This window comes from Schistocerca nitens, chromosome 7 (assembly GCF_023898315.1).
Source record: "Schistocerca nitens isolate TAMUIC-IGC-003100 chromosome 7, iqSchNite1.1, whole genome shotgun sequence".
Taxonomy (NCBI): domain Eukaryota; kingdom Metazoa; phylum Arthropoda; class Insecta; order Orthoptera; family Acrididae; genus Schistocerca; species Schistocerca nitens.
In genome coordinates, this window is record NC_064620.1 from 368,625,220 (window position 1) to 368,697,308 (window position 72,089).

The following is a 72,089-nucleotide window of genomic DNA, read 5'->3' on the forward strand; positions in this document are numbered from 1 at the left end:
CTGTGATTGGCTGTTCCAAGGAGGCTGCAGAAGTGCCGTGTTTGACTTTTGACTGCGTGGTTTCTCGCGCACCATACATCTTCTTCTACATCTCCACTACATCCACACTCTGATAATGGGTGAAGTGCATGGCAGAGGATACTCTTCACTGTACCTCATATTAAGGTTAATTCCCGTTCCATTTGCGTACGTAGTCCAGGAAAAATGACTTTTTAAAGACTCTATGCAAACTGTAATTACTGTAATCTAGGCTTTACAACCATTGTAGGAGAGATATGCCGAAGGCTGTAGTTTATTCCTAGATTCCTCACTTGATACTGTTACTTGTAACTGTGTTAAGTAGTCTAACGAAAGATCTGCCAGCAAAAGTTTTTTGGCATTTCCATAATGCTGTCTTGTGGACGAAAGAAACATGCGACTACTGGTGCTGTCCCCATTATTATTATTATTATTATTATTATTATTATTTACGTTTAGTATTCCCTGACGATACTATTTCTTATGGATGTCACACACTTAAGTAATATTCTAATGTGGTATTTTCCAACCAATACCGTATGTAGACTGACTGCAGTTTCATAGTATCCTGCCAATTAAACCACGATACACAGACGTTAATGTCTGTTGTAAGCTTATAAGATAATTGCACGAAACAGAATTACAAGTAATGATTTTTAACAGACACTTATTTCAGCTCTTTGTTCGCAAAGCTATCTGGGCCTCTTGACATTCTGATCATCAGATCTTCTTCATGATGGAGAACATCACGTAAAAAAAAATTTGGAAATTAATTCCTCTGTATCATCTAATTTTCGTTTTCTTTTCTTCGAGAGAATAGCACACGAAAATCCGTGAGTGCTAGAGATAGTACATGAAACAGAAATATATAAAAACTAACGGAACATTATCTAAAAGTGAAAGTTGGGTGGAATCTTCATATCTTTAACTATTCGGAACGAATAATTTTTCAAATAACCTGGAAACTTTTTGCGACATTCGTAACTGTCCGAATACGTGCTCTGGATAATATTTTAGCTGTTGACAGAACAGGTGAAAGTATTTGCAATGTGGACGGACTGCATTTAAAGGGTGGATCCATATCTATTCTTCTTTCTCCTTTTTAATAACCACATTTTTGGCGTGAGGAACCACTGTTTTTGTCGTGAGACGATGCCGAGGATATTGTTTTGTTTCCCAAGTTCCAAGTAATCCACTCGACTCGCGATGTGAACAAAATGCATGGTAATGGTTTCTGGCGAGAAGCGATAGGACAGCGCAACCAGTGAGTGGCAACAGAGGGGCTGCAGCATGAGCGTACCCTGTGGGGGAAGGGTGGAGCGGCAGGGGGAGGGGGGAGGTAGTGAAAAATAATTTTTGCCTTTTGTCCTGTCTAATGTGCCATTTAATTCTGCACCGGGAAATGTTTACTTTTCGGTCATTTCAGCGATTACAAGTTTTTGTTTAGGCATATAAAGATGGATTTATCAAAGGCCACATCACCCCCGCCCTCCTTGTTTTGTTAGAAGTACACGGTTTCTTTTAGCAGTACAGGTATAACAGTCTGCTGAAACATTTGGAGTCTGATGGAACTACTGTTTGCAACAGTACAGATGTGAAATTCTTAAAAAATGGTTCAAATGGCTCTGAGCACTATGGGACTTAACATCTACGGTCATCAGTCCCCTAGAACTTAGAACTACTTAAACCTAACTAATCTAAGGACATCACACAACACCCAGTGAAATTCTTACAGACTTAGAACGTTGTGGGTATGCACAGAAAAATTTGAGCAAAGCTACAATAACCCAAGTTGGACATGAAGGGAGAGAAAATGTTAAATGGCAAGCCATTTACAGAACGTGTATATCTCACAGTCAGAGAGAGAAATTTGCTCCAGAGGTTTTATGGCTTTGCTATACAGAGAAAAGCTATACGGTCAATTTTCTTTTCTCTTCTCAACAGTCATTAATATACAGTGCACACTGTGATCTAAAGATTTCGAAACCAGATACACGTTTCACAAGGCGCTTATCAAAGTTGCAGCTTTCATGCACAAACAGTGATGACAACCATTAAATTTGCCTTTCAGAATCTAAGTAACAAGATACATGTAGCAAAATATCTCCATAATCGCACGTTAACAAGGACAAAATTTTTGGTCCCATAATTTTAGGGACCAGTGTAAAAATCTGTTTTCGTAGGAGAAAGTAGCCTAAAATTTTAAGAACTGGATTGTGTAGGATTTTTCAGTGGTGCAATAACAAGCAGGTGAATAGAGTTAAGGAAGGATTTACGACAGAAGTTGGACAGGCCGTAGTCGCTGCACTTACCACTGTCGACAAGAATGCGTTGCCGCTCAAGAATGCGTTGCCGCTGTAGAGACTTACTCTTCACATATAAAAGAAACAGCATGTATGGAGAGAGCAGTTAACGTGCGATTATGGAGATATTTTGCTACATGTATCTTGTTACTTAGATTCTGAAAGGCAAGGTTAACGGTTGTCATCACTGTTTGTGCATGAAAGCTGCAATATTGATAAGCGCCTTGTGTAACTTGTGTCAGGTCTCGAAATCTTTCGATCACAGTGTGCAATGAATATTAATGACTGTTGAGAAGAGAAAATAAAACTGACCGTATAGCTTTTCTCTATAGCTTTTCATATAGCATCGCAACAGTCCAGCATCTTGGCGTTATTCAGTTTAAAGTACTGGTATTCTTGTTTTCTTTCAACTGCAGTTTTCTCAGGTTGCCTATAACTTTAATTTTCAGTGTTTTTCGGTAGGCGTACACGATGCTGTAGAACTACCTGCGACAGAGAGCTAGCAGTTTTGGTGGTAATTTATCTAGCGACATACTGTGAAAGAGCGGAACAGTTTACTTTAATATCTCAAAAAGTGGCAAATAAGATGAAAAATTTTCAAACATGTCACGCACCTTTGTTGATTTTTATCAGTAGGAACAACAAATAAAACGTAAATATTTCGCTCATTTTATTGTCTAATTATGTTTTCTTTACTTTATGTAAGTTTCTGAGTGGGGACTGTAAGTTTTTCTGTGAAGTGAACCGAATATTGTTGCAGTAGCAGAAATTAATAATTCTGCTCAAAATTACCAGCATGCTGAGTCAGAACATTTGAGCTACACCATGTTTCATTATTTCTACACCACCCTAATATTCACGCAAAGCACTTGCGCTTGGGTTGAATAGAAATGAAGAAAAGTTGCCTTTTGTGAACCTTTCAAAACTAGCAAGCTACACTACTTGTTGCCCTGATACCAGAAGATGGTAGCAGTAGTGCCTGCTTTCATCCTCACCGGTCTCTGGCCAGCTAGTACAGAAATGCGGGAGCCCGCCGTCACGGACATCTTGCTGCGAGATTTCCGCTGCGGCTCCTTCTCCGTTGATGGTGTCTCTCCCTCTCCGGCTTCCTGAAAAGGGAATTGATGCACCGTTCAAAAACAAGGGTGCCGCAGCCACTGTCCATGACTTAAGACGATCATACACATATATACCGTTTAAAAAGTTTGTAGTATTCTTAACATACTGAACACCACAATGCAAAATTTAAAGTCGACAGTAACTTTCGCATGATGTGTCACTACCAAGTAACATAGATCGACGGAACTTGCACCATACTTAAAAGGAAACCTCCCCATCGCAACCCTCTGAGATTTAGTTATAAGTTGGCACAGTGGATAGGCCTTGAAAAACTGAACACAGATCACTGGAGAAAACAGGAAGAAGTTGTGTGAAACTATGCAAAAAATAAGCAAAAGATACAAACTGAGTAGTCCATGCGCAAGATAGGCAACATCAAGGATAATGTAAGTTATGGAGCGCCGTGGTCCCGTGGTTAGCGTGAGCAGCTGCAGAGCGAGATGTCCTTGGTTCAAGTCTTCCTTGAGTGAAAGTCTATTTTCGCAAAGTTATGATCTGTCCGTTCGTTCATTGACGTCTCTGTTCACTGTAATAAGTTTAGTGTCTGTGTTTTGCGACCGCACTGCAAAACCATGCGATTAGTAGACGGAAGGACGTGCCTCTCCAATGGGAACCGGAAACATTTGATCGCAAAGTCATAAGTCAACCGATTCCTCCACAGGAAAACACGTCTGATATATTCTACACGACACTGGTGACGGCATGCGCGTCACATGACAGGAATATGTTGTCGACCCACCTAACTTGTACACTTGGCGAATGGGTAAAAAGATTCTTCTACCTTGCCCGATTTAGGTTTTCTTGTGGATGTGATAGTCACTCCCAAAAAAGTGATGAAAACATAAGAGTTTGTCACATAAACTGCAACAAGTGAATGCAACAGTTTCACAGTCGCACAGTTTTCCCTGTGCTCTGTCAAAACATGTTTTTAACGTTTTCAAATTTTCCCGTGTGTAGACCGTCAAATCCTGCATATGTCCAAGCAAATCTGAACATGTCCTGGAATTTTGGAGAGCGAAATTGATTATGTGTGAGTGCCTGAACTTTGATAATTGACACACGATCACGTAAACAATACTGCTCTATGTACCTGTGCAGCTTCGCATAATAATTGTCTAAAAATAAAAAATTAAACTTTTCACTCGGGGTAAGACTTGAATCAAAGACCTCTCGTTCCGTAGCTGCTCACGCTAACCACGGGATCACGGCGCTCCTGAGCTTACATCGTCCTTGATGTTGCCTATCTTGCGCATGGACCACTCAGTTTGTATATTTTGCTTCTTTTTTCATAGTTCCACACAACTTCTTCCTGTTTTCTCCAGTGATCTGTGTTCAGTTTTTCAAGGCCTATCCACTGTGCCAACTTATATCTAAATCTGAGGGGGGTGCGATGGGGAGGTTCCCTTGTTAGAAAGAACTCGAACAGTATAGGACCGAAGGTAACTGAAACAAATACGCAACGAGACGAACAGAAATTATAGTTTTATTCAAAGACAATTATTCCACTGAAGTGACTGCAACTTATGCCCTGGACACTACAGAAGGCGGGGAATGGTTACAATAGCGTTTGTTGTCACCACGGACAATAACGCGTGCTCTGCAACGTGCTCCCACGCTGACCACGAGGTTGGTACGCGTTTCTTGTTGTGGTGCATTCCAGTCCTCCACTAGCGATTAAAAACCTGCTGGATGGTCGTTGGCGTATCCAGATCTCAGGAGTGAATACAGTCCTGAAAAGAAGCACATGGGGATGAAGTACAGTGACGAAATAACGTTGAGCAGTGAGTGTAGTAGATTTGGAGATTAATACAGCCATGGAACACTATTCATCTCCTCACAGCATAGCACCTGGACCACCATGACGATCATATTCGACAATGCCAGATTTATCCTCATATCGCGAGAGGTGCGAACATGTAATGCTCCCAGGGACACTGTTGAACATGATCGTTGGGGTACCCCAGGTGTTATGGTGTAATACGTCGTGGTCTCCTGACCTTCATTGCTTACATTTTCCGCAGTCACAATCATATTCCGCACATCAAGAGGCTTCATTCGAACTCAAACTCGATAAGATAAAGTCAACGTTGTATGAATTCATGTAAACGATATGCAAATGACTAGTAAGCCACCGTGGTTGAAATACTCGAGGCTGGCGTACACACATACATTCCAGACACGACGGTCACAGGAGCTTTTAATTCGGGAGAGGCAACCGCACGCCAGGAGGCCGGTCCCAACCCATCTACATCGGCCGGTGACCGCCCGTAGAGCAGACAGCATTTGCCCGAGTGAAAGGACGACTCCGAGTTCGGCTTAAAAGCAAATTCCGCTACATTGTGTGGGAGCAGCCAGCCTACGCATTCTTTACACATATCACGCAGTTTCAGAGATTTTCACAGGGAGACAGCAAACGCCAAACGCCGATACTACAGATTTCTGGATTGGTCGCCTTAAACGAAACGTCATTCTCCCATTTTAGAAGAGCAATGCTGATTGGCAGACGAGATTTCTGACGCCTTGAGCTGAAGGAGAGACCGAAAGATATACCCCTTCACGTCTGGCGTGGAGAGGGGCCGTTCCGTTGTCGCTCTTGGAGCGAGAACACGTAACGAGAGCGTGCACGCTCGTACGTGTACTCAAAGAGCGAGGAACAAGTCTCTCCTCAGTACTTCAGTGGGAGAGCACCTCTGTCGAGAGAGAATCGAAGTGCGACTCTATATTGAGTCCTGGCGATTAAGCATTGTTCACTGTGTTGGCCGACACACTTATTGTGCGGTGTGAATGGACAGAGTTATAGTTAAACGCCTGCGAGCGAATTTTGAGTGGCATCGTGGTGGACTGGTTATCTGACCGGTGTACCACGCCAATAGTTAGACTAGGGGCGAATAGGAGTCCTTGACTTCATCAAGGCGTAGGGAGAGTTTGATTGGCGAAGGTCAATCCAGATAGAACGAGAGTTATCTTATTTGTTAGCAGCGGGCGGCGCAGACAGGAGTCATCACAGCTTACGGTATTGTGTGCTACAGCTATTGCGAGCCTCATATTTCCTCCATAACAGTACACTAAACTGCATTTCACATGCGACAGCCTCGACCGTACCTAGCAGATATTCTAAAGGATAATTATTCAAGTTGAGTAGGCGTGGCTCTCAGCCATTCTGCCAAGTCAATAACAATCTTAAACTTTGTATAGAAATTTCATTAGCGAAACCTATCCTTAAGAGGTAACTTCGCATTCTGAAACGAACCCTGAAATAACGTGTTAAGTTCGTAACTAAAAGTGCCATTATGATTTCTCAGAATTTTTGCAAAATAAATAATAATTTTCGTTAGTTTCACGTTTTTCTTACAGTAACTAACACTACTCCAGTACCCAAGTATCCCACTACGTACGTAAGAAATTTTGTGGATTTTTGTGTCATTTCCTTACAGCGGACGACTCCAGAAGATATTTATTGTTGAAAGTTTTTCAGGCATTTCTCTTTAGAACGTTAGGAGCGTCTGTCTGACTTCTCTAGTAGTGTGGGGGTGGAAATTGCATATTGCAGGAGCCACAGGGTAAAGGGTACATCTCAGATTAATCCGTTGCGCAGAATGACAGAATAGCAACCCCACACGCTCACAATGGTACGGCGAGGCATGAGTTGTAAGTGCTTACTAACATAATCTTACAATACGATACACTCACCGGTCACCGTTATTGTGCTACTTTACTCCTTCCCAATGTGCGTCTTTTAAGGGGTGCATTCGGCCGCCACTTCACTTTAAGGATGACAACGAGCGACCGCATCGAACAGCACAGGTGGAGGAGCTCATGGAACGAATGGATATCCCTCGAATGGACTGGCCTGCTCGTTCCCCCGACGTAAATCCCATCGAGCGCGTCTGGGATGCGTTGGCGAGAAGTATTCTAGCATGTCCACATGCACCAAGACCATCCAGCAGTTGTCAAACGCTCTGGTGGAGTACTGGAAAGCCCTGTCACAAGAACTACGTACCAACCACGTGGCCAGCGCTGCAGAACACGCAATGCCGTCCGTGATGATCACACACGGTGTAATGTCCAGGAGACCGTCATAAATCGTGGTAAGTGTAATTATTGTCTTTGAATGAAAGTGTCGTTTCTTTTCATCTAATATGTACTATACTGTAGGAGTTGTTTCTATCTATAGTCCATGTTTCATTAAGCTAATGTTATTTGGGTATAACGCGTCATGTGAAAGCTACTTTGGTCCTTCAGTTTTATCCATTACTGAGTAACTGAACGAACTTATGCATTATTGATGTTATAGAATCTGTAACTCTGTGCTGAATATGAACAAAGAAAGCTGTAACCATTCACTTTGCGAAATATTTAATCCCTTTTACTATATTTCCATCCTTTTCAGATTCATCTTTATTTCCATGCACTGCTGCTCGGTAGTGACTCTGTTCCAAGAAGACAAATATAAAGTTTTAACGTACCGCCGTGAATGATAGTTATATACCAAGTTGTGCCAAAAAGGACTATTTTACTTACTCCGCCGTGCGGTTCTAGGCGCCACAGTCTGTAACCGAGCGACCGCTACGGTCGCAGGTTCGAATCCTGCCTCGGGCATAGATGTGTGTGATGTCCTTAGCTTAGTTAGGTTTAATTAGTTCTAGGTTCTAGGCGACTGATGACCTCAGAAGTTAAGTCGCATAGTGCTCAGAGCCATTTGAACCCTTTTTTTCTTACTCTAGTAGTATGGGTGGCACTGTAGTTAGGATGCACAAAGGTCATCAGTCCCCTAGAACTTAGAACTACTAAAACCTAACTAACCTAAGGACATCACACACATCCATGCCCGAGGCAGGATTCGAACCTGCGACCGTGGCGATCGCGCGGTTCCAGACTGAAGTGCCTAGAACCACTCGGCCACACCGGCCAGCTCCATTTTAATATCTATTGGCCACAAATGAAACACTTTTCGCCATAAATGTGAACACTGATTGTCACTATAGATATGGTAGCATCCAGTATGGGCCACACAACTAATATTTATGAGAAAGATCTTCACTCAAACATATAACATACTTTACTCAGAAATAATTCTTTGAATCTTGTTCACATAACACAATAAATGTGTGGGTACAGAATGAGATTTTCACCCTGCAGCGGAGTGTGTGCTGATATGAAACTTCCTGGCAGATTAAAACTGTGTGCCAGACCGAGACTCGAACTCGGGACCTTTGCCTTTCGCGGGAAAGTGCTCTACCAACTGAGCTACCCAAACACGACTCACGCCCTGTCCTCACAGTTTCATATCAGCGCACACTCCGCTGCAGAGTGAAAATCTCATTCTGGAAACATTCCCCAGGCTGTGGCTAAGCCATGTCTCCGCAGTATCCTTTCTTTCAGGAGTGCTAGTTTTGCAAGGTTCGCAGGAGAGCTTCTGTAAAGTTTCGAAGGTAGGGGACGAGGTAATGTCAGAAGTAAAGCTGTGAGGACGGGACGTGAGTCATGCTTGGGTAGCTCAGATGGTAGAGCACTTGCCCGCGAAAGGCAAAGGTCCCGAGTTCGAGTCTTGGTCCGGCACACAGTTTTACTCTGCCAGGAAGTTTCAATGTGTGGGTAAATTTACCGATCTAAATTGGTTTTAACATGAACTCTGAAAGCTAATGTTACAGTAATTACATGTTCAGAAAAATTGCATATGTACACTGGTGAGTCAAAACTTTAAGACCACCTTCTTAATAGCTTGTTTGTCCCTCTTCGGAATGAAATATATCGCTGATTCTGCGTATCTGGAATCCATCAGTTTGTTGCTAGATTTATGGAGGTATGTGGTATTACATGTCTACAAACAGATTATGTAATTCACGTAAGTACACGGTAACGGCACTCGATAGCGACCCAGATAGGTTCCATAGGATTTACATCGGGCAAATTTGGTCGCCGAGACATGAACTTGAGTTCACTATAACGCTCCTCAAATCACTGTAGCAAGTTTCTGGCTCCTAGATACGGCCACCCTATTATAGTCGGAGGAAGGCAATGGCAAACCATCTCCACTAGGACCTTACCTAGTACGGTGGTGCGGGTCTCCCGCATTGTTCCACTACACTCTGTCACAGAGTATGGGACTTCATCATCATCATATATATATACACATGCTGACGGCTGCGAACTACTTGCTTCCCTTCATGCTTAATGTCTTCCCCAATGGCAATATCATATATATATCCCTGTGTGTTTGTGTGTGTGTGTGTGTGTGTGTGTGTGTGTGTGTATGTGGTGTGTGTGTGTGTGTGTGTGTCGGGAAACATGCTGACGTTATTTTTTTGACAGGTACTGGATTATGATAAACACAGACTCGGGTTATTTCAGCCACAATGATAGTACGTATGAGAGCATTAAACTTAATGCTCGACCTTTATGTAATTATTTTAGCATAACTGTGATGTCATTAGCTTTGTTTTTAAATTAACACTGAGTAATTAGTTATTTGGCTACATAGCACAAGAATTATTCTCTGATAGTTCACTGAATGGCGTTACAAATGTAAGTCAATAAATCTTGTAGTTCACTAGCAAACATTTCTTTCCCATTTCACTCTGGTCTCTGAGAGAAGGTAGCCTGGTGTTATCTATGTGTTGTTAAGATTTCAATTTGTTCAACAAGGTCAGTTCTGACACTTTTGGTAGCAAAACGAAGTACCTGAAGGTTCTCTTCTATGCTATTTACAGAATGGCTGTGTTATGCAAGACATGTGTCAAAGTTGGGTTTGTTCAGTTTGTGTAGCTGAAGTGAATCCATGTGCTCTTTGAATCTTGTCGTGAAGCTTCTACGACTTTGTTCAATGTAGAAGCTTGCATACGAGTTATAACTGATTTTCTACACATCGACTTCTGATATTATTGTCCATCCCTATAACTGAGTGGTTAGTGTGGCAGAATGCCTTGCAAGGGGCCCTCATTCGATTCCAGAACGGATCCGAGATTTTCTCCGTTCGGGGGCTTGGTGTTGTGTTCCCTTCATCATTATTTCATCCTCACCGGCACGTAAGTCTTTGAAATGGTGTCAAATCAAAAGATTTGCATCAGACGGTGGGGCTCCCGGCAAATGAGGCTCCCCGCTCAGACGCACCCATTATCGTTGTCCCATATTATTCGTTGTAATTTGGGTGCTTTCGATGATCATTCATGTGCTTTTCGAGTCTTTTTATCAAGTTTCTACTAGTTTGTCAAACGCTGAAGCTTGGGACATGAGTTACCAGTGGGCTGGCTAGACCTGAGTTTTCAAATTGTTGCACAATAATTTGTGTATTGTGGTTGATTGTATTTTGTATGTTATTGCTGGTCCAAATGCTTATTCTTATAATCTTAAAGCGATTGACTGCTTAGTAAGAGATCTTCCATAGGAAAGGCAGGGTTACAAATGAGGTTTTCTACTTTCTGGGTACCCAATTGTTCACCAATCGTTTGGTTGCATTTTGTTTTACAAATTAGTTTATTGGTTATCAAATAGTTGTATCCATATTGGGTGCAGTAGATTCATTGGGATGCTAAGTTCACTATTAATCATAGCTCTGACGAATGCCTTCTGATGCTGCCTAGATGGCGTAAAGAATTACGATCGGGAATGTTGGTAGTTGTTGACTTCCTGAAATTTTGAATATTATCCTTTTAAGCTTTTTATCTGGAGCTTTAAGCAATGATAGTTAATTCCATCTGATGTTTCATTCTTAACAGTGAATTCACTGTGTAAGATCTTTGTAATGTGTATAATTTGTTCAGCCGATGCTGGATGCAGATGGATTAATAGCGAAACCCTGTATAGTGAAGGGTGATTCAACGGTAGCGAATATTTTCTGAAAACGAAAGCTGCGATGTGGATACTAAATAAAATGCCACCCATTACGTTGCACTAAATAAAAAGATTACGGTTTTCGAAACAGTTCGCTATGTAACTATCACTCGTGGTGGTATTTTAGGTTTTTTTTATCTATCTCTTTCTTATCACACTACAGAATAAAGATGTAACCTCCACGTTCTCCATCTGAAGATGAGCCTTACAAGGATCGAAAAGTAGTTCATGGGAATAATAAGTATTTCAAAACGTATTCTAGAAAGATTCTGCTGCCTCAATCACGTACGTCGCGGAACAAATAAAGAAATATTATCGAGTCAACATACTGACTTTTTATTCCACACGCCACTCGTGAGGTCACAAGGACACACTGAACGAAAAAATTAATACCTTCTGGTAGCTGTCGTATACATAGCTTTACTTTGTTCAGTGGGGACCAATTACAAAAGACGATGTGTGAAAGAGAAATGGATGAGATCTAATGAAAATATGATTCTATATTTCACAGTTTCAAAACATCATGGCAGTTTTCGTAAATATCAGCGAAGAAAAAACTACAAGCAGTCACACTTTTTGAAACAATGTTTCAGATCATCCTAATTACTTATGGGCCTACGCCCACAGTCAGACGGAAGTACGTATTTCTCGCACAAATTTCATGGGGTTTTATCTTATAACATAACAATATTTTTACAAAGTGCAGTCTCCATACATATTACTTACTTAAGGAATGGTCTTACTTTATGTTATACACTACATAAGTCTGTTTCATTGATATATGAAACGCTGAACCATACGCTGGGCTAAATGGCAGACACACTTGTTTACATCTTTTGTACAGGATGTCCCAAAATAATGTACACACTCTTTGAAACAATATCTCTTTAACTAAAGGAGACAGAAATACAGTTTTTACAGGTAATAATTTAGAAGGCGTTGAAAAACATAACGATGCTTTATTTGTTTCAGGATAGTCAGCAAACATGGCGTTATCGTATGAACAACGAAGATGGGTGCTAAAGTGTTACTGGAAAACATGTAAGCGTAGCACGCCGACATTGGAGAGTTGAAATTGTAACACCACCACCGACAAGAGTAACAATTACAAGAATCAGAGATAAGTTTTAAGTCGAAGGAACGGTGTACGATATGAAGAAGGGACATAGCGGACGAAAGAGAAGATCAACAGACAATGAGAGTGTTGATGCAGTAATCCAGGCACACACATGATCCCCGAAGAAATCTGTGAGCCAATTCTCTCGTCAGACTGGGATTTGCAGAAGCAGTGTTCATAGAATTTTGCGGTCTCAGAACTTTAAGCCTTACATTCCAAGACCTCTCCATCCATCCAGGATGTGAAGTTGAATGTACAATCCTGCTACCTCTGGCAGTTATAATGGCTCTAATGAGGTTGATCATCAAGTCGAACTGAATTTGGCTGACATATGTTGTTGTTGTGCTCTTCAGTCCTGAGACTGGTTTGATGCAGCTCTCCATGCTACTCTATCCTGTGCAAGCTTCTTCATCTCCCAATACCTACAGCAACTTCCATCCTTTTGAATCTGCTTAGTGTATTCATCTCTTGGTCTCCCTCTACGATTTTTACCCTCCAAGCTGCCCTCCAATGCTAAATTGGTGATCCCTTGATGCCTCAAAACATGTCCTACCAACCGATCCCTTCTTCTAGTCAAGTTGTGCCACAAACTTCTCTTCTCCCCAATCCTATTCAATACCTCCTCATTAGTTACGTGATCTACCCACCTTATCTTCAGCATTCTTCTGTAACACCACATTTCGAAAGCTTCTATTCTCTTCTTGTCCAAACTAGTTATCGTCCATGTTTCACTTCCATACATGGCTTCACTCCATACAAATACTTTCAGAAACGACTTCCTGACACTTAAATCTATACTTGATGTTAACAAATTTCTCTTCTTCAGAAACGATTCCCTTGCCATTGGCAGTCTACATTTTATATCCTCTCTACTTCGACCATCATCAGTTATTTTACTCCCTAAATAGCAAAACTCCTTTACTACTTTAAGTGTCTCATTTCCTAATCTAATTCCCTCAGCATCACCTGATTTAATTTGACTACATTCCATTATCCTCGTTTTGCTTTTGTTGATGTTCATCTTACATCCTCCTTTCAAGACACTATCCATTCCGTTCAACTGCTCTTCCAAGTCCTTTGCTGTCTCTGACAGAATTACAATATCGTCGGCGAACCTCAAAGTTTTTACTTCTTCTCCATGACTTTTAATACCTACTCCAAATTTTTCTTTTGTTTCCTTTACTGCTTGCTCAATATACAGATTGAATAACATCGGGGAGAGGCTACAACCCTGTCTCACTCCTTTCCCAACCGCTGCTTCCCTTTCATGTCCCTTCACTCTTATAACTGCCATCTGGTTTCTGTACAAATTGTAAATAGCATTTCGCTCCCTGTATTTTACCCCTGCCACCCTCAGAATTTGAAAGAGAGTATTCCAGTCAACATTGTCAAAAGCTTTCTCTAAGTCTACAAATGCTAGAAACGTAGGTTTGCCTTTTCTTAATCTTTCTTCTAAGATAAGTCGTAAGGTTAGTATTGCCTCACGTGTTCCAACATTTCTACGGAATCCAAACTGATCTTCCCCGAGGCCCGCTTCTACCAGTTTTTCCATTCGTCTGTAAAGAATTCGCGTTAGTATTTTGCAGCTGTGACTTATTAAACTGATAGTTCGGTAATTCTCACATCTGTCAAAACCTGCTTTCTTTGGGATTGGCCGGCCGAAGTGGCCGTGCGGTTAAAGGCGCTGCAGTCTGGAACCGCAAGACCGCTACGGTCGCAGGTTCGAATCCTGCCTCGGGCATGGATGTTTGTGATGTCCTTAGGTTAGTTAGGATTAACTAGTTCTAAGTTCTAGGGGACTAATGACCTCAGCAGTTGAGTCCCATAGTGCTCAGAGCCATTTTTTTCTTTGGGATTGGAATTATTATATTCTTCTTGAAGTCTGAGGGTATTTCGCCTGTCTCATACACCTTGCTCACCAGATGGTAGAGTTTTGTCATGACTGGCTCTCCCAAGGCCATCAGTAGTTCTAATGGAATGTTGTCTACTCCTGGGGCCTTGTTTCGACTCAGGTCTTTCAGTGCTCTGTCAAACTCTTCACGCAGTATCTTATCTCCCTTTTCGTCTTCATCTACATCCTCTTCCATTTCCATAATATTGTCCTCAAGTACATCGCCCCTGTATAGACCCTCTATATACTCCTTCCACCTTTCTGCTTTCCATTCTTTGCTTAGAACTGGGTTGCCATCTGAGCTCTTGATATTCATACAAGTGGTTCTCTTCTCTCCAAAGGTCTCTTTAATTTTCCTGTAGGCAGTATCTATCTTACCCCTAGTGAGACAGCCCTCTGCATCCTTACATTTGTCCTCTAGCCATCCCTGCTTAGCCATTTTGCACTTCCTGTCGATCTCATTTTTGAGATGTTTGTATTCCTTTTTGCCTGCTTCATTTACTGCATTTTTATATTTTCTCCTTTCATCAATTAAATTCAATATTTCTTCTGTTACCCAAGGATTTCTATTAGCCCTCGCCTTTTTACCTACTTGATCGTCAGCTACCTTCACTACTTCATCCTTCAGAGCTACCCATTCTTCTTCTACTGTATTTCTTTCCCCCATTCCTGTCAATTGTTCCCTTATGCTCTCCCTGAAACTCTCTACAACCTATGGTTCTTTCAGTTTATCCAGGTCCCATCTCCTTAAATTCCTACCTTTTTGCAGTTTCTTCAGTTTCAATCTACAGTTCATAACCAATAGATTGTGGTCAGAATCCACATCTGCCCCTGGAAATGTCTTACAATTTAAAACCTGGTTCCTAAATCTCTGTCCTACCATTATATAATCTATCTGATACCTTTTAGTATCTCCAGGATTCTTCCAGGTATACAACCTTCTTTTATGATTCTTGAACCAAGTGTTAGCTATGATTAAGTTATGCTCTGTGCAAAGTTCTACAAGGCGGCTTCCTCTTTCATTTCTTCCCCCCAATCCATATTCACCTACTATGTTTCCTTCTCTCCCTTTTCCTACTGACGAATTCCAGTCACCCATGACTATTAAATTTTCGTCTCCCTTCACTACCTGAATAATTTCTTTTATCTCGTCATACATTTCATCAATTTCTTCATCATCTGCAGAGCTAGTTGGCATATAAATTTTTACTACTGTAGTAGACATGGGCTGGTGACAATAGTGTCTTTTGTCACTTCTAAAGCTTGTAATTAATGTAAAACGAGAATCGCAACATGGTTTATTCCTTAGAACAGAGGATTTTTCTGGTGTTGGAATTCCACCGCCTAGAACACAGTGTTGCTGCAACAAGACGAAGTTTTCAACGGAGGTTTAATGTAACCAAAGGACCGAAAAGCGATACAATAAAGGATCTGTTTGAAAAATTTCAACGGACTGGGAACGTGACGGATGAACGTGCTGGAAAGGTAGGGCGACCGCGTACGGCAACCACAGAGGGCGACGCGCAGCTAGTGCAGCAGGTGATCCAACAGCGGCCTCGGGTTTCCGTTCGCCGTGTTGCAGCTGCGGTCCAAATGACGCCAACGTCCACGTATCGTCTCATGTGCCAGAGTTTACACCTCTATCCATACAAAATTCAAACGCGGCAACCCCTCAGCGCCGCTACCATTGCTGCACGAGAGACATTCGCTAACGATATAGTGCACAGGATTGATGACGGCGATATGCATGTGGGCAGCATTTGGTTTACTGACGAAGCTTATTTTTACCTGGACGGCTGCGTCAATAAACAGAACTGGCGCATATGGGGAACCGAAAAGCCCCATGTTGCAGTCCCATTGTCCCTGCATCCTCAAAAAGTACTGGTCTGGGCCGCCATGTCTTCCAAAGGAATCATTGGCCCATTTTTCAGATCCGAAACGATTACTGCATCACGCTATCTGGACATTCTTCGTGAATTTGTGGCGGTACAAACTGCCTTAGACGACACTGCGAACACCTCGTGGTTTATGCAAGATGGTGCCCGGCCACATCGCACGGCCGACGTCTTTAATTTCCTGAATGAATATTTCGATGATCGTGTGATTGCTTTGGGCTATCCGAAACATACAGGAGGCGGCGTGGAGTGGCCTCCCTATTCGCCAGACATGAACCCCTGTGACTTCTTTCTGTGGGGACACTTGAAAGACCAGGTGTACCGCCAGAATCCAGAAACAATTGAACAGCTGAAGCAGTACATCTCATCTGCATGTGAAGCCATTCCGCCAGACACGTTGTCAAAGGTTTCGGGTAATTTCATTCAGAGACTACGCCATATTATTGCTACGCGTGGTGGATATGTGGAAAATATCGTACTATAGAGTTTCCCAGACCGAAGTGCCATCTGTTGTTGAAAATTGTAACTACTGTAATTTCGAAAGTTTGTCTGCCTGAAAATGTACTGTTGTCCCAAGCATATTGCAACAAACGGTGTATTTCTATCGCTGCTCGTTTAGTTTTTATTGCCATTTCAAATATACCGGTCATTTTTGAAACACCCTGTACATAATGTAGATATTAAATTATGTTGTTAACTATAGATAACAAAGAAGCAGCTCTGAGTAACAAAATTATGCTTTGGGGTCTTATGGAAATGAATATCTGAGAAATTAGTGAGCCAATTTTTTGTGTAAGTTCATATGTACAGTGCAAGACTACAGGTACAGATAAGTCCAGTTCATCATAAGATCAACAGATGTCAGGAGCATGCATACATAATTCAGTCTCAAAATGGATGATGGTGTGCATTAGGCCTCAGCATGTGGATTCGAATAAAACAATCAGTATAGCAATTTTCCAATTTTTATTCGTTACAGAGATACAGCTATTGGAATGTAACCCAGACTGATACTCTCAGAAGGTGCTAAGCAAACACAAATGATTAAGTTCAAAGCTGATTTTCATAAATTCCATCTCTTTTAAATATCTCAAGAACACGATGTGTAGCTATTAGAAGGTCATCTTAGCGTTCTTTTATGTGGACATCGCTGTTCATAACTGAACTGTCAGTTTGTCATTTTCGTCTACTTTTTCTTTGTACACTTCACCTTTCAACCACCCCTAAAAGGCAAAAATCTAAATGTATAATGCCCACAGACCATGCTGATTTGCCTTCCAGCAAATATGTCACCTGACACCTACAATATGCAAGGGTCCCATCATGCTGGATGAATACACAGGGGCTTGAAGTTAAAGTAAGCTCATTCAACTGATGGAATGTAGTTTTCGAAAAGGTTGGATAATGACGCCCTTTGAAACGATGTGGTAACACAACAGGTCTGATGAACTTATTGTATATCAAACTAAATCACATTTTTACAGAGAATCGTTCTTAAAAATGTGTCTCCACAAAAGCATATGGGATTTAATCAGACCAATGATGTCACTTATGGTTGTTATTGATACTGTCACAAGTGAAGTGAATCGTAAGTAAACAGTATTAACGGAATCAGTCAGCTATTTGCAACAAGCTATCTAGCTTCACCTTCTTCTCAAAGGTGTTGAATCAGCTGCAAACAATAAGAATAGTGACTGTGCGAATGTAACATCCCTCATATTCTTGTAAATGAAACACTAACACATGTAGAAATCCTTCATGTACTTACAGGAGGTCATGTTCTACCTACTGAATAATGTCTTCTATTTGATCCACATTGTTCTTTGGTATTTTAATATGAGACATGACTGTTGGGCATTGCACTAATCTCACACAGTTTAGCGAGAACATGAGAAAAACTCTTCAGTTAAGTAGCCTGCAGTTGTGAAATCATCTACCAAGTTCTCTACAAGTAGCAGCAACAGACTTTTCATTACAGAACACGAACACCATTACAGATGGATTGGCGAGAAGTTCAGAGTCATAGCTGAAACATTCAGTTACCTACACTCAGTCATGGATGGCTTCACATATAGAAATTTAAAAAAAAAAATGTAGTTGGCAACCACCTTTATAGCAACTGGAATACCCACATGCAATATGAAAACTTATATGTACAAGTGGCTGAATCTCTATAACCAATAAAAACAGGTTAAATGTTATCTGGAACGTTTTCCTCAACTATCTCCTTCTAGAGCATTTACTGTTTTTACTGAAACACGCTGCACACAAGAATGCTGCAGATGACGTTAGAATAAATATAAAACAGGGCTAAAAGTTTACTTTACACATTCTTGCATCCTAACATAACACTAAATAATGAGTACTTTATGAAAAATTAAAAAATATTCATAATAAAAATTTCAAAAACCTGAACGAAAAATTCATTAAAAACAGAAAAATCAAAACACATAAAAATTTGTAAAATTACACATTTTCAAAAATTTTCAAAACATCTTGTTGAGGGAAATTTCATCTCAAATCATTAGATGTTTAGCTTTAAAGTTCCCACTTTAAATGTTCAAATTTAGTTGAGACACATACACTGATGCGCTTTCTTTTAACTTACAAAATCTAAGATGAGAATACAAAGATTTTATTTTACTGTTTAAGTTTTTTTTAATTTGGAATGTCACAAAATAATAACTTCCTTGTTATATTACCAGATCAACTAATACAATTATAAATAGTATCTTCTACACTCCAGCTAACTGTATTCTGTTAATACTTATTACTAAAAACTTAAAAAATAGCTTTTTTATGATTCTTTATGAAGTATTTGCTCGAAAACACTAATCACAAAATTTATGAAAATTTCACAATATGCTCTTTTGTTAATGTGTTAGTAGTATTTTTCTATGTAAAATTTTAGAAATTTTTCTACATCCGGTATATTTTGCATCATTGAATTTCTAATGTAAAATATCCATGCAGCTTATAGCGAAAATCGTGAAAAAGTCAAAAAGGCTAAAAGATGTGTGACAGAATCAGTAAGAGAAGCATATCACCTAATGAAGAAGGAGAGGCCAGATTTAAAAACTAGTCTCATAAAATTCTACTCCTTATAACCAAAATGAGTAAAATGCCATGTATATATATTTACTGCACTAATTTGTAACTTATTTGTTCCACCACAAGTAGTGTTACAGGGAAGAAGTACACAGAGATCAGCCTAATTCTTTTATGTACATCGAGAGCCACAACATAAATGCTGGTTGGAGGAGTTTGCATTGGGGCATGGTGCTGAAGAGATGACCTCTACACCTTCAGGATACTGAAAGTGATGTAACCTATGCATTGTGGGATGGAGGAGAGTTAGTGAAGAAAACAATGGAGCTACGGAAGTTTGTTACAGAGTTTAGGCATTGGATCGTGAAAGGAGTAGCTCATCATCATATCAGCAGGATTAAGAGACAGGCTTTATCAAAATTAAAATCAGCCAGATTCCAGAATACTGACACATTAGTTCTTCATTTCGTCTTTGCTCAGAACTGGTCTGTTGCTTTGCAGAACTAAGTTAAAATTTACCACTGGCACACATCGCAAGTGTCAATATTCACATGTGTTGCTCACTTCTTTGTAACATCACATTGTTTTGCTATTGTCAGTAATGATCTTATTCACAACAGTACACATGCATGCTATGATGTCAACACAATAACTGATGATGTGGTACCTAGAGCCCATACAGTTCCCAAACATGTATGTGACTGATGGTGGTGGATCTCATTTTAAAAACCGCTTTCAGCTTTATGAGGGTGGGAAACACTGTGAGGGATTAAGACAATAAAATGTATATTTTCAGCAACAGGTCATGGATAAAGTGCATGTGATAGGGTTTGAGATCTCTGTAAACAACTTGCAAGAAGATTTAATCTCTAGCATGAAGCTGTTGATGCTATAAGAGATGCTGCTGGATTTATGCAGACCATAACAAAATTACTACAAAAGATGAAAGCCTTACTTTTGAATGAAAGTACATTAGGTGAATTCCGCTTAAAAAAGGGACAAGATCGTCTGTTATGAAGCCAGTGGAAGGAATTCGGTCAAGTCACTACTGGCTTGCATCCCAGAGTGGCATATACATTGCAAGAACAGTTCATCATGAAATGCAGGCTAATACTTTGTGTGAAATACAGAGAGCTCAGTATACTTTAGAAGACTCTGTTGGCAGCGGCTTCATTTATTGTGTGTATGACAATCAGCAGCTGGTGGGACAAATAATTAGCATCTCTCATGAGCTGCAAGATTAGCTGTTTCCTTTATGACACCTCATGATCTGGCAAATTCTTTCAAATGGCCGTCATCAACAGATCAATGTGTAGTTCCCATTTTCCAAGTACTACTATTGTTGGATCATCCTTGTCCATCTGCAAATTCAGCTTGGTTATGCAAGTTCAATTAGGAGCAGATGAAAAAAAGGACAGATGATATTTTCTCAGCAATGCAGTGTGGATTGTTACAGTGTAGGCAATTTTAATTCATGGAATTATTAAAGGAAGTAAAATCATGATAAAAGACAATAAAAATTTGTGATTAATATCAGAAACAGAAAAAAGTATAGACTAAGCTATTTTCTGTACCTAATTTTTAAATAAAATGTTTGAACAAAATTAACAGTTATAATGCTATGAAATAGTGGTTTTGACTAAGCTATACCAGTTTTGCATTACATATACTCAACATCAGCAATTAATTTAAATTTTAAAGTGTTTAGGAAATTTTGACCTTGAAAGTAGCTAGTTCTAACATAAGAATTTCCGATATTTTGCTCTACAGAATAATGCGCACTCTGATTGCACTTCCCACAAGTTCAATGACCAACAAATGCACCATGCAATTTTTACAATATTCAGAATGCTGATTATGGAGAAAATAATTTTTACAGAATCAAATATTTTCAGATTCACTCATTTTTATGAAGAAATATTTTCATACTTTAATAATTTCAGGCATTTTTCCATAGCTGACCATTTCTCAAGACATTTAACATCCTGAGACAACTCATCCCCCCCATGAACCATGGACCTTGCCATTGGTGGGGAGGCTTGCGTGCCTCAGCGATACAGATAGCCGTACCGTAGGTACAACCACAACGGAGGGCTATCTGTTGAGAGGCCAGACAAACGTGTGGTTCCTGAAGAGGGGCAGCAGCCTTTTCAGTAGTTGCTAGGGCAACAGTCTGGATGATTGACTGATCTGGCCTTGTAACATTAACCAAAACGGCCTTGCTGTGCTGGTACTGCGAGCGGCTGAAAGCAAGGGGAAACTACGGCCGTAATTTTTCCCGAGGACATGCAGCTTTACTGTATGATTAAATGATGATGGCGTCCTCTTGGGTAAAATATTCCGGAGGTAAAATAGTCCCCCATTCGGATCTCCGGGCGAGGACTACTCAAGAGGATGTCGTTATCAGGAGAAAGAAAACTATCGTTCTACGGATCGGAGCATAGAATGTCAGATCCCTTAATCGGGCAGGTAGGTTAGAAAATTTGAAAAGGGAAATGGATTGGTTAAAGTTAGATATAGTGGGAATTAGTGAAGTTCGGTGGCAGGAGGAACAAGACTTTTGGTCAGGTGACTACAGGGTTATCAACACAAAGTCAAATAGGGGTAATGCAGGAGTAGGTTTAATAATGAATAGGAACATAGGAGTGCGGGTAAGCTACTACAAACAGCATAGTGAACGCATTATTGTGGCCAAGATAGACACGAAGCCCACACCTACTACAGTAGTACAAGTTTATATGCCAACTAGCTCTGCAGATGACGAAGAAATTGAAGAAATCTATGATGAAATAAAAGAAATTATTCACATAGTGAAGGGAGACGAAAATTTAATAGTCATGGGTGACTGGAATTCGTCAGTAGGAAAAGGGAGAGAAGGAAACGTAGTAGGTGAATATGGATTGGGGCTAAGAAATGAAAGAGGAAGCCATCTGGTAGAATTTTGCACAGAGCACAACTTAATCATAGCTAACACTTGGTTCAAGAATCATGATACAAGGTTGTATACATGGAAGAACCCTGGAGATACTAAAAGGTATCAGATAGATTATGTAATGGTAAGACAGAGATTTAGGAAACAGGTGTTAAATTGTAAGACATTTCCAGGGGCAGATGTGGATTCTGACCACAATCTATTGGTAGATTAAAACTGAAGAAACTGCAAAAAGGTAGGAATTTAAGGAGATGGGACCTCGATAAACTGAAAGAACCAGAGGTTGTACAGAATTTCAGGGAGAGCATAAGGGAACAATTGACAGGAATGGGGGAAAGAAATACAGTAGAAGAAGAATGGGTAGCTTTGAGGGATGAAGTAGTGAAGGCAGCAGAGGGTCAAGTAGGTAAAAAGACGAGGGCTAGCAGAAATCCTTGGGTAACAGAAGAAACATTGAATTTAATTGATGAAAGGAGAAAATATAAAAATGCAGTAAATGAAGCAGGCAAAAAGGAATACAAACATCTCAAAAATGAGATCGACAGGAAGTGCAAAATGGCTAAGCAGTGATGGCTAGAGGACAAATGTAAAGATGTAGAGGCTTATCTCACTAGGGGTAAGATAGATACTGCCTACAGGAAAATTAAAGAGACCTTTGGAGATCGGAGAACCACTTGTATAAACATCAAGAGCTCAGATGGAAACCCAGTTCTAAGCAAAGAATGGAAAGCAGAAAGGTGGAAGGAGTATATAGAGGGTCTATACAAGGGCGATGTACTTGAGGACAATATTATGGAAATGGAAGAGGATGTAGATGAAGATGAAATGGGAGATACGATACTGCGTGAAGAGTTTGACAGAGCACTGAAAGACCTGAGTCGAAAGAAGGCCCCCGGAGTAGACAACATTCCATTGGAACTACTGACTGCCTTGGGAGAGCCAGTTCTGACAAAACTCTACCATCTGGTGAGCAAGATGTATGAAACAGGCGAAATACCCTCAGACTTCAAGAAGAATATAATAATTCCAATCCCAAAGAAAGCAGGTGTTGACAGATGTGAGAATTACCGAACTATCAGTTTAATAAGCCACAGCTGCAAAATACTAACACGAATTCTTTACAGACGAATGGAAAAACTAGTAGAAGCCGACCTCGGGGAAGATCAGTTTGGATTCCGTAGAAATACTGGACCACGTGAGGCAATGCTGACCTTATCACTTATCTTAGAACAAAGATTAAGGAAAGGCAAACCTACGTTTCTAGCATTTGTAGACTTAGAGAAGGCTTTTGACAACGTTGACTGGAATACTCTCTTTCAGATTCTGAAGGTGGCAAGGGTAAAATACAGGGAGCGAAAGGCTATTTACAATTTGTACAGAAACGAGATGGCAGTTATAAGAGTCGAGGGACATGACAGGGAAGCAGTGGTTGGGAAGGGAGTAAGACAGGGTTGTAGCCTCTCCCCGGTGTTATTCAATATGTATATTGAGCAAGCAGTAAAGGAAACAAAAGAAAAATTCGGAGTAGGTATTAAAATCCATGGAGAAGAAATAAAAACTTTGAGGTTTGCCGATGACATTGTGATTCTGTCAGAGACAGCGAAGGACTTGGAAGAGCAGTTGAACGGAATGGATGGTGTCTTGAAGGGAGGATAGAAGATGAACATCAACAAAAGCAAAACGAAGATAATGGAATGTAGTCGAATTAAGTCGGGTGACGTTGAGGGTATTAGATTAGGAAATGAGACACTTAAAGTAGTAAAGGAGTTTTGCTATTTGGGGAGCAAAATAACTGATGATGGTCGAAGTAGAGAGGATATAAAATGTAGACTGGCAATGGCAAGGAAAGCATTTCTGAAGAAGAGAAATTTGTTAACATCGAGTATAGATTTAAATTTCAGGAAGTCATTTCTGAAAGTATTTGTATGGAGTGTAGCCATGTATGGAAGTGAAACATGGACGATAACTAGTTTGGACAAGAAGGGAATAGAAGCTTTCGAAATGTGGTGCTACAGAAGAATGCTGACGATTAGATGGGTAGATCACATAACTAATGAGGAGGTACTGAATAGGATTGGGGAGAAGAGGAGTTTGTGGCACAACTTGACCAGAAGAAGGGATCGGTTGGTAGGACATGTTCTGAGGCATCAAGGGATCACCAATTTAGTATTGGAGGGCAGCGTGGAGGGTAAAAATCGTAGGGGGAGACCAAGAGATGAATACACTAAGCAGATTCAGAAGGATGTAGGTTGCAGCAGGTACTGGGAGATGAAGAAGCTTGCACAGGATAGAGTAGCATGGAGAGCTGCATCAAACCAGTCTCAGGACTGAAGACCACAACAACAACACCGTAACAACGAGACAACTCATATTTTCGAAATCTAATTTTGAAGTTCACTAAAAGTTACAAATTTTCATAGTTTATTATTCTAAATCAAAGATGAATAAAAGCTCAGAAGTGTGTTAACCATGTGTGATGTATTGTGACTGAGGTTTTTAGTAAGAATAATTTCAGATTTTTACCAATAGTTTTTTATTACAATTTGTTTTATTTTCCCATTTTTAGGACATTTCCATAAATACCCTCATGTAGAGTGGTCTATGATATTTCAACAAATCATCAGAAAGTCAAAATATTTTAGGTTATGAGAGGTGTCTCGTAGAAATTCAACATATATTTCTATTAGAAAACTTTGAAATGATGTGAGATATTCACCCTTGACCTGTGTTAACTGAGATGAAATCGTCGAGCATAAAAGAAGAATTAGAAACTACAAATGTGTGAATATTTCACATATTGTTCTTAAAGAATAGTAGAAAAGAGCTAAAATTTTTTTAAAAATTATGATATAGTATCTATTTTAATAATTAAAAATGTGTGATGAATCTTAAAACTCTAAAATATAAAATCCTGAATAACCCTGAACAAAACTTCATAATACAAAAAATATTAAAAACTCCTTTTTAGGAAAATACTTAAAAAATCAAATGTTGAACAAAAATTTAGAACACAAATCTAGCACTAGAAATTCGCCAATTTATGAAAGTCTTAAAATATTAAAGCTACTAATTACATATATAGTTATAATATACATATATGTAGTACAAACTTTAGGCACTTGAGGCATTAGTAAATTATATATATATATATATATATATATATATATATATATGTGTGTGTGTGTGTGTGTGTGTGTGTGTGTGTGTGTGTGTATTACACATAACACTGTCTCATCTGAAGTACTGTGGGGAGAAGCATCACCTAGCTCTCATTGCAATGGGGATTTATGAAAGGAGATGAACAGAGAGGAGGAGATGAACAAAAAGAGGGGGAAGCATGAGATGGGAAGTGACATGGGGAAAAGAAGGTGGACAGAGAGATAGGGAGGAGTAGATGGAAAGAGAAGGGGAGGAGGAGATTGAACAGAGGGGGCAGGAGCAGGTGACCAAGAGTGGGGGAGGAATAGATGGGAAGAGAGAAGGGAAGAAGAAATGGACAGAGAGAAAGATAGAGGACATGGACAGAAAGAGGGAAGAGGAAAATGGATAGAGAGAGGGGAAGAGGATATGGACAGAAAGAGGGGGGAGGAGATGGACATACAGCAGTGGAGGAGGAGAAAGACAGATTGATTGGGGAAGAGGAGTCTGTGCAAACAAAATATGTGGCACACATGTGCGTGGTCGAATCCATAGGTAAGAAGCTTGTAGGAATAAAATAAAATAAAGAAACAAAAATTAGTTAATATTCTCAAACTAAGGCAATTTAGAGAACCTTAGTCAGTTATCTAACTTTGTGAGAAACTGATCAATTTATACAGAAGAAAGTAATAGAGCAGAAGAATTTGTCAATTAGTAATGATGCACTGAATTTCTCATGTAATATTTCAGATGCTAAAGATCTAGTGCCCAGAAAAATATCAAAACTAAGCAAAACTACGTTAAATTCCTTAAAAGTAATACTGTACCTTTTATTGAAGTAAAACGTGATAAACCTTTGACTTTAGCATCTACAGTTTTCAAAAAGTTAGAAATAATTGGAAATGTTGACGTGAAAGCCTGTAAAGCGTTATAATCTCTAAGAGATGCAACTTCACCTCAATACAAAGGAAGTAGTATGAACGTCTCTAGAGTCTTTGGGTATTACGGATAAAAGGGTCAAATGGTATGATACAAACATGATTTTTGAAGTGCAATATGTGAATACACTGCTGTATCTGTCCAAATCATCATATTATAAATGCATGATGTAACACACTGACTACACAATATTTCTGTTTCACAGATGTTGTGGGTGTTTGGAAAGTAAAATACCTGAATGAAACAGCACTTCAGTGAATCCTTGTGCAATACAGGATGGGGCATACTACATATCTCATTATTATGAGTATTATATATATTTTCTGGAGGTGTCCTCTGGTACACTTTAACTTTAGTGGTCAGAAACATCAGTGGTGGATTATAATGAGAGATACCAAACACTTGTGGCATTTAGCGATGCTGATTTACAATTCCTGTGTTGATCGTAAGTACTAGAGTTCCTGACTGTTTAATAGAAGTATTTTGTTCGTTTTGGGCAAAAAATATGTATTTGCTACTGTTTGAGCTTGTAGAACTTACAACTTCTCAATTCCGCCTATGATAGATAGTTGTAGTTTTGGTCATGCAGATTGCAGTGACTTGTTGTTTCTATGACTTTACATCTGGTTTTTGAAGACCGTTTGTAAGAACTCCATTGTTGCACTACTAAGTCCTCGTGACCTACTGATGACTACTTTATCGCCTTCTTCCTCCATGCCCTAAAGGATTTGCTTTATTTCCCAACAGAAGATGCTGCAACTCTGAGGACACAGTTTGTACTACTCTGCCAAAACGAGTTACAAACCTGAATGCACTTGGAAGTGTTTTTCAAGCCTAAGGTTCATAAAAAAGACCTCACACCACAGGGTAGCGTTTTCTTTCTTTCCAGTGTACTAAAGTGACCAAGCTCAAGTGTACTCACTAGGTGTTACATAAATCTGTGTTTCCAGCGCTTCTGCTCAAATCATTGAAAAGCATTTATAGTGTTGATATTGGCTACACATAAGACAAAATAAGTAAAGTAAAGTGGGTACAGTTGTGGTGATGATGCTGCTTGGGACTACTGTGATGATAAAGTTGGGCCCGCATCTCGTGGTCGTGCGGTAGCGTTCTCGCTTCCCACGCCCGGGTTCCCGGGTTCGATTCCCGGCGGGGTCAGGGATTTTCTCTGCCTCGTGATGGCTGGGTGTTGTGTGCTGTCCTTAGGTTAGTTAGGTTTAAGTAGTTCTAAGTTCTAGGGGACTTATGACCACAGCAGTTGAGTCCCATAGTGCTCAGAGCCATTTTTGATAAAGTTGGATTTAGTGTGACGAACAGACCAATCAACAAAGCCCTTTCTGGATATCAACATACATATATTGTAGTGTCATGGGATTGTTGCCACATACGAAATTGTTAGGATGATTTTCCGTGAACACATATTAGCTGTGAGAACAAGTGGTTTCAGACTGATGTGCCCTCTGGGGAAAACAGGGACTGCGGTGTCGGACAAAGAGGTGGATCACGGTATATGCTATGGACGACACCTTTCACGGCAAAAACATGAAGACCAGTATCAGAATGAAAGAGGCCATGTTTTCTGAGTTTGAATGTGAGTGCCTAGGGTGCTGCAGTGCGATAGATGTGGCGTTATGGATGAAAATTGGTGGATTGCCTTTATTATATGCAGTTAAAACAATAACAAAATCATGAAGAATCACTACCTACTCCTTGCAGTGCCTCACTAATTTCCCTTGCTTTGTTTGCCATTACCTCTTTCAATTACTCTTAACATTTGTTTGTAGGTAGTCAATACCTTGATTTTCTCAATTAACTCTCTTCTTCTCATCTTCCTTCCTCCTCTAGATCAGTTTATTTTCATTGATTCTCTTTCCTTATTTTTAAATAGTGAAGTAGTGAAATACAGTTTTGGATTAGCTACTTATAAAAGGAGTAATTTTTTAATGTGCTGTGAATTGTAGCAAAAATAATAATAACTATGTAACATGTGCTGCCCTTATTTTTAGGGAGCAGTGCGTGTGTAAAAACACAATCTAATAAAAATAAATAAATTCAAACTAATATTATAAATGTTTCTTACGTTTTCAAGACTAACATGCTGAACTGATTTCGATGGAGATAGCTTGAACTATGAAGACGAACACAGGCTACTTGAGAAAGCTACTGTACAAGACACTTACTGATGCGAAAAATTTTACATGAATTAGGGCAAAATATTTACTCTTTGACAAAGCTCTTGGCTTACTAACTTTTGATCTTTTTCATATTTGTGAAAATGATTTTACTGGTTGATGCATGTTATGTGATACCATTCAAAATAATGAATACAAAGCTTTAACTATCTTCATTGTGTTTAATCCATACTTGGACACTATCTGTTGTATAATGTACACACTGTATAATGCATAGTTACTCCAATAGCAGAATGCATACATGCACACCCCTACCGATGCCCCTCTGTTGCAGTGATGCTGCACATACCGACACATTATGCACTGGGACAGCTTGGGAGGGGGGAGATTATGGCTCCTATCATGGCTCCTATCATGAGCTGTGCTTACCTGAACAGGCAGACATGTGAGGACAGCTGATGTTATTACACATACTGTAACTTAATTACCATCACATATCCTAGCAACACTATTTATATGCAAGTACAGCTATGGGCAACAGCTGCTAAACATAAACTAGTAGTTTTCTTCAGAATACCTGGATATGATGGTGGCAGGTGTCAGTGCTGGTAGGTATAGAAGTAACTCACCACTTTGCTGGGTTTAACAGCTGCCTCTGCTTTGCTGGGAGCCGGTGCAGCCTCTACTTTGCTGGGAGTCGGCGCAGCTTCTGCTTTGCTAGGTGTTGGTGCAGCCTCTACTCTACTAGGTTTCGGTCCTGTTTCTGCTTCCGCTTTGCTTGGAGATGGTGCTACTGCCGCTTTGCTAGTAGATGGTGGAACAGCTGCCTGACTAGCAGATGGTGGTACCGCAGCTTTACTAGCAGACGGGGGTACTGCCGCTTGGCTAGCAGAGGGTGGCACAGCTGCTTTGCTAGCAGATGGCGGTACCGCAGCCTGGCTAGCAGATGGTGGTGGTGCCACTTTGCTGGGAGACGGTGCAGCCTCAGCTTCAGCTGGAGGTGCTGCAGCTTCGCCCTGTGGGGGCGCTTCCGGTGCTGCTCCTTCCTCGTCTGCCATAGTTCTGTCCAAACAAGAATAACACTCATCTTAGTTGATCTCAGTTATTAATTGAATTCCTGGCTTCGCCCATTTACAACTTAATCTTAGTATTATGTTAGATGAAACTAGATAAGAATATTAGTTAAGAAAAACAAAACAAATTATCTATAATGTAAATGCAAACTCAGTTCATTCAGATGTTTCACATGTATTAATACATACCAATAATTTTTAAATGAAATCATCAAAAATCAATAGTAATAGTGTACTGCTGGCCATTAAAGTTGTAATGCAAAGATGGATAGCAAATAACGAAACTTTACTCGTTATGAGTATAGAGTGTTGCAGGGCTAACACATGATCAAATTTGTAGATGATTTAGGGCTGCACAGACTGCTTAACTAAACAGTGGATTCGAAATGAGTTTGGATGACAAGTATGCACATTCCCAATTGTCACAGCCGGCCGAAGTGGCCGTGCGGTTAAAGGCGCTGCAGTCTGGAACCGCAAGACCGCTACGGTCGCAGGTTCGAATCCTGCCTCGGGCATGGATGTGTGTGATGTCCTTAGGTTAGTTAGGTTTAACTAGTTCTAAGTTCTAGGGGACTGATGACCACAGCAGTTGAGTCCCATAGTGCTCAGAGCCATTTGAACCATTTTTTGAATTGTCAGAATATGACGGTACTTAATGCTCACAGGAATGCTATTCAACATGATCGTTTTGGAGATTCAGGTTTTATGATGTGGGGAACATGATGCTGCATGGGTGTTCTGACCTACAAATCTTTGAACATGGCACACTCGCTGGTCAACGTTATTGTGACTCTCTACGCCTCCCTCATTTGCGTCTTCTCAGTGGTGCATTCGCTCCTGAATTGGTTTTTAAGGATAGTCAGTGCAAAATCGAATCGAACAGCGCTGGTGGAGGATCTGGAGGATATTCGGCGAATGTACTAGCCTGTCCTTTCCTTCGATTTTAATTCCATCGAGCACATGTGAAATGCGTTGGAGAGATCTGTCGCAGCATATCGACATGCACCAACGGCCATACAGCAGCCGCCAACTGCGCTGGTAGAGGAATGGTATGCCCTAACACAAGAATCTCCAACAATCTTGTGCCCACCATTGGAGCAGGTTATATAGTGTGCAGCTCTGTTCTTTGTTAACACACACCCTATGGAGAATCCTGTACTCCCTTTTTTAATGTCCAGGCGACCATCATGAATCGTGACTGAAGTGTAATTGTTCTCTTTGAACAAAGGTGTCAATTCTTTTCGTCTGACTGCGTATTTCTTTCAGTTACCTTCTATATTAAACTGTAGCAGTTCTCTCTATGTACAATTCAAGTTTCATTGAAGTATGTTACTTGGCAGCGATACATCATGTCAAAGTTAGTTTCGCCCTTAAGCTTTGTGCACCAGTGTACACTGATGAGCTAAAACATTACGACTGCTTGCTTCATAGCTTGTTTGTCCATCTTTGGAACGAAATGCAGGGCGAGTCAAAAGTCCTTTGACATCTTCATAAGTTGGAAGATTAAAGGGAAAATTGAAATGTGATGATGGGAACATAGGTTTGACGTTGGGCCGCAACTTTTGGAGTGTATGTCATTCATGGCAGCCATCTTGAAATCAGCCATTTTGGATTCAAGTCATTTTTTTTAATGGGAAGGGGGGTTTATTACACATCAAATAACACTCGCTTGAGCTCTGGAACTGAGTGGTGTAATTTGTACAGTTTAGAAGTTATTAATGTTCGAAGTTACCTTGATACCGACTCATGTCTCTCTTTGTTCCAGGTGATCTATGAAGGTAATTTCCCAACTTTGAACATTAATAACCTCTAAACTGTAGAAGACAGAGAAAAACAAATTAGACCACTACATTCCAGAGCTTAAGCGAGTGCTATTTGATGTGTCATACACCCATCTATGTTCCCATCATCACATTTCAATTTTCCCTTTAATCTTCCAACTTATGAAGGTGTCCAAGGACTTTTGACTCGCCCTGTATATCACTGATTCTGGGTATCAGTGTTCCGACAGTTTAGTGACAGGTTTGTAGAGGTATGTGGCATTACATGTCTTCGCACAGGTCATGTAATTCGCTTAAATAACGGGCCGCTGATTTTCGTATGCAATTACGCGCTCGGTAGCAACCCAGATGGGTTCCGTATGATTTACATCAGGTGAATTTGGTCACCGAGAATTCAATGTGAGATCACTATAATGCTTCTCAAACTACTATAGCAAGGTTCTAGCTCACTTGAAGCATGAAGGGATGCAGGTGGTTCACAACTGTCAGCGTGTCTTCGATTACTACCGCAGATCCTATGGAAGCGCAGGAGAATGCTCCCACCAGCCTGCGACCGAGGCCCGCTGGACATTTCGAACCATCGTTCATCTCGATGACGGCGTTTCTGGAGACGACCATCGACCTAATGCAGCAAAAATGTTATTAACCCGAGAGCCGACACCTTTCCGTTGATCGGGTGTAGAATTTCGATGGTCTCGTGCCCACTGAAATCGTAACTAACGACGTCGTTGGGTCAACACGTACGGATGGTCTGCTCTGGAGCTCCATGTTCAACAATGTACGATAAACGATGTGCTTCGAAACACTTGTGCGTGTACCAGCATTGTGCTCCTTCAGGAGAGATGTCACAGATCACCATCTACGAGTATCATACTTAACAGAGCAGAAAAGCCTCCAAATCCCAAGTTCTGTGAAGAGTCGTGGACGTCAAGCCATTTAGCACCTAGTGGTAGTTTCGCTGTCCTTCTGCCTCTTTCCTTAGGTGCTCGCAACTGTAGCACGTGAACATTCGATCAGTTACACCGGTTTTGAGATACTCGTTCACAGGCTCTGCCTAATAATAATCTGCCCTTTGTCAAAGTCGCTTATCTGAATGGATTTCCCCATTTGCAACCCATATCTTCGCTAGGGTGATCCCCCGCCCGTGTCTACTCCGCTTACACTCTTTTGTTACCGCGTCACGTGCCCACATTTCCACCAGGCGGCATCCAACGTCGTGGTGGGCAGTGATCATAATATTTTGGCTGTTCAAAGTATATTGTGATGCTGCAGCTGAAATGCCTAAATACACTCCTGGAAATGGAAAAAAGAACACATTGACACCGGTGTGTCAGACCCACCATACTTGCTCCGGCCACTGCGAGAGGGCTGTACAAGCAATGATCACACGCACGGCACAGCGGACACACCAGGAACCGCGGTGTTGGCCGTCGAATGGCGCTAGCTGCGCAGCGTTTGTGCACCGCCGCCGTGTCAGCCAGTTTGCCGTGGCATACGGAGCTCCATCGCAGTCTTTAACACTGGTAGCATGCCGCGACAGCGTGGACGTGAACCGTATGTGCAGTTGACGGACTTTGAGCGAGGGCGTATAGTGGGCATGCGGGAGGCCGGGTGGACGTACCGCCGAATTGCTCAACACGTGGGGCGTGAGGTCTCCACAGTACATCGATGTTGTCGCCAGTGGTCGGCGGAAGGTGCACGTGCCCGTCGACCTGGGACCGGACCGCAGCGACGCACGGATGCACGCCAAGACCGTAGGATCCTAGGCAGTGCCGTAGGGGACCGCACCGCCACTTCCCAGCAAATTAGGGACACTGTTGCTCCTGGGGTATCGGCGAGGACCATTCGCAACCGTCTCCATGAAGCTGGGCTACGGTCCCGCACACCGTTAGGCCGTCTTCCGCTCACGCCCCAACATCGTGCAGCCCGCCTCCAGTGGTGTCGCGACAGGCGTGAATGGAGGGACGAATGGAGACGTGTCGTCTTCAGCGATGAGAGTCGCTTCTGCCTTGGTGCCAATGATGGTCGTATGCGTGTTTGGCGCCGTGCAGGTGAGCGCCACAATCAGGACTGCATACGACCGAGGCACACAGGGCCAACACCCGGCATCATGGTGTGGGGAGCGATCTCCTACACTGGCCGTACACCACTGGTGATCGTCGAGGGGACACTGAATAGTGCACGGTACATCCAAACCGTCATCGAACCCATCGTTCTACCATTCCTAGACCGGCAAGGGAACTTGCTGTTCCAACAGGACAATGCACGTCCGCATGTATCCCGTGCCACCCAACGTGCTCTAGAAGGTGTAAGTCAACTACCCTGGCCAGCAAGATCTCCGGATCTGTCCCCCATTGAGCATGTTTGGGACTGGATGAAGCGTCGTCTCACGCGGTCTGCACGTCCAGCACGAACGCTGGTCCAACTGAGGCGCCAGGTGGAAATGGCATGGCAAGCCGTTCCACAGGACTACATCCAGCATCTCTACGATCGTCTCCATGGGAGAATAGCAGCCTGCATTGCTGCGAAAGGTGGATATACACTGTACTAGTGCCGACATTGTGCATGCTCTGTTGCCTGTGTCTATGTGCCTGTGGTTCCGTCAGTGTGATCATGTGATGTATCTGACCCCAGGAATGTGTCAATAAAGTTTCCCCTTCCTGGGACAATGAATTCACGGTGTTCTTATTTCAATTTCCAGGAGTGTACATGAAGACTGCAAGTGAATACCACACATAATTCTACTGCTCGCTAGTGTGTTATCGATACTTTCTTTCTAAGTAATTATTACCGCAGAATATTATTCCATAACACATTATAATACGCGGAATATATCAGGAGATTCATTCGTTTGTTTGCGAGTCTAGAAATTATACGAAGAGTAAAAGTAGCTGAATTGACTGTTGAGGGTCATAGTAAGCTTACTGATGTGCTTCTTCCAGTTCAAGTTTTCATCTGTACGAACAAGTTAGAGCATTTCACCCTATTTACTGACTGGTGTTCATATGCTGCGTCGGTTGTTAGTATGACTTTATTTGTTATATAGAAATAAATACACGGAGTTCCCTCAAAATTTAGGTAGATTCCATTTTCAGAGTACCACTTGATAATTATTTGGATAAGATAATTAATGATGCCTCATGCTGCTTTCTCTCCAACAAATTTATTATTGCACTAGTATCGTCTGCAGAAAGTAACAATTCTGTTTGGTGAATGTTAAGTGGAAGGCCATTTTCGTACATAACGAATAGGACTGGACACAAAGTTGAATCCTTTGTGACGCCTTTTGTGAGTTCTTACCAGCCACTTAAATTTCACTTAGATTTTCTACACTTCCAACGTTGTTTGAAGAACAAGAGCTGAAGAACAACATGCAGCTATTGCGCCAGGCCTATGAAGTGATTAATGGACCTGTTGCAAGATCCCAGCGGGACATACTTCAGATATCGAATGAAAATTATCAATAGAAGGTTCATGTATTAGCCAACAGTTGATACAGACATTGAAGAAATAAATATGTTGTTGTCAATCTCGTTCCTCCGACCAAACAGCGCATCTTACTTACCACTGTAAAAATATTTCTCACACTCATCATAGCACCAAGAAACGTTCCACAGAGATTCATGTACTCATCTGATCTGTTCTTAGGCTCGTAGTAGATCACGTGCTTTCATACTTAATTTGCATCGCCTACTCCATCAAAAATTACATTCAGGGCGCTACAAAACATTTTGCCATAGAAGGAAGACAGTAGATCATACTCACAATTTACATTCGCAACATTTATCAATTTCTGTAGCAGAACTAACAATGAATGCATCACCAAACCACCATTCCACCCAATGGGAACGTCGAATGAACAGCATGAATTTGAAAACTTACATGTGAAAAATCTTAATTGATACATCTAGCTAATAGGCAGTAACGTCTTTCCTAAGCACTTTAGATCCACACTAAACGATAGCAGGAGATTGTCTAGTTTTCTGAACGGACGACGTCATCACACACTGTTCGACTTACTCCTATGGTGCCTTTGTTTCCAGACCGACTATCGAATGTGGTTCCATACCTATGAACACCATCTCACTCGGGTCCCCAGAACTATCAGGAGTCACCAAGGCAACAGACTACTCGCAGGTGCTGTCACAGGCCATCAAATAGTTTGTCATCTGAACAAGTGTACACACGCAGGAGAGAGAAATGGAAGCACTAGCATGAGAAATGACACTGGAACACTCACATTACCACCATATAGCCTCCAGGTCAGGGTCAGCCTTCAGCCTCCATACATATCACCAAAAAGATCTAATGTCCTAAGGTCCCAGGGAACAAAATGCTATTGTCTGAAATTTCCAAGAGGTTCCCACCTCTGTGGACACTACGGCATCCCTGAACGCCTTATGTCTGGTCAGTATGGAACTTCTATCTGGGCTCAAAATTGTGGCTGTGACCTCACTCTGTGGGCTAGTTATGGGATGGAAGGGGGAAAATGTTCAAATGTGTGTGAAATCTTATGGGACTTAACTGCTAAGGTCATCAGTCCCTAAGCTTACACACTACTTAAATCATCCTAAGGAGAAACACACACCCATGCCCGAGGGAAGACTCGAACCACCGCCAGGACCAGCCTGGAAGGGGGAGGGAACATCTGTCTTCAATCTCCATCAGATATTAGTGTTGTCTGATAATGATTCATTGGACTATGTCCAGGTCCACCATTTCAAGTTAGTTCATCAGGCCCATCACAACGCCACCAGTAGCGGTTTACTTGGTCTGTGCCAGTGATCACCAATCCAGGGAAGAGTCACTATAGCTATTAGGCAATCACTCACGTGTATTTTTTATGTGGTAGTTATTCTCAGTTGTGTGTCACTTAGAATTTAGCTTGGGCTTGTACATGTACGTATTAAATCGCTTTTGGATTTGGTGTCAGACATATGTACAAATTCTTCTCGGAAAGAGGAATTCCAGAGTAATTCCCATCTATCAAATGCGATGTTTGACAGCTTGTTAAAGTTACCAAGCTATCAACAGATGCTGTCAATCTTAAAAACGAATCAAACAGTAATTGCAGATTAATAAAACTCCATCAACTTATTAACTTACAATAAATTTCTGCCTCACCAGCCATAACGATTTGCTAAGGGCATAGCTCGAAGTACTGTTCGTAGTTCTGAAAGTGTTGGTGGTGTAGGATTTTCTGCACGAACTGACCTCTCGATTACGTCCTATAAATGTTTGATGGGATTCATATCGGGCGATATGGCAGGCCAAATTATTCGCTTGAATTGTTCAGAATGTTATTTAAACCAATCATGAATAATTGTGGCATGTGACATGGCGTATTGTCACGAAGTCCATGAGTGACTGCAAACGTTCACCAAGTAGCCGAACATTACGACTTCCAGTCAATGATCGGTTCAGTTCGACCAGAGGAGCCAGTCCATTTCACGCAAACACAGCTCACACCATTTTAGAGCCGCCACCAGCTTGCACAGTGCCTTGTTGACAGCGTGCGTACATGGCTTCATGGGAGCGTCCATGGCTTCGTGGGGCCTGCGTCACACTCGAACTCTACCGTCAGCTCTTACCAAGTAGAATCGGGACTCATCTGACTAGATCACTCTTTTCCAGTCACCTAGAGCCCACCCGTGTGGTCAAGAGCACGGGAGATGTGCTATAGGCGATGTCGTGCTGTCAGCAAAGGCACTCGCGTCGGTCATTTGCTGCTTTAACTCGTTAATAGCAAAATTCGGCGCACTGTGCTAATGGATGCAACGTCGTACGCCCAAAATTGATTTCTATAGTTATTTAACACAGTGCCGCTCGTATGTTAGAACTGACAACACTAACAAGGAAACCTCCCCATCGCACCCCCCTCAGATTTAGTTATAAGTTGGCACAGGGATAGGCCTTGAAAAACTGAACACAGATCAATCGAGAAAACAGGAAGAAGTTGTGTGGAACTATGAAAAAAATAAGCAACATATACAAACTGAGTACTCCATGCGTAAGATAGGCAACATAAAGGAGAGTGTGAGCTGACGAGCGCCGTGGTCCCGTGATTAGCGTGAGCAGCTGCGGAACGAGAGGTCCTTGGTTCAAATCTTCTCTTGGGTGAAAGTTTTAATGTTTTATTTTCAGATAATTATCAAAGTTCAGGCACTCGCACATAATCAACTTCGCTCTCCAAAATTCCAGGACATGTTCAGATTTGCTTGGACATATACAGAATTTGACGGTCTACATACGGAAACATTTGAAAACGTAAAAAACATATGTTTTGACAGAGCACAGGGAAAACTGTGCGACTGTGAAACTGTTGCATTCATTTGATGCAGTTTATGTGACAAACTCTTATGTTTTCATCACTTTTTTTGGAGTGATTATCACATTCACAAGAAAAGCTAAATCGGGCAAGGTAGAAGAATCTTTTTACCCATTCGCCAAGTGTGCAAGTTAGGTGGGTCGACAACACATTCCTGTCATGTGACGCACATGCCGTCACCAGTGTCGTAAAGAATATATCAGACGTGTTTTCCTGTGGAGGAATCGGTTGACCTATGACCTTGCGATCAAATGTTCTCGGTTCCTATTGGAGAGGTACGTCCTTTCGTCTACTAATCGCACGGTTTTGCGGTGCGGTCGCAAAACACAGACACTAAACTTATTACAGTGAACAGAGACGTCAATGAATGAACGGACACATCGTAACTTTGCGAAAATAAAATTTTCACTCAAGGGAGGATTCGAACCAAGGACCTTTCGCTCCGCAGTTGCTGACTCTAACCACGAGACCACGGCGCTCATCAGCTATTATTGTCCTTTATGTTGCCTATCTTGCACATGGACTACTCAGTTTGTATATTTTGCTTATTTTTTCATAGTTCCACACAACTTCTTCCTGTTTTCTCGATTGATCTGTGTTCAGTTTTTCAAGACCTATCCACTGTGTCAATTTATAACCAAATCTGAGGGGGGTGCGATGGGGAGGTTCCCTTGTAAGCAAACGTCGCTGCACTCGGTCGCTACGTGAAGGCCGTCGGCCACTGCGTTATCCGTGGTGAGAGGGAATCCTTGAAATTTGGTATTCTCGGCACACTCTTGACACTGTGGATCTCGGGATAATGAATTCGCTAACGATTTCCGAAATGAAATATCCCGTGCGCCTAGCTCCAACTACCATTCCACGTTCAAAGTTTTTTAATTCCCGTCGTGCGGCAATAATCATGTCGGAGACCTTCTCACATGAATCACCTGGGTAGAAATGGCAGCTCCACCAATACAGTGCCCTTTTATATCCTGTGTAAACGATACTACCGCCATCTATATATGTGCTTATCGATATCCCATGACTTTAGTCACCTCCGTATATTACAGTAGCATTATTGATTAAAATGATTTTATATCTTGACAAGAGATTTACAGCGCTGTCGGCCCACCAGAAATAAAAAATGTGCTATAACAATTTAAAAAGAAAATACAGCCACTGTTAAGTATTCAAAGAATAAATCAACAAAGCTGCAAAGATAGCAGCAATATAAGTTAAAAATGCAAGGAAGGAATGGTGAAAGAAAGGCTTGGTCTAACAACTGTGCTAAAGCATTAAAACAAAGGCGTAAGAAACGGGGAAATGAACAACATGTGAAAGAAAACACCATCACAAAGTAAATGAAACATTAAAACTAATACTTAAAACCAAAATGCCAGCCAGCCGGTGTGGCCGAGCGCTTGTAGGCGCATCAGTCTTGAACCGCGCGACCGCTAAGGTCTCAGGTTCCAATCCTGCTTCGGGCGTGGATGTGTGTGATGTCCTTAGGTTAGTTAGGTTCAAATGGCTCTGAGCACTATGGGACTTAACATCTGAGGTCATCAGTCCCCTAGAACTTAGAACTACTTAAACCTAACTAACCTAAGGACATCACACACATCCATGCCCGAGGCAGAATTCGAACCTGCGACCGTAGCGGTCGCGCGGTTCCAGACTGCAGCGTCTAGAACCGCTCGGCCACATCGGAGGTTAGTTAGGTTCAGTAGTTCTAAGTTCTAGGGGACTGATGACCTCAGATGTTAAGTCCCATAGTGCTCAGAGCCATTTGAACCATTTGAAACAAAATGCCATTTGTAAAATTGCAGAGCTCGAAAGACCAAATTAACGCTGCTGTTTGTGTATGAGAAATCGGTTGGAAACTTTCCTCGTGTCAGCACGTTGTAGGTGTCGCCACCGGTGCCAGCCTTGTGTGAATGCTCTGAAAGGCTAATCATTTGCATATCACAGCATCTTCTTCCTGTCGGTTAAATTTCGCGTTTGTAGCACGTCATTTTCGTGGTGTAGCAATTTTAATGGCCAGTAGTGTATTTTACAGTGAATCACGGGTAAATGTATTCGACCCACCAGAGGAAGTTTATCAGAAAAATTTTCAGATACCTCAGGAAAATCAACAACAGCCTGGATCAAATAGTTGGGAACCAATTAACAGAAATCAGTTTCAGTACGTAAAAAATCAAGTTCATTTGAGAGCATGTCAAAGCAGAGGAAAAAAACGCAATATGTATGAATGGAAGACGGGAAACATTAATACATAAATAACAAACATAAAATGAGACTATTGAAGGAAAGAAAACAGCAAATAAACTGAAACGAGTATATGATTCCTTAGCTGGCCATGACGAGAGGAAAAAATTGGAACTGTTCTGCTTCTCTGCAGTGTAATATTAACATTAACCTAATGAAGAAAGCACCATAAAATCTCTAAAGAACCTATTGTAATGCAACGTAAAATGTCACCAACATCTGATACCTCACAGTTTTGTTTCACCCGCGGGAGACCGTCACTGAGATGTTGAAAGAACTGAATTGGCAGACTCTTGAAGACCGACGGAAACTATCTCGAGGAAGTCTGCTAACAAAGTTTCAAGAACCGGCTTTAAATTATGACTCTAGGAATTATATATATATATATATATATATATATATATATATATATATATATATATATATATATATATATATATATATCGCCCCCATAGGAATCGTTAGGATGAGATTAGATTAATTACAGGAAGCACAAAGGCATTTAAACAATCTTTTTTCCGACACTCCATACGTGAATGGAAAGGGAAAAACTTCTGACAATTGTTACAGTGGGACATATTCTCTGCCATGCACTTCACAGTGGTTCGCAGAGTATAGATGTAGATGTAGATGCGCAGTAACTGCGTTCAATTAGCCCAAGAATAAAGCAGTTGACATTTATGTCAGTTGCACTTGGTGATGTCTCTAGCTTTGAAATAAAAATTTTCTCTTTAACAGGTAAGTGCTGCAGATTTTAAATGAACATTTTTAACTGTCCCAATATACACAGTAACAGATTTTATAGGCAATATGTTTCGTATAGAAAACAAGACAGAGTGTGGGGGTAATGTAGAGATAGCGGGACTACGTGTCTTGTTTGACCAGTAATGTAACGAACATCTGAGTTGAAGATTACGTAACCAACAAGGCGACTTAAGTGTCATATCTTTGGCCATATTTTGAACTGTAAATGAAACAGACAGCTTTGATTTCGAGATTTTTGTGCGTCGTAAAACAAAATAACTGCAATTATTAGTACGGCGCTCAGCCACAGATTAATAAAAACAACAATACTTGAAAGAAAACGAATCGAGTATCGTAAAAAAGGCTGTGCAGATATACTGGACACGACAGTAAGCAGTACAATGTAGAGAGAACGTATTTATCTATCACGATGCAATTAAAGCTAGTAGCATAAAACAAATTTTATCTGTATAGCTCAAGTAAGAGATCAGAAGTAAATCGGAAAGTTTATCTAGAAGAGCTATTTATCGGAAGAAAAACGAATCGAGTGTACTAGAAACGCTCTGCAGAAGAAATAAAAACGACGATATAAAAAGAAAATATAAAAATAAGACATATTTATCACAAAGAAATCGAAGCTAGTGTTGCAAAATAAACCATAGATCTGTAGATCAAGAGCAGACAACAGATGCAGTGGAGACAACGATGTACAGTAACCAGCGAAAATAGGCTATAACAATGAATGAAGCCATAGAATAATACAATTCAAAATGTTCACCAAGAACTTAGGCCACAGCAGTGATTACCACTCCACTTGTGAAACCGATGGGAAATATTGCAAATTCCTCTTGAGCCGTTTCGGTAACTACAACGTCTCATAAATTCCATCGGAAGACGAAAAACGTTAAAGTCTTCTGAATTTTGGAGATGCTGTTAAGATTTATATCGCCTGAACCTCAATGAAACTACATTTTTATGTGCAACTGAGACTCCCGCCAACTTCTTCTGTCCTTTTAACTAGTGGATGATACATCAAGTCTATCTGAACTGTAAGTTACAGAACAAAATCAGAACAGAACGGAACACAATACACATTTAATCTACAAAACGTTTTGACGAAGTCTGTGCATTCTCCCTGGCTGCGTAACACTTAGAATTATATAAAACTACTGACATCTAAAGTGCAATTTTAGACGTGCACTCCATATACTCCGTCATGATTATCACCATCAAAATATATTGAGATCAAAGTTCAAAGCAAACTAAATTACACAGTGTGGCGTGAAGAAATATATAATTACCAGGGTTCAATAGCAGTTGAAGTTTACGCTGAACTCTAGTTGTTATGTAGCAGCCGATGCAAAGCGATTAGAGAAACACTGACGTTTCCAGTCAATGTCTGTTTATTATTTTTTAACTCTTTGGTCCTAGGAACACCCAGTCAAAGATTATGTGTAGGGTACCGTGCAATTTACTCTCTGAAGCGATATGAGGTCCTTACTATCACAGTCTTAGCAGTCGTGACACTCTGTCTTGTTTTTGTTACTCACCCGATAGCAGCGCTCCAAGCGGTCAACGACTGACACTTGTGAGTACTACGTCGGATGAATGCGAGTACAATCTGTTATACTGATATCACTTAGCTTTTACAATAGGGAGCCTATGTTGCGCCACAAAAATCGACACCACATTTTCATTCTTTAGTTTCCTAAGAACCGTAGAAAATATGAATCGGTAGATTACACGGCAGTTTATTTCGATGCTCTTGTAACTAACGGATACTTAATGAAGAGTAACCAATAAACTGCTAGTATATACCAGAAGACCGGACTTTCTGCGAAAATGTTCGCTACACAGCCAAATCAGTGAAAGTGGAACATAGGAGACCAGTGTGGAATTAATACCAACGTTATTTAACGTGCCCAATAAGCCCCCAAAGCTATAGCCGAAGGGAAAACCGTACAGATGTCATAACGAAACTTCAAAAAGTAATAAATCCATTTCACAACAGGGAAAAAAACCAGTTCCATAATTGTTGCTACATCTGTGTCACAAGCGGCAAGAATCTTCAACATATTCGCTTCTGAAGCGAAAGTAATTATATTTACAAAATATTCCGTGTATCGGAAAGTCGGATGAAGTGTAAGAATGGGAGAATCATTAGACTCCATAAAGAAACTTTTTACGTGCTCAGAAGAGTACGTGTCATAATAAGAACAGACAACAACAGGAATGTATGCTTCTCGTGTATCACATTTATATTCTTTTGCTGTCGGCGGAGTACGCTGTAGTTTGCACATATTCGATAGTATTTCTTAATGAATAAGTTGTAGCTTACATCACTGAATCAGTGAAATTCGGCTGTTTCTACATTTATTTCACGATAATTCACGTTTCTTGGTAATTTAGTAATGTACGGAACGCAAAAGTATAACAAATATTTCTTTAATTAAGCAGAAAAATAAATAAAACACACATTATCCGTACGAAACATATCACTATCTGTTTTCTCACCGCTTGGAGCACTAGTGTAGCTCCATGTCTAAAACGGTAACAACTTTCACACCAGAGTGTCGAGACTGTGCTGTTACTGTAGATCGTCTGTGACACTTAGTGTGTAACAGACAGAAATTGAAGGATGAGCCATCTGTAGACTAATAACTGAAGAAGTAGCCTGGCACAACATTTCTCTTTTCTTTCGTCAGGTTGTCCATTCAATACTCTTAAATTATTGTTACTGATTTTTCGCTCAGTCATCCACGAGTCTCGATTAGGAAACTTTCCTCATAAAAACAGCCGGTAAATCACTATGTTTATTCAGTTGAAACATAAGTGAAATCAGACGAGGTCATACCGTTTCCAGTCACTGTTCAACTCCCGAAGATAGAAATCAGCAGTCCAGCAGTCCGTTGTCAAATGGATGGTTCCTTAGATTCATCAGTTTATTCCAGTCTGTTTGAGACAATTCATATGCTGTAAGGATGAAGCAAAATTAATTTGATATTAATGTCCTGGTATGTATATCGTAACACAAATTTTGTAGACGAGAGTCTGGAACAGGTGCTTCTCTCTCTCTCTCTCTCTCTCTCTCTCTCTCTCTCTCTCTCACACACACACACACACTATTTCAAGCAAACTGATATGCTTTTATTTCTTTGATCCTGGTGGGGGATAATTTACTCAAAGACAGATGGACAGATGCGTGTGCTTTATTGAGAGGAAATTAGTATTATTATCAGCATTAGTACGGGATACTGAACGGAATGCTAGGAAAGTACATTCTGACTGCTCTCATTTCTATCACATTTACAGTTTTAAACGGTGTTATTGTTAACGTGCATGCAGCGGTTGTTAATTTAAACCTCCTGCCTTAACCTACTGATTTGTAAGTTGAGCGCTGCCAGACGTGTTGTTTAGAGTTTAACTGCTCGTCGATGTTATCGTCAGAGACCCAACAATACTAAGCTAACTCGTTTGGAGTAGGAACGGAGGGGAAATTAGCCATGGTCTCTCGAGCTGCTATTCCAGCGTTCTTCCGAAATATTTCAAGAAAACCTGGATCGAGACTACCAAATACGTTTCTGAAACCGACAATTCCTGATTATGAAGCTACTGGCTTGGGCACTGTCTTATCTTACCGGGTCTCCACCATTGGAATCCTGAGAAGAAGACATGGGACCTTCAGGATTGTACAGTCACAGAGGGAAAACACGACGCAGCAATTATTGGCTTTAACTACGGTAAAGGATGAACCCGAAATCACCGAAAAATTTCGGAGGTTGTCCAGGAATATCTCTTGAGTGTTTTGGTTCAAGAGACCCGTGCTCTCTGATGGCTCAACACAGAGAAATAGCATTTAGTTTCATTTCTAACCCCCATTTATCTTTGTACCACACTGACAGTTTACGAAGGAAGTGCAGAAATCGACAAGACGCGCCGTATGTCTTATTTGAAAACAAACTTCTTCCATTACTTCAAGTCACTGTTGACAACAGTAACGCCTATTCCACTGTTCACCCTGACGTTTGCACTCTGTACTGCTCAGTTGTTGCAGCATCCACAGCTGTTCACTTGATGTAAGAATTGTTGTTTGTTTTGGTAAGTATAGCTCAGTGTCAGATAGACCGTCAGAGACAGAGCACCTTGTGTTCCTGCTGCTAATAAGGCGAGTACACCATTAGTTTGTTATATATTTTTACGAGCTTCCAACAGGAGCGACTTATAGTTACCTGTGTTGTTACTAGATTATTTTTGTAATTTCTTGCATGTTTGAGTGCACAATAGGCACAAGCTTTTATTTTAATAACAGTATAGAGTACACTACCGCCATAGTTATCGATCCTCGTATCGTATAGGCTTTTTGTTTGTTTAGGTTAGTGCTGCTCTGTGTCGTTTAGACCGTTAGTTAGAGAACACTTCGAATTCCTACTGCCAATAAGCCGAGTACATCGTTCGTTTGTTACATATCTTTATGAGCTTCAAACAGGAGTGACTGCAATAATGGATGGAAACTGTGATTGCTGTCTACAGTTGGCGACCCTTCACTCACAGCTCCAGGCTGTGTTGGCTTCTGTCACACAGCTTGAGGCTACCACCAAGGGGCATCACTGTGGTGCGTCAGATGTGGGGATGTGAGGGATGTCAAGCACGTCCCACATGTCCCCCGATCGGTCCACTGCTGCGGCCGCTCCAGGTACTGCCTGCACTGAGGTTGACCCCTCACCTGTGGTCGAATGGGAGATCATTCCAAAGTCTGGCAGGCAGCAAAAAACTTTCCGAGGGGCCAATTGTATGACCGCCCCAGTTCGTTAGACGAACAGGTTTTGGGCGTTATCTGTGGTTGACAATGAGCTGGATGCAGTCGTCCACCCTGTTCCAGAGGAAGCTTCTCGGCCTGCAAGGTCTGTGCATTCACAGAGGGTGGGTTTGCTGATAGTTGGGAGCTCCAATGTCAGGCGTGTAATGGGGCCCCTTAGGTACATGTCTGCCAAGGAGGGGAAGGAAGCCAGTGTGTACTCCCTGTGCATACTGGGGGGAGCCATTCCAGATGTGGAAAGGGTGCTTTCGGATGCCATGAAGAGTACAGGGTGCAGCCAACTGCAGGTGGTGGCTCATGTCGGTACTAGTGACAAGTGTTGCTTTGGACCGGAGGAGATTTTCTCTGGTTTCGGGCGGCTAGCGGAAATGGTAAAGACTGCCAGTCTTGCTTGTAAGATTAAGGCAGAGCTGGTCACCATCTGCAGCATCGTCGATAGAACCGACTGCGGTCCTTTTGTGCAGAGCCGAGTGGAGGGTCTGAATCAGAGGCTCAGGCGGTTCTAGGACCGTGTAGGCTGCAGATTCCTTGACTTGCTCCATTGGGTGGCGGGTTTCCGGGTTCTGCTTAATAGGTCAGGAGTTCACTTCACACAGGAAGCGGCTACACGGATAGCGGGGCTGTGTGGATGGGACTGGGCGGTTTTTTAGGTTGGAGGATCTCAGAGAACCACAGAAAGGGCGTACGTCTAAAAGGAGACAGGTAAAACACAGTAAGTTAGTTGTAGAAACGATCTGAATTATAGCTGCAAATTGTCGTAGCTGTGTTGGGAAAGAACCAGAGCTCCAAGCCCTAATAGAATGCACTGAAAAATAGTTATAGGTACAGAAATCTTGCTAAAGCCGGAAATAAGTTCAGAGGAAATTTTTTGAACGATCTAACAGTTTTCACAAAGAATAGGTTAATTACATTTGGTGGTGGAGTATTTATTGCTGTCAGAAGTAGTTTGCCTTGTAGTGAAATTGAAATAGTTAGTTCCTGCGAAATAGTATGGGTAGTGGTTATACTTGACAATTGGACTAAGTTTTATCGACAACCCGACTCAGATGATATATTTGCAGAACAGTTCAAAGAAACCTTAAGTCTCATTTCAAATAGGTAGCCCACTCATACTGTTATAGTCGAAGGTGAGTTCCATCTACCGTCGATATGCTGGAAAAATTATACGTTTAAAGCCGGTGGCAGGCATGAAACGTCATCCGAAATTGTACTGAATGCTTTCTCAGAAAATTATTTTGAACAATTAGTTCATGAGCCCACGCGAAGCGTAAATGGTGGTGAAAGCATACTTGACCTCTTAGAACAAATAACCCTGGACAAATAGTGAGTATTGTGACGAATACAGGAATTAGCGACCACAAGGCAGATGCTGCTTGGCTGAAGACCGTAACACCTACAACCATCAAAAAGAAACGCAAAGTGTATCTGTTTAAGAAAGCTAAATAAACGCTCTTAACGCTGTTTTAAGAGACAGTCTTCACTCCTTCCGATCTGTTCATGTAAGTATAGAAAAGTTGTGGAATGATTTCAAAGAGATAGTATCGACAGCAATTGAGAGATTTACACCACTTAAATTAATAAGTGATGGTACTGATCCCCCATGGTACACAAAATGGGTCATATCGCTGCTGTAGAAGCATCGAAAAAAGCATGCCAAAAGAACGCAAAATCCCCAAGACTAGCAAAGTTTTACAGAAGTTCGAAATATAGCGCGTACTTCAGTGCGAGATGCTTTTAATAATTCCCATAAGGAAACTCTGTCTTGAAATCTGGCAGAAAACCCAAACAGATTCTGGTCATACATAATTCATACCAGTGGCATGTTGTTGTTGTGGTCTTCAGTCCTGAGACTGGTTTGATGCAGCTCTCCATGCTACTCTATCCTGTGCAAGCTTCTTCATCTCCCAGTACCTACTGCAGCCTACATCCTTCTGAATCTGCTTAGTGTATTCATCTCTTGGTCTCCCTCTACGATTTTTACCATCCACGCTGCCCTCCAATACTAAATTGGTGATCCCTTGATGCCACAGAACATGTCCTACCAACCGATCCCTTCTTCTGGTCAAGTTGTGCCACAAACTTCTCTTCTCCCCAATCCTATTCAATACTTCCTCATTAGTTATGTGATCTACCCATCTAATCTTCAGCATTCTTCTGTAGCACCACATTTCGAAAGCTTCTATTCTCTTCTTTTCCAAACTATTTATCGTCCATGTTTCACTTGCATACATGGCTACACTCCATACAAATACTTTCAGAAATGACTTCCTGACACTTAAATCTATACTCGATGTTAACAAATTTCTCTTCTTCAGAAACGATTTCCTTGCCATTGCCAGTCTACATTTTATATCCTCTCTACTTCGACCATCATCAGTTATTTTGCTCCCCAAATAGCAAAACTCCTTTACTACTCATTTCCTAATCTAATTCCCTCAGCATCACCCGACTTAATTCGACTACATTCCATTATCCTCGTTTTGCTTTTGTTGATGTTCATCTTATATCCTCCTTTCAAGACGCTATCCATTCCATTCAACTGCTCTTCCAAGTCCTTTGCTGTCTCTGACAGAATTACAATGTCATCGGCGAACCTCAAAGTTTTTATTTCTTCTCCATGGATTTTAATACCTACTCCGAATTTTTCTTTTGTTTCCTTTACTGCTTGCTCAATATACAGATTGAATAAATCTTCACTGCGCGATAACAACGGTGAAGTCACTGATGACACTGCCACTAAAGCAGAGTTGTTAAACACGGTTTTACGAAACTCCTTCACCAAAGAAGACGAAGTAAATATTCCTGAATTCCAATCAAGAACAACTGCCAAGATAAGAAAAATAGAAGTAGATATCCTCGGCGTCGCAAAGCAGCTTAAATCACTTAATAAAGGCAAGGTTTCCGGTCCAGATTGTATACCACGCAGGTTCCTTTCAGAGTATGCTGATACAATAGCTCCATATTTAGCAATTATATACAACCATTCGCTCACAGGAAGATTCGTATCGAAACACTGGAAAATTGCTCAGGTTACGCCAATACCCAAAAAGGGAAGTAGGAGTAATCCGTTGAATTACAGGCCGATATCACTAACGTCGATTTTCAGTAGGGATTTGGAACATATACTGTATTCGAACATTATGAAGTACCTCGAAAAAATCGATTTATTGATACGTAGTCAGCACGGGTTTAGAGAATATCATTCTTGGGAAACACAACTAGCGCTTTATACTCATGAAGTAACGAATGCTATCGACAGGGGATGTCAAATTGATTCCATGTTTTTAGATTTCCAGAAGGCTTTCGACACCGTTCTTCACAAGTGTCTTCTAACCAAACTGCGTGCCTATGGAATATCGCCTCAGTTGTGCGACTGGATTCGTGATTTCCTGTCAGAAAGGTCACACAGAAGTAATATCCGGCGTTCCCCAAGGAAGTGTTGTAGGCCCTCTATTGTTCCTGATCTATATTAACGATATAGGAGACAATCTTTGTAGCCGTCTTAGATTGTTTGCCGATGATGCTGTCATTTACAGTCTTGTAAAGTCATCAAATGACCAAAACGAATTGCAAAATGTTTAGATTTGAAATTGGAAATTTGTGGTAAGATCTTATGGGACCAAATTGCTGAGGTCATCGGTCCCTAAGCTTACACTCTACTTAATCTAACTTAAACTAACTTACGCTAAGGACAACACACACATCCATGCCCGAGGGAGGACTCGGACCTCCGATGGGGGAAGCCGCGCGGACCGTGACAAGACGCCTGAGACCACGCGGTTACCCCGCGCGGCGTGATTTAGATATCTGTATGGTGCGAAAAGATGGCAATTGACCCTGAATAAAGAAAAGTGTGACGTTATTCACAGGAGTACTAAAAGAAATCCGCTAAATTTCGATTACGCGATAAGTCACACAAATCTGAAGGCTATAAATTCAAGACCTCGGTTCGATTCCCGGCTGGGCCAGGAGATTTTTTTTCCTCTCAGGGACTGGGTGTTGTGTTCATTCACATCCACATCTCCGATGCGCAAGTCGTCCATTGTGGCGTCGAATGCAATAAGTACTTGCCCTCGGCGGCTGAACTTCCCCGAATGGGGGACTCTCGGTCCACAATACCGTACACTCATTTCCATTTTTTCAATCACCAGTTTTCTCCTCCGATTGCGAAAACATTCTGTTGGCACCCACCTACAAAGGGAGAAATGATCATCACGATAAAATTAGAGAAATCAGGGCTCGCACAGAAAAATTTAAGTGCTCGTTTTTCCCGCGCGCCGTTCGAAAGTGGAACGGTAAAGAGACAGCTTGAAGGTGGTTCATTGAACCCTCTGTCGGGCACTTTATTGTGAATACCAGAGTAATCACGTAGATGCAGATGTAGATGTAGAAAATTAGAAATTTGTTCGGAAGTAAGTGTTTGGCTAAATAACAGGCAGAGTAGATATACGAATGTGTAAGTGACTAGCTACTAGCTACTCTTGTATAAAACTTCCTGGCAGAGTAAAACTGTGTGCCGGACCGAGACTCGAACTCGGGACCTTTGCCTTTCGCGGGCAAGTGCTCTACCATCTGAGCTACCCAAGCACGACTCACGCCCAGTCCTCACAGCTTTACTTCTGACATTACCTCGTCCCCTACCTTCCAAACTTTACAGAAGCTCTCCTGCGAACCTTGCAAAACTAGCACTCCTGAAAGAAAGGATACTGCGGAGACATGGCTTAGCCACAGCCTGGGGAATGTTTCCAGAATGAGATTTTCACTCTGCAGTGGAGTGTGCGCTGATATGAAACTGTGAGGACAGGGCGTGAGTCGTGTTTGGGTAGCTCAGTTGGTAGAGCACTTTCCCGCGAAAGGCAAAGGTCCCGAGTTCGAGTCTCGGTCTGGCACACAGTTTTAATCTGCCAGGAAGTTTCATATCAGCGCACACTCCGCTGCAGAGTGAAAATCTCATTCTGGATACTCTTGTATAGCTGGTGTCATACAGGTCTCGGTGCCCTGTGTTCTCTCTCTCTCTGCCTCTCTCCCCTTCCCTTTCTCTCTCTCTCTCTCTCTCTCACTCTCTCTCTCTCTCTCTCTCTCCCCCCTGCGCCCCCTCTCTCTCTGCCGCGCATCCTGTCTCGTCTAGACCTTCATACTAGAAAGTCATGCGAGACTGGAGCACTAAAAGCTTAGTCTGAATATTATAAACGCAGAAGTATCTGTGAACGTACAGTAAAACGTCCGTAATTCGAGGTGATTGGGACTGCGTAGAGCTCGAATTTGGGAAAATCTGAATTACACGAAGAGCGGCAATTTTAGAGACCAGTTATTTGAAACAGATTTAGAACTTGATGTTAAAAGTATTATTACAGTAAACAAAATTACTTCGTCAGTTAAATTATTACTGTTTCTTTTAAAAGCAAAGTTCTAGTAAAAACTCGAACGTTTACTGTAAACACATACGTGTTAGATAAACTGCTGTACAGCTGATACTACCGTACTTATTTTCTTTTCGGGAAAAGAATTAATAGATTTTTGTTTATGTAAAAACGTCTCTTTTTAGTAGCGTAGTCTCGCCATCTTCATAACGTCAGCTGGCCTCGCCATATTCCGTTGCTCCATGGAGCGCAGTGTTAATTTTATCTACTGACCTCGGCCGTTGATCACACCCATTCCCTGTGTATTTTAGATTTTATCCATGATATTATTTTCTTTTTTAACATAGTAGTCATTCGCCATCCACCTTAGATTAAATGGAGGTTCGGACTGCCGAGGCTTGAGTTAGCGAGGTTTTACTGTATATGTATTAAGAAAGGTGGCAATATCTATTTAATAATAAATAAAGTAAAAGTACTTACTAATTTTAACTGGTGTGTCAGAGCTATTACTTAGGAAAATACACATAAACATCATTATATATGTGTGCTTTAGTGATTTCGGAGTCTTACTTGATATGTTATTAACGTTTTTTTTCCGAATGGGAGGACATTATGTATGTTTTTCAAGAGGAGGTCAATTTATAGCAGAGTTGTTGCTTGGGGCGGAAAATAGCGAGTAAAATTTTTATGTTTCCTGCTAATTCCGCCATCACCCGGGTGAGTCAAGTTATTGTTGTTATGGACCTCACAATCTTCTGTGTGATACAGAAATTCATTTCATTATCATTCTTACGATCATTTTTTCATAACTGGCCTAAGTCAGAACCAGCTCACAATCTTCATTAGTTTGTACTTACTAAGCCGTGTCGGCTCGCATCGATCAATCGATCGCTAGATCCGGTAGCGGAGCACGATCTTTGGTGGTTCTCCGCGCGAGGGGCTTTGACGGACACGGAGAACAGTTAGAATTTGCGGACCGAACTGAAAGAAGTAATTGCGAGACGCGAGGCCTGTTTACATACGCTCTCTGGAGTCCGCAGCTCGTGGTCTAGTATCTAGCGTTGCTGACTCTGGATCACGGGGTCCCGGGTTCGATTCTCGGCCGGGTTGGGGATTTTCTCTTCCTGGAGACTGGGTGTTTGTGTTGTCCTCCTCATTTCGTCTTCATCACCACCTTTCGTCACAGTGGCTATATTGGACTGTGTAAAAAATTGGAGTGCGTAAAAATTAGGACTTTGTAAGGGCGCTGACGACCGTGCAAACCAAACTTCATCATCATCCGCTGTCTGGAACCGATAGTAAACGGCTTCTGCAGAACACAGACCTCAACCCGCGAGAACGGCGTTTTGGGTTGGCTGTGGTGCCGATAGGACTCTGGAAATTTGTCTGTGCCGGGCGTGTGGAGATTTTGAATGTCACTTCGCTATGGATTCATTTTTCTGTGGCCTCTGCGCCTCGTTTTGTTTAAGTCGTAGTGCTGCGATTGGTTTCTCCTTGCCAGAAGGTCTGCTGTGTTTGCTGTTTATGGGCGTTCGCTCCGAAAAAACGTAATTTTACCTCAATGGAACCACTCTTTTTCATTATATACGTTAGTCGCAACTATTTGTGAAACGTATGGAAGTTGCGTGGTCTGTGTTACAGTGCTGGTGCAATTACGTAATCAGAACCGACTGCTTAAATTGGTCATATTTCCAGTGGCTTACCGTGGACCATGTTGAACGCTGAACTCTGTGGTGATCTTGCTTTTACGTACAGTGATGTCTAACTTAATCAGGGTGCATTTCCACTATAATCATTTTAGTTAGGCATTTACATAACATTTTAGTGGGTCGAGTCTAATTTAATCAGAGTGCCTCTTAATTGTAATAATTTTAGTTAAGTATTTGTAAACCATTTTGTTGGAGTTGTTAGTTGACCTGCCCTGAGATTTTATATGGTAAATTCTGCTAAAATAAGAGTGTACTTTCCCACAGTAGTTATTATGGGCAGCCTGGTAAGCCGAGTTTGATATCTGAGATTCGGTTGCTTAGCTATTTGAAATAGTGGCTTGTGTGTTATTGCAAAACATGTTAGAAGTCAGCGAGTTTGAATTTTCTTCCATTTCAAAATAGTGTTTAATAACTGTTCCTGCTGCGAAATTAGTACAAGTAACTGTTTGCGAATTAATTTTGGGGACACATAAGCTTTATTGATTTTCTTATTTCTGTAATAAAGACCTGTTAAGTGCTTTGTTGCTTATCACCATATTCGTTGATTGGACAGACGCTTGTTTTTTATTTACGTTTAGCTCTTAAATGGTACCATAATGAAATATGTGCCGCCCTTTGTAAAGCAGTGCACTTACTAGATTCCTAAGGTCAGTTGTAGTTGACGTTGTACAGGACCTGCCCCTCCACCAGCACACCCTTGGGTGGCGAGTTCACACTGTCCACTCTGTCCACCTGGTTATGCCGTCTGTCGCGGGGCTGAATTGTGTCTATATAACTTCTCCTGGTTCTGAATTTATGCCACGATGCATCTCTAGTGTGGCTACCTTTAATTGTTACCAAATCTGCTGCAATCATTGAAGATCTTATATTCGAAAGGCAATTGAAAATTTTTGTAAATGTTGAGATTTTTATTATTAATATGCAGCAGCTTGGCTGACTTCAGATACTTGTCAGTTATTGACAGATTGCTTAGTTTCTTAAATGTTTAAAAGATCTCTTGCTGGTGTCAGCAGCTAATCTCATTTCCTCATTACTATTCGACAAGTTGTTTTATTTCTTACTTGTTTTTAAAGGATATTTTACTGACGTCACAAGATTGTTGCCTTTTACTTAAGTGAAAGGTTATGCATGTTTTCAACTGTGAGCGCTGCTTTCTTCCCTTCTGACCTATCCCTACTGCACAACAGCGTGTTAAGTTGCATTACGGTATCTAAACCCACTTCAGTAGTAGCATAGTGTGGTTTTATATGAAAGGGGTGGCCAATTACGTAAATACTGTAGCACTGTTCATAGTTGGAATTGTAATTAGTTGTGTGTTTGTGTACACTCCTTTGTCACAGAGGAGAAACTAATGCCAAGTTGGCTTTCACGTTAACAGCATGGTGTAAACGAGCTGAGAGGTTGTCTGTGTTTGGTCTGTCTTAAAAAGTAACCACTTATCTACGAACGGAGAATCCGGCCATGGCTGCGTCCCTGACCTGGCCGCACGCTTGCTCACTGTCTGACACTGACCATTTCATCTTACCGCTGAAAACATCGGCGTGCTGGGTCCCACTTTGTCTGTTCAGCGGTCCCCTCCGGCGTGGGGAGAATAGAGTTTTTCAAGGACAGCAATCCCACTCGTACCCAGGTATTCTGCGATCAGGCACAACATAATCATTAGATTATTAGATTGCACCTCTGAACAAAGAGTTAACGGTGATCAGTCGCTAACTCAAGCTATGCAGTTGCAAATTAGGCTTAGTTGGGTTGGAGTGACATAGGGGCTACTGAAGATCAGGGCAATCCTACAGGAAGTAATGCTAATGAGTCAGGTCGTGGCACTGTGACTGAATCACATCCTCAAATCCTTTGCAAGGTTGCTGAATCCATGCAGCCGCGGATCTTGGGTATGATCATGCGGTGGGAGGTCACAGTATCTCAGTCCGCCTTCCCCTGCTTCCAAATCTAACTTACCGTCACCCCACTACGATAATAACTATAGTAATAATGATAATAATAATGAACCAAATAATTACAGGGGTATCTCACTCGTGCCGGTCACATATAAAATCCTATCAAAAGTTCTCATGAATAGATTAGAAGCACAAGCTGACCCACAAATAGGAGAATACCAGGCTGATTTTCGCAAGGGACGATCATGCATAGAACAGATCTGGAATCTGAAAATGATTCTCCAGATGAGAAACACCCGAAACACAGTGGTCACTTTTGTAGATTTTAAAAAGGCCTACGACTCAATAGACAGAGTAATGCTCTGCAACACTGCAACACGCTGGAAGAATTCAGCATTGACAGAAAGAAAAGAGCAATCATTCGGCAAACATTAACTGACACAGTCTCCAAGGTCAAATTTACTGGGGATATCTCTGAACCATTTGAAATCCAAACTGGAATGCGACAGGGTGACGGACATTCACCATTACTCTTTAACATCATTCTTGAAAAAATTATCAGGACATGGGAAAAAGAAGTCAAAGGAATCCAAATTGGCATTAGAAAAGATAATAGATTCAATGTGAAGTGTTTAGCTTTTGCAGATGACCTCGCAATCCTCACAAATAATAGAAAAGAAGCCACTAACACCATAGAGAAATTACACGAAATTGCACAAAAAACTGGCCTGCAAATTTCGTATGAGAAAACCCAGTATATAGAGAGAGTGCCACAAGACAAATTGCCTGTTGTGACAACCCGTGGGCAAATCGTGCAAGTACCACATTTTAAGTACCTGGGAGAAATCATCCAGCCATCAGGGATCAACCTAAAGGCCAACGAGGAAAAAATAAAAAAACTACAGAAAGCATATAAACTCACATAGAACTATTATAACAAAAAGTCTATATGCATTAACGCAAAATTGAGGCACTACAACACTGTCGTACTTTCGGAGGCACCTTATGCATCTGAAACAACACAAATAGGTGTGCAAACTAAAATGAAAGAAATAGAGAAACAAGAAAGGAAAATTCTCAGGAAAATTTTTGGCCCGATAAAAGAGCATGGAATCTGGAAGAAGAGACCAACATCAGAATTATATAAATACACAAACATGATTACGGATACTATAAGGAAAAGAAGAATGCAGTTCTACGGACATATCCACAGGATTTATGGAAACAGAATTTCAAAGCGAATTCTTAAAGTCATCAACTCAGGGAGGTGAAAAACAAAATGGATAAAAGAAGTTAAAGAGGACCTCAAACAATCACACATAACAGTAAACGATGCAGAAAATAGAACTGAATTCGGGAACATCATCATAAAACATAAATTTGACACCACAACACAGAAGAGACCAGGATGCAAGTGGACAGCGGAGCGAAAGAAACAACACAGTGAACACATGAAGAAAATTTGGGCTCAGAAAAACATAAGCAATCATCATAAACGAATTCAAGTTCAAACTCTCTCTTTAAATGGGAATAATCGAAAATAATTATAATAATAATAATGATTACAGTCATAATAATAAAAGACATAAAATTTTTTACTGTAATAATGATTACAATAACAATTTGTTTACCTCAATGGTTCAGAATACTATTGCAACAATACTTTGAAGAAATTGCGATTCAGAGTGGTACAGCAACTCAAAAGCATTCGTCGAAAAATTTAAGAACTACCTGTGTTGGGCAGTTTATTTAAGAACTTCGAGAGGCGTTGAATAAGTAATTCAACACTCTTATTAATGATTTTTATTTCAATAAGACAAGATAGAATACTTAACTTTTACAATTACAGAGATGTCTCGCAAGCAAAGGGCGACATACGAAATAATGTCTTTCCAGTGACTGCTGATCCTCTAAGTGACAAAAGTTTGTTCTGAACTGCTATCAAAGTCGCTATCGTTGACGCTGCTATCCAAGTGGGCTCCACCAGTCGGGCGCGGCGCTTATGTCCACTTCACGTAAGGGGCCGCTGCTGTCGCGTTGTCGTCCTGGAAGGGAGGTCGGTCAGCGTGCGATTGGCTGACTTCTTCTCACAGCCTTCCCTTCTCTATCGTTCCTAACTGTCGTCCCGGCGCTTGACGTTACGCCGTAATCTTATTCCCCATTCCTTTGGCCACAAAACCCTATTTTTCAACATAATCACCGTTCAATGCGACGACCATACGTCCCCTTACCGGGAGGAACTGTACGTTTGGACCGTACCACACTACTTCTAGACATCAGAGCCAACGTCTTGCTGCATCTATAACCTCTCCATCATCCACGTACTCCTTCCTGCGGAATGCATCCTTCTGGGGCCAAACAGATGGAAGTCGAAAGGTGCGAGATTAGGGCTGTGGAGTATCAGGAAGAACAGTCTAATTAAGTATTGTGAGCTTCTCTCCGGTGCACAGAATTGCGTGAGGCCTTGCACTGTCTTGGGCGATGAGACAACGAACACGTTGAGGTTGTTTCTTCAATTTCCTGAGGGTAACACATACACTCCCGAGTTGAGCGTTGTGCAGTGAGGGAGGACACCGACAGAATAACCCATTCATAATCCCATAAGACCGTCGCCATGACTTTACCGGCGGAGGGTGCGGCTTTGAACTTTTTCTTCAAAGGAAAGGTGATGTGGCGCCAATTGAGTGTAAGAGCTCCATGATTAAGGAATTTGTTGCTAGCGCACTGGAGCAGATGTAATTTCGATGGATTGCTCACGCGCTGCCTGCGGTATGTAACCTATAAGAGACTCTCAGACCAGAGAGCAGTGTTGTATGCAGTAGGAACTGTGTATCAGTTATAGTAGTAGTAGCTATCAGTCTTGTGTATGAAGTTGGCTGGGCCAGTCGTGTGGAGCGATGGCGGAGCCTGAGCGATATAATATAAGGTAAAAGCAGCCTCGCGCATATATAGTATTGTTATATCAAGTCCCATGTAAATGTTTAAAAAAATCTCTTAGTAATAATCTTTTTTATAAAAATTAACTTTTGACAATCATTCATCCCCATTTAAAGAATTTACTAATTTCTCCAATCCATTTTCATCCTGATTATTGTAAAGAAAAATCTGTTGTTTTCTTTTATACACGACAAATCTATCGGCCAGCATTGCACTGGGCTGTGCCAGAAAAATTTATTGTAAGAGCAGATGTATGTATGCGTTATCCGTCGAATTCAATGAGGTCAGAATTTTCAATTTATTCAGTATGATCTTTGAGGGCCATGACGCAGCACTGCAGACGTTCAAAATTTACCAGTTTAAATTCACAGTCAGTTATTGAAAGGTTATCTATGAGTCACATTTTTTGTTAGGAGATTAGTCACATTTTATTGTTCCAAGGTTACGGAATTTATCTGTTGGGAGGTTACACTGAATGTGAATTATATAATTATATTACTTTTTCTTTTGGGAGGTTAAGCTAAAAGTGAATGCTATATAATTATATTTTTGTTGTTGGGAGATTATTATATTTTTTATCAGTGGGGAGGTTACACTAAATGTAAATGCCATATACATACGTATTTTGATTGTTGGGAGGTTACACCGTATCGTGTTAGAAGTGATGAAACCACGTTTCATCACCTGAGACGATGTTCGACAAACAGTTTTCACGATCAGGCTCGTAACACGCAAGTAATTACGCACAGATAGTCCTTCGTTGCTCTTTATTGTCTCGTGTTGGGCGGCGAGGAACCGAATGGGCACACACATTTGAATACCTCTGGTGGAAGAACGTGTCAGCACTACCAACAGAGATGTCCAGTTGCGCATCGAGGTGATCAGTCAATCACCTCGAATGAGAGTGTCTCCACATTACAACACCCCACATCGCAGGAGTCACAGTTGTGTGCGGACGGCTGGCACCCGGGAGAGTGGACAGGGTTGAGCGACATTGGTGTCATGATCACAACGACTCGTCGTGCTTTTTTCTGACTGCCAGGTCTCCGTAGACATTCTACAAACGCCTATGAATATCTGCAATGCTCTCGTTTTCCGCCAAGAAACTCAAATAGCACCTCTCTGCTTGGAGCGCACCCTCGTTACTGACGCCATTTTGAAGGATATAGCGTCGCCACATATCAGAACTACATGAAACTACAGGTGCTGAAGCGGGATTGTTCCTCAATGTCCAACAGCCGATACTGGCAGAGAAAAAAATGTGTTGCACTACTTATTGAGCCCGTCGTGTAATAGCAACATACATTCACTACTTCGACATTAAAACTTTCAGTGTATGAAAACGAAGTGTGCATTAAACATTAGCAGTTCTGTTGTACACACAGATCCCCAGACAGTGATATGTGAACGTGAAAATGAGGAGTATGTTTTCTCTTTTGATCGTTTCCACCTACTTACAGAACATCACTCTTCCTGTTATTTTTTCATAGTGGGAGGGAGTGCGTGGTGCCTTAATTATTCTATTATTTATTACTTAATAATTACATTTTTATAACCGCACTGACTGTTTAAGACTTTTTCTGGTAGGCCGACCAATAATTTTTGTTGCAAAGAATAAGCCGCAGGTCCGTTTTTGGTTAATTACCGTTGGTAAGCGAGGACAACTATACTACACCTCTCCCACAGCAGCGCACGTCGTCCGTGTTGTTGGGCCCCACAACGTAAAATCTATTATAAAATATTTACGCTTGTATGTAAGTTAAAGGGGATCACCACTATCAGCCACGGCGGGACATTATGCGGAATCAGCGGCGACGAGCGAAAATGTGTGCTGTACTGGGATTCGAACCCGTGATCTCCAGGTTCCTAGGCAGTTTGTGGCGAAATAAAATAAAAAAATTAAATTTATTCATTTTTTGAAAAGAGGAAAAATTATGGATATGGAACTGTAACTTTAGAATTTTTGTAAGGCTTTTTTACGGACTGTATTGACCGGCTTGAATGCGGACAAATACAGTGCTGCGTGAAATTCGCCTGTAATATAATTTACAATTCCGATTAATTACATTTTTGAATTCTACGTCATTGTTGATTTAATCAGAGTTCTCACCTTAGACGTAGAATTAGTCCTTCTGTCACAATATTAATTCATTAGTCGCCATCGATGTTTTCTCTTTGTTGACTGTGTGTATCAACCTAAGTCGGCATCGGTTCACTTCACATGCTACGTCGCTTCAAATAATTCTCGTAAAACTTAGATACTTCTCACTATTTTTTATTCACAACACAATAAAACTTGATCTGCTCGTCGCACAAACCATAAATACTAACAAGCTGGCTGCCTTTCCGCCCACACCAAAAATTACGTCCATCCTCTACGAGGTAACAATCGAAAGTGTCTCTTAACTCCTTCTTGAAGTATGAAACAAAGAGAATCCAATATGAACATTACAGTGATTATATTCTACATCCCTCTCAATTTAATCTTTGGCGCAGCCTGGAAGGTATTGTATGTCTCTGCGTCGGAATGTGTCATTACAAGTTGCGTTTATCACTGCGCCATTCGGGACACGGCGTTATCGCACCTGCACGGACTATCTCGACACGCCTCACGGCTGATCGACATTCCCACCGAGTGCCTCCTATCCGCTGTCCCTGTCCATTGACTCCATGTTCGCTTCTCTGAGATTCCCACAAGAGAATGGACGTATTTGTGCATACGCAATGAAGAAGTTGGATCCATTGTTCAGCTAGGTGCATCAGTTATATGATTGCGTTGTGTCTGTTCTTTCGGACATGTCCAAATTTCCCTGTAGACAACAACACGACTCGGAGCTTGCTGTAGAAAACTCTTCATGGTAGAGATTAATCGATTTGCGATGTCGTATTCATTCCTTATGGATTCACAAACACGCTTCATCTTAGGGAACAAATGTTTCAAAAGTTTAACAACTGAAACCACGTATGGAGACTGATCCACAACCACCAGAAGAACTTTTTGAAACTCGATACCAATAGGTCATAGTTTTTGGCAAAATTTCATCATTTACTGCATTTCTGTGCTGGTCTTACTGCAGCTCGTACGTCTTTAACAACGTGGGATTACATTTCTCCCCTGGTAAGGAAAAAACTAGACAGTTGAAAACGTATCGTTCCATGAAGTCTATGGTTTCACTCAGAATAATTCCCATATCCCAGTCATACACTCTCTCCTTGATTCCTTGCCTGGTTCTTCATCAACAGGCGCCACGCAGTTTTTCCTTAAAGTACTCTCATGGAGCACTGACACCTATGTGTAGTTTTGAAGAAATCCGTTGGAGGCCGGATAGTTGACCTTACCGTGTGGAATTCATCCTTTTGTAAGAGCTGCGCAGAAATCATTGTTGAATTCCTCCAAATTTTGGATTTTTAAATAATACTGTTCACATGCATTTCGTAAAACAAGATGACGCGATTTGTTTGTTTGAAGAGTCTTCTTTCATTGATGATTACAAGGGCACCATACGACCTTACCCTCATCGATCCGATTCATATTGACAGGGTGTATAGGGCACGACTAAAACAGGAAGACGCAACTCTCCACCGTTTTAGAGGCAATCGAGTTTGACAATTTTAGACTACTATATAGGGAAGAAAGCACTCAAGGAGTGCGCCCCGAACGGGTAAGCACTTGGTTTCATATACCGAGCGAGGTGGCGCAGTGGTTAGCACACTGGACTCGCATTCGGGAGGACGACGGTTCAATCCCGTCTCCAGCCATCCTGATTTAGGTTTTCCGTGATTTCCCTAAATCGTTTCAGGCAAATGCCGGGATGGTTCCTTTGAAAGGGCACGGCCGATTTCCTTCCCAATCCTTCCCTAACCCGAGCTTGCGGTCCGTCTCTAATGACCCCGTTGTCGACGGGACGTTAAACACTAACCAGCACCACCACTTGGTTTCATAAGCTAGAGATGCTGGCTCCAATCCCACTACCGGTAAAGTTTTTTTTTTTTTTTGTCATCTATCTGTACTAGTATTCAGAGATACGCTACGATATATGTCGTACGCCGCGAAACTGTGTGACGACTGACAACCGTTTGTGAATGTAAACCGCGTCCTTATTGTAATAGACAAACTGAGAAAATCATGAACCCAAAAAATTTGGCGTTCGTTACGTGCTGTATACAGCAATAATTGTTTTCCATGTTTCTGCGACCTATCATCATCCTGAATCGGACAGTTTCGCGGGTGATACGGTAGTCAAAAACAGCCAGAAAAGCTTGTAGCTGGTGAGGTTGTGCTGAGAAATCACTGCTAAGACAAAATTCTGTACGTAGGGCCGTTTCCGAGTTAATTAGCGTTGAAGTTAGCCAATGAAGCCGTTGCGTGCACAAATACAAGCGAACCACCATATATAACAAGCGTCAGTTTTCCTCATAGCGTAGATGATAACGCACGAGACTGCTCATCCTTCGACTCGGCTTCGCTCCTTACTACTGTCTCATGTCCAGTTTTTGTATGGCTCTCTTTTTCGGTTTTAGGTAACCAAACGGGGAACACATTTGGCTACACAGTCTGCCGCAGGCCGCTTGAATGTGCGTGCAAAGCGGCCTGTGAAGATACATTATCATAAATAAAATGAATATTGTGGTTTGAAAGTTCTAGTCTATCCCCTATCTTCAGTTTCCTTAAAAACATAATTTTCTCCTTTTTTCGAGATAAAGATTAGGAAAATAATTAAACATGACTGCACAGTTATAATGAATCTGTTGTTATAATTACGTCGGAATAAAGAAAACTGCCGGCCCGGGTGGCCGAGCGGTTCTAGGCGCTACAGTCTGAAACCGCGCGACCGCTACGGTCGCAGGTTCCAATCCTGCCTCGGGCAAGGATGTGTGTGATGTCCTTAGGTTAGTTAGGTTTAAGTAGTTCTAAGTTCTAGGGGAGTGATGACGTCAGAGGTTAAGTCCCATTCGGGAGGACGACGGTTCAATCCCGCGTCCGGCCATCCTGATTTAGGTTTTCCGTGATTTCCCTAAATCGCTCCAGGCAAATGCTGGGATGGTTCCTTTCAAAGGGCACGACCGACTTCCTTCCCCGTCCTTCCCTAATCCGATGAGACCGATGACCTCGCTGTCTGGTCTCCTTCTCCAAACCAACCAACCAACCAACCGTTAAGTCCCATGGTGATCAGAGCCATTTGAACCAACCAAAGAAAACTACCGGCGGTGACATTCGATCCAGACACCTCGGGCTTACGGAACTAAATGCTTACTCGCTTTTATAAATTTTTCCCTGCCTTGAATATCAGCGGCCGTACAAAGTATATAGACACACCTAAAGTTTTCAAATCCGATTTTCTGAAAAACGGTTCAGAGTTGCGTCTTCACGTTTACATATGTTGAAGTTTTAGTCATGCGCTACACATCCACTCAATATGATACAAATCGTTGAGAGGATGTTCCTATGATCCCAATGTTAGAGTTGGAAATGTGTTGTTTGATACGATCTCGCTGATGTTTCTCATCCAAAAAAATTCCTGAGTCGCCTATAGTATATCGCGTAACAGTTTTATCAGTGAAACGTCCCCTTTTGAACAATTTTACACGACTGCTTAAACTGACGCACAATATTTTTTTTTAGCGCAACGCAATCTGACTTTCCACACACAATATTTTGTTAACGCAACGCAATCTGACTTTCAAAATGCTCTACAAGAGAATGGCCCTGACTAACATTAACCTGTACTTTTCAGAAATCACTTACCTCACAAAAATCTTGGTTACTCCCACTACTGCAATACAGCAAGCGCCACTACTGCCAGCTAAATAAAAGATTCGAACTATGGAAGGCACTAACTACTGATAGGGATAGTTAGCAAATGAAAGATATTAATAGAGAACAAACAATGTATTTACCTTGATATCATGACAAATTACAAAACTCCGCCATCTCTCTCCCCACATCCACCACTGCTGGCGGCTCACCTCCAACTGCGCAACGTTACGCGCTGTTCACAGCCAGCTGCCTAACACTACAATGGTTGAGTATTACAACAATGCAAAGCAGCCACAGACTGCACACGGCACAGCCGGTGATTTTCATACTGAGGTGGCGTTACCAATAAAAAAACCTAAACAGCCTACTTACATAGCCCCCATGCTCCCCACAAAAAATTTTACAAATTGGGTTGGGCAGTGCCCAATACAGATTTGAAAAAATTTTTCATAATTACAATAACAAAGAAATCAAATACACACACTTATTGATACAATGTTGGTCAAAAGCTAAAATTTTCTCACAGTCCATAAAGACAGTCCTGATCGTTGATCACACTAAAATTGCCGTGTTTTTCTCAAAGTCTGAGCAGTAGAAGAAAATGCACACGGAAGTAGTGGATTTCCATGCAGTATTGAAGAAGTAGCGTTGTCCTTCCAACGGAAAGACAGTCCTGACTCGACATGCAGACAGGTAATGGGCCACAACAGAGCAAACCCACAGCGGAGTCAATCGAAGATTTGAAGAATATCGTTTGATAGGTCATCACAGAGCAGACCCACTGTAGTCCTGGTAGAGATAACGGTATTGGTGGGCCACCAGAGGCGCAGACCCACTGCAGTCCTTGTAGAAATAATGGTATTGGTGAGTCATCAAAGGTGTAGACCCACTGTAGTCCTTGTAGAAACAATGGTATTGGTGAGTCATCAAAGGTGCAGACCCACTGTAGTCCTTGTAGAGATGGCCAGCAACCATCTGTTGTGACTGTGCAGGTGCACAATCACCATCGAAGAGTCTTGCGGATAATGTAGCAAGTCCATAACCACCACTTGTGCACTCACAAAGTTTTTGGAATTGTCCTCAGAACCAGCAATGCTGTTATCCAGTCCCTTGCTGAATCATTAAATCACATGCAAACACTATCACTCCCTACTTCTCACATATTGTCCATATACTATGACCAACAGAAACGTGTGCAGTGAAATGTAACTTACAAGTTACTTAATTTGATGACCTGGTGTCAATTACAATTTTATAACATAAGAATACAATTACAAGGGTACAGAAGACATCATTAAAAACATAATAGTAGAGATAACATTCGTAGTAATAGGGGCTTTACAAAAGAATAGAAATAAACATATACATCAGTGTTACAAAAATAATGACATAAGTACTTACATAAAGATCAGAATAACTTTTGAAACATCACCTCCACATATGAGCAACAAAACAGAATTTACCAAGTAAATAACATAGTATTAGAAAAATTCTACAACATAGCTCTAATCAGCTAAACACATAAAGACAGGAAAAACACAAATACACAAGGGTACACAAACACATAGAGGGCTGACACAAAAGGAATGGATAGGGTTCGTTTTCAGTGTAACTTTTGGTACTGCAGTATTGTGCGAACAAAACCTTTTTTGTTCTTGGAGATCTCCCTGTGTTCATCATTATTCCCAAAAAGTCCTATCTGTACCTCTTTTCTGTATTCCAACCATAAGTCTTTCAAAGTAAATATGGCTCATTGTACAATACTCATTTAGGCCCAAATCTTTTTTTTATATACCTTGTCAATGCATTGCTTCCAATTCATCATAGTTAGTTTCTTATATAGTCTACCCCCTCTTAAGCTAACTTAAATCTACTGAGCTCAGATATATATACCAAGGGACGAGGCAATGCAGCATCACATAAAACAATCAACATCAATGACAAAAATTTCAAACTGGCAAAGCAAGCTACAGTAAATCTAAATTACCAAGCAATTCAACATTACAACTAATATGAGGCAATGCGCAGCAAACAATAAAATAATCATTAGTAAAACTGGCTTAACAGCGTAATACAAAGTCAAATTCAGTAACATTATGCCTGGCAAACAGCAGAAGCAAAAGCAATAAATTATATCTAAACATGACAACGCTCAAGCAGAAAAATATTACAGTAAAGACAACAATGCAGATAAGGGAAATGTATAATCACATCTTAATGTCTATGTAATTAAAGTGGTGCACCACAAAAACTAATTCTACAAAAGATTCCTAAGTACTAGAAAAGAAAATTATGTATGCAGTTCCTGTTATTAGTCCCTTCTTATTGTTCTTTCCATTCCAAGAGCTCCTATTTCGAAGAATATGGGTCATAAAATAATTATTTAATAGATCTGTTGACAGAAAGTGTTCACATTAGCAAATGATTTTTTTTTATTTTTTTTTTATATATAAAACCCATGCTGCAACACAGCTGGAAACTAAATATCAAATGAAATAAGCAACTATGAAAGGCAAAGCATAAAAATATCATTCAATAGTCATGTGACATTTCATAAGTTAACTCTCGTAGAAAGACGCTTGTCGTAATCAGGTGTGCAGATGTAAAAATATTTCTCGTCATTTCATTAGGCATTTCTGTCGCCATATGGCATTTCTCTCAACTAGCACGACAATAGCCGTGAAATGTTGCGATGCTTTCTACAAAGGAACGTCAATAGCGATTATAATGGCCTCCCCCTTTTTTTTTTCTTTTACCTGTGCCGCTGGAAGGCTAATGGCTTTTTTTTTTTTGTTCGGGCGGCTGTCGCCCAGGTGGGTGCCCGCGACGCATTACGTGCAGGTGGTCTCTTAACTTTCGTACGGAAATATTTACGACAGCAGTTTCCACTACAATGGCAGTCTTATATAAAAATATTTCACAGGTCAAGAATTAGCGTTGCAAATCTGTAAAAACAAAATCCTATGAATATAAGTGTCCAAAAAATTTTCGTCGGCATTGTGATACATTCACGCATTTACACACATTTCATAATTCTAAAAGTACGATTCTCGGTTTCCAACATACGTCTTCACAAGGCAGAGTTCCTAACCGCTACTCATTACTCCTTACCTTATTACACATATACAAATTCGTCGACGCTTCTTCAATACTTCAACATAAGATACATAGCATAATCAAATTCCTCATATAGCATCAGCTTCTTTATCATAAACATACCGCAACAGCATAAAACATATCGTCGTCGTAAAAATAACATCATAATACCTCAGTCAAATCTCAAAATCGTCGTAGCTTCCTCCAATAATTTCAAAACCTAGAAAAATTCTCTGCTCATTTCAGTAGTGTCATCTACCTCAAACGTACTTTAAAATCATGCTCCCTTACCAAATATATCATTCAAAGCTCTCATAGTATCACAATGGGTCCAAAAAAATATGAACAGTTCACAAAGTATAGACAAAATACAATTTCGTAAGTGTGAAGGTATCCAACTGTGTAATTACGTAAACATCTGTCACTGATGTAGTAAAAAGAATGTTTGTTTCTCTGTCAAATAATCAGATAGCTGTGTAATTTATGTGTTAGAGAAATATGGTACCGATGTGTAAAGTTGTATAAGCAAATACCATATTAGCTAGGGCTCCTCGTGCTCGCCAAACACATGGTACACAAAGTAAGCGTGTACCCCCCTGAGGATTAATGTAATTATACCCTCAGGTGTTACAGATTACAACAATGGAATGAAATATATCTCGGAAAACTTTCTTTGTAATTCAAAAATCTTTAAAAATAAATGTTTTAAGTACAAAATTAATCACTCAAATACGTGTCCTGTAGCGCTAAACTGTGCGTCATGTTGTAAGATAATCTCTGTGGAAGTCTCGTAGTTATCGTCCTCCTAAAGCTAAGTTCTGCAGAAGTCAATGTACTTACCTGATGATACACAAAAGTGAAATGCTTTGCGTATAGATATCTTAGTTATGCTTATTGTTGTGATGATAAAGTACTGTGCTGTAACGTATTGTTGTGCCACGAAAAAGGCTGCCTCATTATTGCTATACCACAAAAGTTACTACTAAAACATGTTTTTCTTTCCAGAAGAATTCAGAAAAACTGTGCAGATATAAAACACATACACCGCAAAAGCAACATTGTAAATTGTCACTCATTAGTAGCGTCGTGATAAAATCGTGTAGCTGTCACATAAACTAACCTCTGTGTCATCTGGTATCTCACAGAAAGTACTTTAAACCCAGAATGTATTTTCAACTAAACCAAAATGTTGCCTAAAAAAAAAGCAGATTATCTTTCAATAAACGGTATTACATGTGAAATGTGGTGTAAACCTTTACTCTTCCTAGTACGCAGAGTTTCAACTTCAACGCAATTGTCAAGTAGTATACGTCAGTAAAGAATACTGGAATTTTTTTCTCAAGGTTAGCGCTATGTTATTTTTCTCGGAGCCAGCCGGCGCAGGTGTCTGCCTGCGGTGCGGGTCATTGTCTGTCTCTCCACTGGCGCGCATCGCTAATGGGATTCGGAGACCGAACCTCCACAAATTCGCCTTGCCGAGAGGGCCCAGCTCTGTTAGAATCCCGCCAGTTCTGATGCAATTCAGGTCTGTCGTTATGTCGGTAAATTTCATAATTTCTTCCTTGTCCTTCACGTGGTGGAGAATTTCTCCCTGAATCGTAACTGCGCGCTGGACCGTTGCGTCTAAAGCTATTCTGTCTCCCGTAATAATAATTATTTTGGTTCCCATATTGTCTGTTTCTCTGATTGTCTCTGTGATGGTCATTACCGCGGAGAGGTGATCTTTCCCTGTAATTATTACTACTCTGCCAACGGTTGTCATACGGGTGGTGTCTGTTTCGGTCTCGGTTTACGTTGAAAGAATAGCCTTGTCGTGTCCAGTTATTACTTCTTTCATCGTGGAATTGCGACGGATGTGACCTGTAATTGTTGTGTTCCTGGTTTTGCGTTCCGCTATTGTGAGTGTCAATTTCTAATTCTTGTAAGAGTCCCTGAAATGCTTCAATGTCGTCTTTGCAACGTCCTGCTAAAATAATATGTCTTAAATGTTCAGGCAGTTTGATTAAGCAAATTCGGATGAGTTCTGAGGGGCTGTATGGGTTTGACAGGTACTGATTCTTGTGCAACATGTCTTCAAAATATTTCACAAGACTGGAGAATTCAGATTGTTCGAAATGTTTCATCATTATGATGCCATGTTTTACTCGGTCTTGTGTGGCTTGAGACCAATATGCTGACAGGAAGGCATGGTAAAATTCTCCTTCACTATGACAATCGTGAATGACCGAACGCATTCTTACAGCTGGTTCATTCTCTAAATAGCCACACATAAATTCTAACCTGTGCTCCAATGACCAGTTGGGAGGAAAACAATGAGAGAATTGATGGAGCCACGCTTGTGGATGAATGTCGTTGGCAGAATTCTTAAATGTTTTGAATTTACGTGTAGTAATAAACAGCTTATAGTCAAAATCATCATGTCGGCGAGTCGCATGTCGGTCATTATTACGTCGTTTCGGCGGTTCCATCTCAAAATTCGGTGTGCCTTGCCAATTTCTGTCATAATTTCCGAAGTGTCCTGTGTTATTATTTTGTGGCTGTTCCATATTTCTAAGTCCCTCTTCCCGTATTGGGGCGCGAGTGTCCTCTGAAATACGTAATTCTTGTACTACTTGTGCCAACTGATCTTGCACTTCCCGGATTTCTCTTTTGTACTGTGTATTGATTTGATTTTGATTTTGTTTGAATTTTCTAATTTGTTCATACTCTTCAGTGTCAGTGAAGGCTACAGGTGTTGTGTCATTCAGATCATCATCTACCTTTGTAGATAAGTTAGTGAACTGATCTGAAAGTTCGGCTACTTTATCTGATAGTGTACTTATTTCCTCAGTGTGTTTTTCTGAACCAAGTTTCAGAGTATCTACTGTGTCCTTTAAGTTTTCCTGAGTTTTTGCAAGTTAATAGAGAACAAACAATGTATTTACCTTGATATCATGACAAATTACAAAACTCCGCCATCTCTCTCCCCACATCCACCACTGCTGGCGGCTCACCTCCAACTGCGCAACGTTACGCGCTGTTCACAGCCAGCTGCCTAACACTACAATGGTTGAGTATTACAACAATGCAAAGCAGCCACAGACTGCACACGGCACAGCCGGTGATTTTCATACTGAGGTGGCGTTACCAATAAAAAAACCTAAACAGCCTACTTACATCAGTTTATGTGGACTCTTGTCTGAATTACAGAACAAAAAATCGGGCACTGGATATCTTAGGTATGGAAAATCTAGTAATACACTACTTCAGTAACAAAATTACACTCACGAACAGCAATCTACTGATTCTGGTGAGATTAAAAAGGACAGAATGAAACACATTCATTGTCATTTGCATTACTGCAGGCTATTTGTAGCAGCAAAGGAGAGGAAGAGAATTTTTCGTATACGCAATTATTTTCAACTGCTGCCGATGTGCCTTCAGTCCCATGTTTACTAAAAGAAATGGGCTTACTATTCACACGTTCACTGCAAGCTGAGAGGACGTTAACTTTGATTCCAAACCATATACAAATGGAATCAAACTCGCGAGTAATTGCGAGGTGCTGGGGCTAGCAGTGTATTTAACACTAAATTCTTCGAGAATCTTCATATATAAATGATTCTCTAAGCCCCCCCTATTCTAACTCCGACTTTTGCTGTTGCACATGGATTAAAAAGAAACGCGAACTGACTGTAATCGACCCTGCAAGTGGAGTAGAAAAGAGTTTGGCACCTACAATAATTTAGTTTGATAGACATTAATTAAATAAAGGAAAGTTTCAGTAACGTAGTGAGAAATGAAAGGGTTGCTCTACCGATTAACAGAATGAAAGTTCTGTCCAAAATAACAATATGATTTATTATGACTAAACTCAAAATAATAAACAAAACACATGAAACATTTACAATACATCAAATTGGCTCAAATTGGATACTCAAATAAATGCTGTGGAGGTGAAGTTGTCCCTAAACTAGATTGTGACATTTATAACGAAGTGGTATGTGGAGCCAATTCCTTGCAACTCAAATCTTAAGCGAAAAACACACAGCCAACCCAACATTAATTGCTGCTACCCACGACAGAACAAAGTTAGAAAAAGACGAACAGGCGCGCTCTGCTGAGCTCTGATTATCACCTAGGAAAATCCCTATCTGCTGGTGCTGCGGACATACATTACCAAACTGTCTTCTTAACTGCCAGAAGACGATCTGGCGTACCGGAGGCGATGGCTGGTTGCTTCAACATCCCATCGTGGTGATGATAATGTCGCGAGTATAGCCCGAAACAAATTATCCTGGTTTGGTTGTTCCAGACTAAAGACTACCTAGCAATACAAATGCGCCTCTGAGGGAGACGAAGAAGGCTCGCCACACAATCACTGACGGTACGGTGATTGATTTTAACAAGCGAAGTCACACTGTAACTCCGATACAGTCAACTTTAGCCAAAACTGCTCAAGAGAGACAACATAGGCCGCTTGTACGCAGAACGCTCAATTGCCAACTGTACTTGGAAAGTTACGTTGAAGTCGAAACTTCAGCAACTTCGTCAAACAGATACAATTAAATAAAAGTATATTAGACAGCCAACAGAAGGCAGGCTGTCCACAGCAGCGAGAGCTCAGTCTTGTAACCTACTCCGACCGAAAGGCGAGAGCCGACTACCACAAGAGCACCCGTACAAACCGAACACAGAACATTCCCGCCCCCACGACAGTGGCCGTGGTTAAATGTTCCAATCAGCAACTCGAAAACCGGCGGAAAATTCCACTCTATTGCCGAAGCACTACCATTCCACCAATGGAGATTCTTGGCGCCAATTTCTGCGCCGATTTTGCTACGTCACGGAGCTATGCCCTGATCAAGCCAATCAGTTACGATACGGCAGAAAACGCGGGAATTTGCGCGCCAAGGCTGCTTGGGAACACAAGTCATTCCCATGCCTCGCTGGTAGCCCGCCAGAAAGTGTTTTCGCTAAGTTTCTGCGAAGTAACGGAACCTCTAGCTCAGCTGCTACTTCAGGCCCCTGCGAGCGTGTCTTTTGACAATGTCGGCGTCTGGAAAGCATTCACTCGACTCCCTCACACCTGTCGGCTTACCCTTTCAAGATCAGCAGAGGCCGCCTGTCACCGGACCACCCGGGTGACAAGAGACGCTACGTGGGAAGTCCGCGTGTGAAGGAATAGCAACTTTTCACCGCATGCAATTAGAGAGGATGCCACCTCTCATAATTTCCCTTAAAAATAATAAAATGTGCTTCAGAAGATTACTCAAAAGCTACAGTAAAAAAAAGAGGGGGAAGAGGGGATTATAGACATGCTTGGAACGAAAAAGCGATAAAGGTCCCAAAAAGAGAAAAATGAGCATGAAAAATATCTTTTTGCAACTAGAGGCAAAATTTTGCACTACATATCTTTTCAAAGAGCTTTAATTTACGTTAAAAACAGGTCGATCTTAAAAATGCTAATCCTGGTTATAACTATGTGAAGATTTCTTATTTTATGTTGTTTATTAATAATTAAATCTTCGTACAGTGGTTACGAATGACAAGTCCTGGGTCAACAGCCGAACCAAAAATGTAGAAAAATATTTGTAATTACGGGAGCAGACAAAGTTCTGTACTGCTCACTCGCACGTCGAGACGAAAGAATGTACATTATCAAAATTAGAAATAAAAGAAGTGTTTGTAGATCCACACCAGCCATTTGATATCATTATAGATAAGGATTATATTTATAACAGAAATGAAGTAATAAGGAAAAATTACATAAATTTACGTCGAAATTGTATATTACAGTGACAGGATTTTTTCCCTTTCTGTCTTCTATACTCAACTTCCTGTGGTTTGCACATTCTATCTTATGGGTTCGAAACGCGTCAGCAGGTGTTGTCAGGTACTAGTGCCTTTCCATGGCTGGAATATTTTTCACAGGCTTTCAGGACTCTAGCCTATTCAAGCGCGCAAGGAACTGGGAAGCATCCTGTATTAACAGAGCTTGCAA

At 41.1% G+C, this 72,089-nt stretch overlaps 1 protein-coding gene across 1 annotated transcript; it reads right to left on the reverse strand.

The window, feature by feature from the left end:
- Positions 1-3,259: 3,259 nt before the first annotated feature.
- On the reverse strand, positions 3,260-29,420 carry LOC126195643 (skin secretory protein xP2-like). The gene is made up of 2 exons (XM_049934268.1): positions 28,992-29,420; positions 3,260-3,430 (listed from the first exon to the last, which is right to left on the reverse strand). Exons 1-2 carry the CDS (start codon positions 29,418-29,420, stop codon positions 3,260-3,262), a joined length of 600 nt encoding a protein of 199 aa, XP_049790225.1.
- Between the last annotated feature and the right edge of the window lie 42,669 nt (positions 29,421-72,089).

Bases quoted from the DNA above. Each gene is read 5' to 3' on its own strand.
- LOC126195643 (XM_049934268.1), bottom strand. From the start codon at position 29,420: ATGGCAGACGAGGAAGGAGCAGCACCGGAAGCGCCCCCACAGGGCGAA. The intron at 3,431-28,991 runs GTGAGTTACTTC...TTCCCTTTTCAG, and splicing joins CTGTTAAACCCAGCAAAGTG to GAAGCCGGAGAGGGAGAGAC.